General features: G+C 45.2%; 1 long non-coding RNA gene across 3 annotated transcripts; it reads left to right on the forward strand.

Annotated features, from left to right (window-relative positions):
* Positions 1-19272: 19272 nt before the first annotated feature.
* LOC111771779 (uncharacterized) lies at positions 19273-40528 on the forward strand. 3 transcript variants are annotated; one of them, XR_002805674.2, is made up of 4 exons: positions 19273-19557; positions 19704-19810; positions 38656-38771; positions 40275-40528. It is a non-coding gene; the product is annotated as an uncharacterized lncRNA (long non-coding RNA). The 3 variants fall into 3 exon arrangements; XR_011429450.1 differs by lacking the exon at positions 19704-19810 and having other exon boundaries at positions 19297-19557; XR_011429449.1 differs by lacking the exon at positions 19273-19557 and having other exon boundaries at positions 19587-19810.
* Positions 40529-72089: the final 31561 nt, after the last annotated feature.

Genomic DNA, 72089 nt, shown 5'->3' on the forward strand with positions numbered 1-72089 from the left:
AAAAAGCTTTTATTTTTTTTCCAGCTCTCATTTTACAGTAATGAACGTGGAGCTGTGTGGACAATTTCTCTTATGATTATTTTAGTCCTGGAAGAAAAGCCGAACCACCATCCCTGGCGTGAAGAATCAGCCTCTGAAGCCCCATTCTCCTGGCCGCCCAGGCCCCAGTGCTGGGAAGCTGTGTCTGTCCGGATCTGGGGTTTGGGTCCGGCGCCAGCCCACTTCTCACCTCCTATGTACTCGGAGTGCGCCGTCGGCAGCCTGGGGCAGCCCCCGGGTGCAAGGCGATCCATGGGGCGTGTGGGCGCAGCTCTGTGCCTGATCTGGGAGAATCCGGCTGCATATTTACTACCTCCACCACCATTTTTTCGGATAAAATCAATTGAAACATAGACATTAAGGAGAGCCTTGAGGGGGCTTGTTGAAGTGTTCCAAAGAGTTTTCTCCTCCTTGCTTTAGTGTAGGACGTCCCAAGACACACGCCATCATCCCTGCCCCAGAAACCGCCCCGCCTTCCAGAGACCCAGGAGAGGACCTGCCAAATCGGTGGCATCAGTAATGCATCCTGCTTCTTGGGGGTACAGAGGAGGAAACCACGTTTCAAGTTGTATGATACTCAGAGATTAGAATTTATTAATCAGAATAAAAGATCAAAGTTGTAGTCTCAAAAGGAAGTTGGTTCCATTTAAATTTGGAAGCAAATTTAAGGAAAACTAACTACTCTGAGCTGTTAGGCCAGGACGACAGGTTGAACTGCAAAATATACACACTCGCTCTATCATTAACCTAACCTCATGGGTAACTGGGCACAATGAGGCTCTGACCAGGGACCTAAAGCTGGGAAGTAAGTGCTCTTTTTTCTTTCCTAGAGCCATATGGATTCTAGTGCTCCAAACCCGGGTAAGAATCCTGGCTCTGCTGTGAGGCCTTAGGCAAGTTAATAAGCTCTGTGCCTCAAGTTCCCCTCTCTAAGGTGGGATAACAGTGGCTTCTAGCTGGGAGGTTGTCTCAGTATTCAGTGAGTTGATAGATGTTGAGTACTTAGTGACTGGCACATGGTAAGGAGCCCACAGCATTAGCTGTCACTATTTTCCCTCTTGCCTGAGCAGGGCCGTCCCAGGATCAGGAGTTGGTTAAGACAGCAGCGCCTGGTCCAGGCAAGAGTTGTAGAACGAGGCCACGCCCCTGAGCTGCTGGGTTGTGTTAGTTATGCTTTCTTATTGTCAACGGGAGATTTTTACAACTTTTGTAAAAAATGGGGCTCCTGAGCTGTAACCGTCACCATGAGGGGTGACATGTAACATCCAGTAGGGGTTTCAGAAGAGGGGCTGTGTTGGAGATCCTATTTTAAGTGAACCTGGGAAAACCAGGGCCCCAAGCCAGCTCCCCCCACGTTACTAGTGGGGGTAGATGACTGGTCTCCCCACAGCCTGACAACCACGGGCTGGTGAGGATCTCGGTCTGCCCTCAGGTCTGGGCTTCGGCCCTGTTCAGGCCTTGTTTCACAGGCAGGAGCAGAAAGCACTCTCTCCCACTCCGGGGTGTATACACGCTATTAGTGTACAGGTCTCATCTGGCCTCTTTGAGGAGACCTGTCGTTTCATATTTTTCTATATCCTGTCTCCCCAGTGTCTAACCCTTGGCCTTGGACCCATATCTAGTGCACAGGGCGATAGCTAGAGAGTACCTTGGGGTATAACAGGAGCTCAGCAAATCTGTGCTGAGTGAAGAAAGTGCTCAAAGTGCTGGGAGGGTGAACACATGAAGCATCCCCACCCCCACCTGAGACGGCCAGTGGGTGACAGGGTCCTCCAGGGGTGTCTGTGGGGCTCCGAACAGGAGTGGAAAATCCCAGGGCCCAGATGGTCTCCAGGATCCTACTTGAGGGAGCACTGAGGGTCCCAAGGCCCAGAGGCAGCTCTGCGGACACAGCAGGAGAGAAATCCAGGAAGGATGGCCTGAAGGCCTTTCATGAAAGAGAGAAATTGCTTTGCAAATATTTGTCAGGCGTTTCTTTTTCCACCTCTCCAAGTGCGTGAAATGATTTCAAAAGTATCAGGTGTACAAAGTAGGAGGGAACCTATCCTTAGCCCCAGGCCCCTGTGGGCCTGGGCTCCCAGGACCAGGGTCCTTCCAGAAGCGAAGCTTTGGGCGTCTCATGAGACTTTTACCTCCCCCACCACTCAGAATCGCAGAGAAAAGTAGGTTCTTGGCTTTATCTGCGTCTAATTTGGTCTTCCTTCTGAGTCCTACCCACTGGTTAGCAGGAAGAACATTTTAAATTATGCTATATTTTTTTAACTTAGAAATGTAAATTAATGTCCAGTGTGGTTCAAATTTTGATCTGAAAATGGAAACAACTGCTTCAGATAATTCTCACTTTCTCTAGGCAAATATGTCCAGATTCCAGCTTGCTTTCCCCTCCCCCTTCCTGCCACCCTCCTTGCCAAGCGGTGGGAAAGTGGGGGCTCTCAGTGGCCTGGCTCGATGGGCTATGTCACCTGCTGGGGGTGTCCTGTGCCCTGGCTGCTGCTTCCCTCTGGCATTTCAGCAAACGCCTTGGCTCCTGTCACTCACAGTCTGGTCTCTCACTTGTCCCCCTGGCAGAGGGACCCTCATCTGTCACCCCTGTCTGCAGACCCCTGAGCCCCTCTCTGCCTCACCCTCCATCTGGGCCCCTCACCTCCTCACCTTGGCCTCTGTTTCGAGGTCACTGCACCCCAACACAACAGGCCTGTGCTGGCACATGGATGTCCATCCAGGGTCCACTGACACTGAGGCCAGCCCAGGGCTGCCTCTGCCTTGCCCTGCTGTCCCACCAGGTGGATGTGGCCACACCTGAGGTAGGCGGGCAGCTAGGCAGGGAGCGCTTTTCAGAGTCAGAGACAGGCAGCAGCAGCACAAGCCCGCCAGGCCCTCAGTGCTCCTGCGTTCATCCAGTGCCGTCTTCCTCTGGGCTGAGGCCAAGGAAACATTAGACCTGCCCATCCCACCCACGGGGCCTCCTCTCTCCCTTTCCATCCCCCCTCCCCTCTCCCACATCAAACGTCCTAACCAGGAACATGGGCTCAGGGGCACCATCCTGGCTGGGATGGGAGCAAAGACCCCTCTTCTCTGCAGCGTGAGCAAACTCTGAGCTGGAGGAATGCACCCACAAGGCCCTCTCCTCGCCGGGCGGCCCACCGCACAGGCTTATTCCGTGTGTCAGACGCTGCCTGCTCCTGTCTTGTCTTGTCTTATCTCTTCTGCAACAATCTGAATCCTCTCCAGGCAGCTGGGATGCTAATGGATTATGTGCTTAGGCAAAAGTGGAAAACTCATTAATAATATTTGAGATATAATCCTGGTGTGTGTGTGAACAAACGATTCTTTTTTTAAAAGTGGAATCACTCTAGACACGTAGTTCTGCAACTCGCGCTATTCACTGGACTGGTCTTTTCCATCTTTCCATGTTGGTACCTATGGAACTGCTCCTTTCTAATGGCTTCCTGCTCATCCACGGGGTGGACGCCATACAATTTATTTAACCCCTTTCCCGTGATTTTGAAGTTTCCAGTTTTTCTTTGTTTCCTATCAAGAACAACGGGGGGGCGGGGAATACTCCCACACATTCATTTGTGTGTGTCTGTTGTTTACTGTCTAACACCCCAACAGGAGAGACAGTTCATCTGCCTTGGTCACCACGTGCCTGGAACAGAACAGAATAAACAGATAAATGGAGGAACAAACATAATAAATGGATTCATCGTGAATGGGTGAATGGAGGTATCTTTTTGCGCTTGTGTAAGTTTTCTGCAGAATAAAATTCTGGAAGTGGAACTGGAGAGTCCAGCGTTATGCGCACTTACCCTTTACTCTGTATCACCGAACTGCGCTGCAAGCGCATCTGTCCTCGGGCAAATCCAGACCAACCCGGGCTTCCCGGAAGGCCGAGCCTGCCGGGGCTGTGCGCAGGCTGTGTACTTCGGGAAGCAATTCCAGGCAACGGGAGTGGAGAGTGCGAAGGGTCTGCGGGAAGGAGGGAAAGCCAGTGCAGGGGTGAGTTACTGAGCTGTGGGCTCCTTCCCTCTCAGGACCCTCTGAGGAACTGTGGAGTATGTGCTTCCAATGGTTCTCTGAGAGTGGGGAGGACAGTATGGATTCCTGGCTCCCATCGAGGGTTGCCCCCAGGATGTGTTCCCTTCTGGACCTTTACTGTGTGGCTTGCATGCCCAGAGGGTCCGGCAAGCTCGGGAGGCAGGCTGTCCCGAACACAGCTGCGGGCCGCAGGCAGGGCTGGAATCAAAAGCTGGGCTGGGGTGCGGGCGGGCATCCTCCCCGCACGCTTGCCAGCAGCCGAAATTCTCAGTTTTCTCCTTGCCAGACTGATAAGCGAAAGGACGACCGTTGCATTTCTAAAACCTGCGTTTCTTTGATTATTGGTGCCTTAAATCTTCTCACAATTTTATTGGCCAATTATATTTATTCTGTGAATTTCACACATATCAAATTAATTTTAATAACCGTCTTCTCCTTGTGAAAAATTAAGACAGTATTTTGACCACTCATCCCCTCCTCACAAGTAACTACTGTGCTTATTTGGTATATGTTCTTCCAGACTTTTAAGCTATGCACTTGTGTATACATATGTTCCCATAAAAATGTATAGTTTTATGGCTTTAACTATATATGTTTATATGCATTCCCAGGCATGCCTAGACACAAATACACATATATACATATGTACGTATGTAAATATGTAGATGACTGATATCGTATGTATTGTTCTGAAGGTTGTTGATTCACTCAAAACTATGGCCTGGTTACCCTCATATCAGTTCATACATAGTTGCGTATTCTTTTAAGCCACAATGTGGTATTTTCAATATGCACGCGTCACACCCCTCCCTGCGGATGAATATTTTGGATTGTTTGCATAGACCTCCATTACGAGCAATGCTTCGATGAACACACTTCCTTCTGCGCCTGCGTCAGCTTTCTCTGTGGGAGGAACCCCGCAGGGAGTTCACTAGTTAGAAAGCGTACACCTTTTAATAACGTTTTTAGTAATGATCAGCGAAGTACTTACACTGACTTTGGCACGGACGAATGCACCCCGACCGACTGCGTCTGAGTGGGGTGTGCGGGTCGTAGGACACGGTCGGGGGAAGTCGCCTGTGGCTGCTGGAACCGTGCAGCGCAGAGCTACTGATGGGTCCAGGTCTAGACCGAAGGAGGACGCTGGTCCGCAAGCGCCGGGTGAGGAGGCGAGTGGGGTGGCTTCGCTCCGGGGGTGTCGGAGCAAGTAGTGAAAGTGGTACCTGAAGACTTGACCCGGGGAAGGGTCTGGTCCTCAATTTAACGAGGCCTTAAGATTGGGATTGGTGGGCCCCGGGGTGGGGGCAGTGGGCCAGAGGGGAATGTGGGTGCAGGCCTCGAGGCTCGCGGATACGCCGACAGCCAGGGAGGAGCCAGGGCAGCGAGGCATTGGCTGCTCCTACAGCCTCTCACCCGGTCCGCACTGGGAGCCTGCTCGCTGGGAAGCCAGCACCGCCTCAAGAGCATCCTTCCCGCCGGCCGCTGAGGCCCCAGCGAGGGGGAAGGGGTCCAGGGCTTCAGGCCAGGGGCCTCGCTGGAGGGCGTGGCTGGGGGCTCTCAGGGCCAGCTGTGCGCTCAGGGAGTCTCCTACATTTTAATGCATGGTGACAAATTGTCCCTGTACCAGCCGACCTCCCAGCAGGAGTGAAGGGCGGGCTCCCCCCTCCTTCACAGATGCTGGGGTCTGCCAATCAGGGGAATGACAAGGGACTGCTCACCACTGTGATAACTTGTCTTTTCCTGCTTATTAGTGAAGTCTCTTTTCATAGGCCTGTTGGCCATTTCTATTTCTTCTGTGGATTTTCTGTTCTGATCACTTGTCCATTAAAACAATTATTTTGTCTTTTCTTTATAGATTTGTAAGAACTTTTTACATCTTGAAAATGCCGTTTTGCCCTCATCTGTCACGTCCATTGCAAATGTTCTTTACAGTTTGTCAGATATTATTTAATTTTGTTTATAATATCTTTAATATTTAGTGATATAATTTTTATTAGTCAGTTAATTCCTTTTTTCTTCTATGGCTTGTAGGTTTTGTGTCATGCTTAGAAAGAATTTTCCACCCCACAATTACAGTCTTTTATACTTTAAAAAATTTTCTTTATTGTTTTGTAATATTTAATCTGTGACTATCTGGAGTTCATTTTCCTCGTGGTAGCCAGTGTGGGGCCGGGCGGGGGTGTAACACTTCTGCCCACCGGCCCCGGGTCCCAGCACCTGTCATGAAGCATCTGCCTTTCCTTCACCTAGGGGAAGGCCGGACTACAACATGACTGAATTCCTGTAGAAACTGCTGGGGGTGAAATTCTCGTTTCCGCTTATTCTGTCCCCTCCTCACCTGCCTTGGTGGCTCTTCCTTCAAAGAGGAAATGTCGTGTTTTATGATTGGACAGAGTCTGAAATCTGAAATGCTGACAGGGTGACGTGCCCCTCCAGGTGAGATGATGCACGGTCCTCCCTCCACTCTGCTGCTGGGATCAGCCAGCCCCGCAGACTCCCTTCCCTCCTGGGCTCCCTGCCTCCCCGGGAGCAGCAGCCGGGGCTGGACCAGCCCTTCCTCTCATCTCCTCACCTCCTGGTCTCCACCCTGACCAAGTGGGTCAGGATCCCTGGGGATGGATCAACAGCTCGCAGGGGATCCTGAGGGGTCTAGGTCTGCGGGTCACTGAGGTGGACCCTGGCTGTGTAGACTCCATCCAGGAGACCCTGCACAGCACTGCTCCACGCTCGCTCAGCTGTTGAGGGCGGTTTGTAGGTGCCTCTTTAGCTGCTGGATGTAAACTTCTCTAAGTCAGAGGGTTGAATTGTGGGCCTGGGAACCCCCACTCCATGCAGCGAACACACGTACACATGTTCCTTTCTGTTTCTGGTGATCTTTCTGTGCATTTCTCTGTGAGCACCAACTTGATTCATGCTATGTGGAGTGAGAGCTTAGGTAAAGGTTAAGCTCTGAAGTAGCCCATAGGGCTAAAATTGCACATAGACAAAATAGCCATTGAAAATCCCTGAAATTGGCCGTAAAGTGCAGTGTACAGAGCACTGGGCTTGGTTAGCTCAGCATAGGTGATGTTTCCTCCGTCGCTGGGTCGCATCTCTTCTTCCCACTTGGGTGCGTGGGAAGAGGTGGTCTCTTTAGAGGCAGTGATGTATGCAACACACCCGCTCTCGGCTCCGTGAGAGGCTCACGCCATGAGAGATCTGCAGCCAAAACTTGCAAGTGCGGTAGCACTGACTGCTGCCTGTGCCACCGCGGCGGCAGGCTCGCCGGCACAGTCTGTGTCAGCCTGCTGGGCCTGCCGCAGCAAGTGCCGTGGACCGGGCGACTCAAACAGCACAAATCTGTTCCTCACAGTTCTGGAGGCTGCAAGTCCGAGATCAGGGTGTGGGCAGGGGTTTCCAAGCCATATCTCTCCTTGGCTTGTAGATGGCCACCTTGTTGCTGTGTCCTCACATCATCTTCCCTCTGGAGTCTCTTTGTGTGTCCAGGTCTCCTCTTCTGTAAGGAAACCAGTCAGATTGGAGTTGGGCCCATCCTAATGATCGCATTTAATTTTAGTTGTCTTTGAAAGACCCTATGTCTAAAGACAGTCGCACTCTGAGGTACTGCGAGTTAAGCATCTAACATATGAATTTGGGGGGGAGGGACAAAATTCAGCTCATAACATTGTTGAAATCTTTCAATCAAGCAAGCAATTAATCTCCTAAACTCAACCTTTTCTCCTTCTGTCTCAATCTCTCTCTCTCCCTCCATATCTTTCTACCTGTCTGTCTGTCTGTCTGTCTGTGTCTCTGTCTTTCTATCTAATCTGTCTCCCCAGAGACCACTTACAGGAGGAGACCACATGAATTACTTCATTTAGTTTTCACAACACCTTAAGAGATAAATATTATTATTCTTCCCATTTTACATATGAGGAAACTGAGCACTTTGGGACTGGATAATTGTTCTGAGGTCACACAGATTAAGTAAGTGGAAGAGCTGGCATCTAAGCCTGTATAACCTGACTCTAGAATCCATGCTCTTTTGCAATAAGGAGACTACTTTTTCAAATATTTTTGCACAATTCTTTTTTTTTTTTTTTTTTGGTGAGGAAGATTAGCCTTGAGCTAGCCTCTGTGGCCAATGTTCCTCTTTTTGCTTAAGGAAGATTGGCCCTGAGCTAACATGTGTGCCAGGCTGCCTCTATTTTGTATGTGAGATGCCCCCACAGCAAGTGGTGTGTAGGTCTGGGTTCTGGATCCGAACCTGCGAACCCCTTGCTGCTGAAGTGGAACGCACAACCTTAACTACTGCCCACTGGGCCGGCCCCATAATTCTTTTATTGATAAGAGTTTTGGCCATATACCATAGGTTTTGAAATGCAGAGATCTTCTCGAAGTCATTTTCTAATTAATTAATCTGTTACTGTAGTTATTTCATCTTTAATTCAAGAGTTATTTAGGAGTGCTTTTAAATTTCTAGGTAGTTAGATTAGGGGGTATATTTTGGTGGTTTTGTGGTGTGGTCCATTGCTGTCTATCTATCTATCTATCATCTATCAACTAATTATATAAATTTGTTACGATTGTCTTTATGGCACAGTCTGTAAACAATTTCTGTCAATAGTCCATGAACATTTAAAAAAGCTTTTCTGTTTTATACAAAAATTGTATGCCTAGTAAATAAAACTTATTGTATAATTCAAATATTCTAATCATATGAATGTTTTTCTACTGGATTTGTTAAATTTTGAAATAAAATTTTAAAGCTCGTTATATTGTCAAAATAACATTGAATTCCTAAAATTTTTTTTGCTTCAAGTATTTCCATACTATGTAGTTTAGTGTGTAAACGTTTCTGACTGTTACGGTTTCTTTTGTGATAGTATCCTTTATCAATAAAATTCCTCTTAGCCTTCTTTGACGTTTTGACCTTAAAGTGTGCTTTGTGTGATACTAGTGTTTTTGCCGTTCGTCGTCGTTAGTGCTCTCCTGATGTATCTTCCTCACCTCTTTATTTTCTACCCTTCCCTTTGTCATTGTGCACGTTGTAGGTGTATCTGAAGAACAGTGTTTAGCTGATTTTTGCTCTTTCACTTAGTCTGTTCTTTTCTTTTTGGATATAAGACACAGAAAGGAGAACACTTTTATCTGTGCGTTATTTTTTTTTTTCGATTAATGATGCATTCAGTCTTTCTCTTGCCATCTTATTTTATGTTTTATGTGATTGCTTGCTGCTTCTGTTTTCATCTTTCCTGCCTCTTTTCTGTTTGATCATTTTTTTGTCCTTTTTTCCTCCTCTAGTGATATGAAATATTACATCTAAATGTTATTCTAATAGCAATTACCCTTAAATTATTGCAAACATTTTTTTCCTACATTCTTCTATCAAAGTTAAGAATTAAACATCAGGGGCCGGCCCGGTGGCGCAGCGGTTAAGTTCCCACATTCCGCTTCTCGGTGGCCCGGGGTTCACCGGTTCGGATCCCGGGTGTGTCCATGGCACCGCTTGGCAAAAGCCATGCTGTGGTAGGCGTCCTACGTATAAGTTAGAGGAAGATGGGCACAGATGTTAGCTCAGGGTCAGGCTTCCTCAGCAAAAAGAGGAGGATTGGCAGTAGTTAACTCAGGGCTAATCTTCCTCAAAAAAAAAAAAAAAAAAAAGAATTAAACATCATTCATAACCACTTGCCTTTACATAGCCAAGTATTTTAACACACATTTACTTCCTTTTTCTGCCTCTTATCATTTGGTTTTTAGTAAATAATCTGGAATTTTATTCATATTTCTCCCTCTCCCATTCTTTCCTTAAAAAATAGTTTAAAACATTAATTTTCAATATTATATGTAATGATGGGGGTTAGAGGTTGCATAATTTTAATATTTTAGGATGGAGAAGAGAATTGCTTTGGCGTGTATACCTCTGTTTATTCTGGGAGGAACATTTTGGTGACCCCTTTAGTTGTGTAAGAGAAGTAGCTACTCGTTGGGGGAAAGTCTTGAATTAGCCCAAGTGCCGCTGCTCCAGATTGAGATGGTAAGTGTTAGTGTTCGGCACAGTGAAGTAAATCTTTGGCAATCCGGAGGAAGACTGACCTATGGGGAAAATCACCGTTCGTTCTCGAGCAATGCATGCTTCTTGCAAGTCAGTTGCTCAAGAGTCAGGTTGGTCTAGAGCGTGGAGTTTATGCAAGGCTGATTTTCTCTCCATCTCATGTAGAGGGAATGACTGGGCTTGGCACAGAGCTAACTGTTTTGGACCAGTGGTGTCCCAGCACGGGCTCTGTAGGGTGGAAAGCCCAGGTGTTTTGGGGAAAGTATTGTGGGTAATTAGGATTGTCTTCACTGGCCCATGAGAGTGGGACTAAATGTTTTTGGATTGGGTTGGGACCACTCAGAAGGGAATGAAAGGTTTTACTGTCAATCATCTAGTATTTCTTAGTAATTGCTTTGCTCATTGCGTATATTTCAATTTATGCAACTGCTATTAAAGAAATATTGATATTGACTCTCTCAGACTTCCCCTCTGAGTGCTTTAGCTTCCCTCACTTTGCAATTTCTCTCCCCTTTGCCCTTTTATCATGTTTGGGAGAACTTTCTTCAGTTGATTTACCAATTCCAAAATTTTATTTCTGCTGCACAGTTTCTTGATTAAATGTTCTGTTTCTTTATTATTTTTATTATATTTCTATATTAAATATTATTGTTTTCTTTCTACAACTATTTTCTGTGTCTCCAGTGGGTTCTTTTTCTTAGGCGACTTTGGTGGTTGTTTTATCCTCTTGGATGTCACTGTGAATAGGAATCAGAATTTATACAAGATTATCTCTGTTTTCTGCATTAAATCCTTTTAATTGGGAGCCATTTCTGCCAGCTGCCTACTGTAGTCTCCATCTTTCTGGTAGCTCATTCTCCTCAACAATGTAGTAATTATCTTTGCTTGAACACATTTATAAATTATGTAGGACTTCTTCAGTGCCTGGTAGAGGTTAATGTGTAATTGTCTCCCTAGAGCGTCCTGATCTACAGCACCCCTCTTGCCCCAGTGAAGGTACTAACTGAGGAATGTTCTAGAATCAAGGAGGGCAACCAGCTAATTTGCTTAAGAGCCTTGAGTTGTCCCAGTGGCTTCCTGCCAACCCCACCTCCCCTGCAGACCATTCACTCAAAATACGGCGATGTTGTGTTTCAGTGAGTAAGGAAGTCATTCGATTCAACCGAAGCTCTGTTCCCTCTGGCTGACAGTCTTTCAAGTTGGTAAAAATGACATAGAAGATTTCCTTTCTCTGCTGAGGAAGATTAGCCCTGAGCTAACATCTGTGCCGATCTTCCTCTACTTTGTATGTGGGTCACCGCTACAGCACAGCTGACGAGTGGTGTATATCCACGCCTGGGAGCCGAACCCGTGAACCTGGGCTGCTGAAGGGGAGTGCACCGAACTTAACCACTGCGCCACAGGACCAGCCCTGAGAGGGTTTGTGTCGTTATAATTCTAATGATTCCTTTTTGTAGGTCTCTGGGAGCTTTTTTCTTTTCTCTTTTTTTTTAAATTATAGACATATCATTACCATTGTTAGAAGTCATCCAAAATTTTAACAGAGTAAATGTGTCTCTCTGTATATTTAAATAATTTTTAGTGATTGAAATTATTTGTTTAAACCCTGAAATGCATCTAAGCACAGGGAGGGAGTGCAGCGCATGGTGAACACTCCCTGGGCGGGGACTGAGAACCCTGCCCCGCAGGCCTGGCCCACGTGAGCCATGCGACTCCTCGCGTTATCTCCTCACCTCCCTGGGCCTCAATGGCCATTTTCTCATCTGTTAAATGAAGATAGATTATTCAGACATCTTGCACCATACCAAAATTATTCATTTCTTTATTCAGCAAGTTCCATAGCCAGATATGGAACTATGCACAAAAATATAAAAATAAAATACTAAAAGAAGGAGGAGGAGGAGGAGAACGCCTTTATTATGTTCTAGGTCAATTGGGAGAGACTAGATTAACTAACTCCAAACGTTTTCAGTAATTGTTACACTACAGCAATGTACGGTGTTTAATAGAAGAGAGACGTGAGGTCTTCACACCTCCTGGAAATTAGAGAATCACTGGGGATTCTTTTTTAGAGGTCACTCAAAGCTGGGGCTCAAAAGGGACCAGGCATTTATCACGGGGACGAATGAACAGTCAGGTGGAAGGACCAGCGTGAACTTACGGTGGGAGGCTGTGTAGGGAGAGGCTGGCAGGAAGAGTGGGTTTGGGGCACAGTGGCAGAGTTCCTGGGGACCTGTTGAGGAGAACGGGCCTGTGGGACTTCACAGGAGACAATCTGGAACCCAGGAAAGTGGGTAGAACTTATTTGGGAGACAGTATAGCGGAGCTGGTGACTTTGCAGAAGAGTAATGGAGAATGCTGACTCACCTGAGGCTGGAGAGAGATTTGGGCAAAGGGCAGGTGCTGCTTGGAGGGGCTGGAGAGGCCACGTCCTCAGGGTACAGCCAGATTTTCCTAGTGGAAGGGCCATCTGGTGAAAGCTTAAAAATTTTTTGTTTCCAGGAGATAAGAACTCAGAGGGTACCAAAGAGAGGATAGGGAAGATGGGAAACAGTGTGACATCAAGTGGAAAGAAGTTGGAGTGGCTGCTTACAGATGGCAGCCCTGGAGAGGATGGGTGGCCGGTAGGGGTGGCATTCCCAGCAGAGGTAGAAGATGATGGGATGACAAGAACAGTAGCCAGCCTCAGCTCTCACTCTCAGAACAAGCTAAGCTGTTGGAAACCTCAGAAGACAGAGGAAAACCAGTAATTGGCAAGAATTCCTGCTTTATAATTCATCACAAGTAGGATATTTAAATTTAAAGCCATAATAGCCATTTTAATTAAGTTGATAGCCAGTCCAAGGAGAGCCACTCTAAGCTAACAGCAGGCTGCTCATTGCTGTCCCTCATTAGCCTGTGTGACCACACTGTCCGCTCCCCAACATGTCACGGACACTGCTGCCAGCTGCTTACTGAGCTTCACTTTGTTGCTGGCAATTCATCTGCAGAGCTCTTCTGGTCAGTGGCCCTCGTGTAAGAAATTGCCCGTGAAAATAAAGGCGCAGACTCCTATAGATAATATACGACCTTCAGAGGCTAATTTTCATGTAAGTGTGTTTCTAGTTATGCAAGGAGGAACAATATTTCTGAGCAGCGCCAACTCATCAACTCTATGTGTCTCCAGTGGGGGTTTGGACATTCAAGGTGGAGTCACGCCCAGACAAGGAGAGTGTGAAAGTGAGGGCACGGGCTGATTTAGGGGACACCCACGGCAAGACAGGAGGGAGGACAGTGTGACTATTACAGAGTAAGATGGTTTCCCTTTTTCAACACACACCAACGTGCACGTGCAGCCAGTCACTTATTAGGGTACGTTGTGGCTACTGTTAAAAATAAACTACGTTATTAAGTATACAGTCCTGCATGAATTGTCAGACACCATCTAGAAGGTAAACACATCTTACATTTTCCTCTTACAGTTTTTCTACTTTACATTTTCTTGCCAGGCTTACTTCATATTCACTCCCCCAAGTCCTCTAGAGGCACTTGGAACAAACTACTACCGCCTAGCAACAGCTGCCCAATCGGTGCAAATCCCTTCCCCTCTCGGCACCTCCTAGGACACCTGTTCACCTCCCCGCCCTGGGTCCTGGGAGGGCAGGGGGCGGGAAGAGGCCTGGATTTGCTGCCGAGGCTGCGCCAGGATTCGGTGTACCTGGCATCCCAAGTTGGAATAATAGTAGCTTTTCGAAACAATGTTTAAAAGGGTTCTTTGGTTCTCTGGAAAAATGAGTAATATAGTCTGGCTGGTTAATGGGCTAACAGGTTTTCTTCCTTAAATGGGCCATGCTGTTTACGTAGTGAGTGCTTATTCCAGTGGTACGACTTTTAAGTAGCCGACTTCCGAGGGAGCTGTCAAGCCAGACCCTGGTGGACACACCCAGGCCATGGGGAAGTGGGGTGCAGTGGGGGCAGTCAAGTTCCCAGGATTTTTAAAACTTTATGTTTAAATTTACACGTAGCAAAATTGACTGTGAATTTTGACAAATGCTTACAGTTGTGTAATCGCCACCGTAAAGAAGGTGCAGAACGCTTCCATTATACCAAAAACGTTTCCTTGTTTTGTCATTTTGTAATCACAGCCACCTCTGCCCCATCTTCCGCAAGCACTGGTCCGTTCCCGGCCTCTACTTTTGCCTTTTCCGGAATGTCTCATAAATGGGCTCACTTAATATGTAACTTTATTAGTTGGGCTTTCTATACTTAACATGATGCATTTGAGAGTCATTCTATTTTATTATTTCATTTACTATTTTATCATTTCTTTTTGGTTTGTCTCCCCTCTGCCGTTTTTTGTTCTTCTGGTTGCCTTTTCTTGATTCCTGAAATTACAGGTTTTCCTCCAGCCTATAGAACTTTATTTAGCATCCTTTTAGTTGATGTCTGTTGATGACAAATCCTTTCGATTTTTAATCATTGAGGATATATTTATTTAATATTAGTTTCTGAAGATGTTTTCACTCGATATGGAATTCTGGGTTGATGGTTATTTTCTTTTAGTAGCTAAAGACGTGTGCCACTGTCTTCTAGCCTCCATCGTTTCTGGTGAGAAATCCAGCGTGATTCCAATTGTTCCTTTATGTGTAATGTGTTGCTTCCTCTGGCTGGTTTCAAGACATTTGCTTGATCTTTGCTTTTGAGCAATTGGATTAGATGAGTGTGAGTATGGTTTTCTTCGTACTGCATTTTGGTGAGCTTCTTGAATCTTTAAATTTAGGTCCTCCACAAATTTGGGAAATTTACTGCTATTATTTCTTCAAAATCTTTTTTCTTCACCAAACTTTTCCTCCCCTCCTCTGAGACTCCGATGACCCAATGTAAGAGCGTTCGACATTGTTTGGTGCTGGTTCGTCTTTCTCTGTGTTCTCCTCTGTCCTTCAGCTGGTGCCATTTCTATTCATCTGTGTTCAGCTTCACTGATTCTTTCCTTTGTCATCTTCATTCTGCCATTGAGCCTACCCAAGATATTTTCATTGAAGATATTATTTATTTTAGTTTAAAAAATTGCATTTGGTTCTTTTTTATAGCTTCTATTTCTCAGCTAAAATTTTCTATCTTTCCATTTGTTCACATTGTTCATTTTTACCTCATAAAGTATAGTTACAATAGCTGTTTTGAGGATTTTGTCTGATGATGCCAACATCTGGGTCGTCTCAGGGCTGCGGCCCTTGATGTCTTTTCCCTAGAGAGTTGGACACCTTTTCCTGGATCTTCATATGTCACTTAAGTTTGAATTGAATCCTGGACATTTTGAATATTATGTTGTGAGACTCTAGTTTCTGTTAAAATCTCCTGGATAGACTTAAGAAGAAATATAAAATCTGAACAGATGTATAACAAATAAAGATTGGATTGGTAATTGAAAATGTCCCAAGAAAGAAAAGTCCAGGACCAGATGGCTTCACAGGTGACTTCTATTAAACATTCAAAGAAGAATTAACACCAATTTTTCTCAAACTCTTTCAAAAAATAGAAGAGAACACTTCCTAACTCATTCTGTGAGGCCAGCATTAGGCTGATGTCAAAGCCAAACAGAAACACCACAAGAAAAGTAAACTGTGGACCAATATCCTTTGTAAATGTAGATGAGTTTTGACTCCTCAGCAAAATACTAGCAAACCGAATTCAACAGCATGTTAAGAGGATTACACATCATGACCAAATGAGATTTATCCTAAGAAATCAAGGCTGACTCAGCGTGTGAAAAGTCAGTCAATATAATATATCGCGTTAATAAAAGGAAGGGAAAAAACCCACATGATCATCCTAGTTGATGGAGAAAAAGTATTTGACAAAATCCAATACCCTTTCATGTTTCAAAGTTTCAAAAACATTCAACAAACTAAGAATAGAAGGAAACGTCATTGACAGAATAAAAGACTTTATGAAAAACTCACAGCTAGTATCATACTCAATGATAAAGAATAAAAGTTTTTCCCCTAAGATCAAGACAAGGATGCCTACTTTTACTAGTGCTATTCGATAGTGTATCGGAAGTTCTAGCCAGAGAAATTAGGCAAAAAGAAAAAGAAAAAGAAAATGAAAGAAAGAATAAAAGACATCCAAATGGGAAACAAATAAATAAAATAATCTCTATTTGCTGATGACATGATCTTATACATAGACACTCCTAGAGGGTACGCATACACACACGTAACTACTCAAGCTAATAAATACACTCAGCAGAGTTGTAGGGTACAAGGTCAACACACAAAAATCACCAGCAGTGAATGATGCAAAAAAATTAAGAAAACAATTACATTATAATAGCATTTAAAAGAATAAAATACTTAGAAATAAATTTAACCAAAGAAGTGTAGGAATTGTGCATTGAAAGCTATACAACACGGCTGAAACAATTTAAAGATCTAAAAATGGTAAAACATTCCATGTTCGTAAATTGGAAGACTTAGTGCCGTTAAGATGGCAAGACTGCCCTGAGCAATCCACGGATTCAACACGATCCCTGTCAAAACTCCAACAGCCTTTTGAAGAAATAGAAAAGCCAATCCTCAATTCATATGGAATCGCAAGGGGCCCTGAACAGCCAAAACAATATAAAAAAAAACAAGATCAAGATTGGAGGACTTATACTTCCAAATTTGAAAACTTACTGCAAGGCTACAGTAATCAAAACAGTGTGGTGTTCGTGTAATGACAGACGTATAGATCAATGGAAGAGAAATAAGTGTCCAGAAATACACTCACGCATCACTGGCCAACTGATTTTGACCAGTGTACCAAGACCATTCAGTGGGGGAAGGAATAGTCCCCTCAACCAATGGCGCTGGGACAACTGGACGTCCACATGCAAAAGAGTGAAATTGGACCCCTGCCTCATACCACTTACACAGTTTAATTCCAAATGGAGTGAGTATTTAAATGTAAGAACTAAAACTATAAAACTCTTCGAAGAAAACAGGGGCCAATCTTTATGACCTTGGATTTGGCAATGGTTTCCTAGATAGGACAACAAAGGCATAAGGTAAAAAAGAAAAAAATAGATAAATTGGACTTGACCAAAATTAAAAACTTTTGAGCATTAAAGGACATTATCAAGAAAGTGAAAAGAGAAAATATTTGCAAACTTTATATCTAATAAGAGTCTAGTATTCAGAACATATCAAGAACTCTTCCAACTCGACAACAAAAAGTCAAAAGGCCCCTTTAACAGTTGGGCCAAGGACTTGGATAGGCATTTCTCCAAACAAGATATGCAGATGGCCAAGAAGTACATCCAATGATAGCCACCATCATTAGTCATGAGGGAAATGCAGACCAAAACCACAATGAGATATTACTTCACACTCGCTAGGGTGGCTGGGATAAAAACAACAGACGATAACAAATGTTGTCAAGTTTGTAGTGAAACTGAAACCTTCGCACATTGCTGGTAGGAATGAGAAATGGTTCAGCCACTTTGAAAAACAGTTTGATGATTCCTCAAAAAGTAAATATAAAATTACCATATGACCCAGCATTTCCATTCCTGGGTATATACCCAAAAGAATTGAAAGCAGATATTCAAACAAAAACTTGTATACAAATGTTCATAGCAGCGCTATTCACAATAGTCAAAACGTGGAAACCATCCAAATTTCCATCAACAGATGAATGGATAAACAATATATGGTATATCCATACAATGGAATATATTCAGTGGAATGTTATTACAAAAAAAGAAAATACTGATAACATGCTACAACACGGATTAATCTCAAAAACTTGCTAAGTGAAAGAAGCTAGACACCAAAGGTCACATTCCATTTATGTGAAATATCCAGATGGGTAAATCTATGGAGACAGAAAGCAAACTCGTGGTTGCCAGGGGCTGGGGAGAGGGGAGGAATGGAAGAAACTGCTTCATGTGTGTGGGGTTTCCTTTTGTGGTGATGAAAATGTTTTGTAACTAGATAGACATGATGGTTGCACAACGCTGTAAATGTACCAAATGCCACTGAATTGTATACTTTAAAATGGTTAATTTTATTTTATATGAATTTTATCTCAAAAACATAAACTTCATAACCTGAATCTAATCATGAAACAAACATCAGACACATTGCCCTTGAGGGGCATTCTACAAACTACCTGATCAATAAGCCTCGGATCTGCCCAGGCCATCACAAGCAGGAAACGGACCTGAGAAACAGTCCCAGGCGAGAGGAGCTGAGGAGAGATGGTGACGGAATGTGAGGTGGCGGCCTGGGAAAAAGTTGAGTGGAAACCAGGGAAATCTGAGTAAACTATGAACTTTAGTTAATAATAATGTATCAATATTGGAAATGTACCACACTAATGCAGCATGTTAATAATAGAGGAAACTGGGTGCTGGCTTTAGAACCTAAAATTGTTCTAAAGAATAAAGTCCGCTAGAAATTCCTCTGGATAATGTTAGTCTTTTCGTTTTGGTGGGGAAGGAACTGGTCAGGGTCAGCCTGAAGTCCGGCCGCACCTTTGTGGCGGCGTTTCCGGTGTCAGCTCAGACTGCAAAGCCCTTCCGCGCTCTGCGACAGCCGGGCAAGCACCACTCAGGGCTTAGTCTGGAAGCTCTAGGGCTGTTTTCGATTGCAGTTCAGTTTTCAAAACCTTTGTTAAATGCTCTTTGGGTCTCTTGCTCGTGTGGGCAACTCAGGGGTGCGCCTAGGACCTTATGGGTTCATTCACATGACAAGGGGCTGCCTGCCTCCAGCTGGCTCCTCACCAGGATTCTCCCACCATCTCTGTCTACCAGGCTCCCCTCTTCCTGGTTCCTCCGGCCAGGCAGGCAGGGTTTTTCTCAGGTTTAGGTGCCCGTGCTGCAGTGACAGAAGCAGTGTGGCTTTGCAACTGAGGCTGGCTTTGGGGCCAACACAGAAAAATAAGAAAAAAGGAAAGGCACAAAGGCTGGCTCCTCCCACGCTCTCAGGCTCCTGGTCCTTTGGCTAGGAAGAGTACGTCACGTGGAGTTTTTGCTGTTTGCTCTCTGTGTTCTGCCTTTGGCCCACCATTTAGGTAAAAGCCAGGAGACGAAGGAAGGAAATGAGCAAACTCACTACTGTGTTGCTCCTTCTTCAAGTTTTGACTTCCTTCCGCAAATCCCCTGCTCTTGTTTACTTTTCAGAGTCCTCGGGTATTTTGTATTCTGTCCAGAGTCTTTAGCCGTAATTAATGGGACGAATAAGCTAAAGTGGGCTCACTCCATCTTTGCTGGCATCTGAAGCTTGGGATTTGTTTTGAATCAGCCTTCAACCCAGCCACACTACCCAGTACCTGCTGGTTCCCCGGCTCCTTCCTCTCCTCTTTACCTTCCACTGTGATGAAGCGGCCCATTGACTTCTAGGCACTTGACTTATCTGCTTAGTGTCTTGGCCTTCGCTGGCATTCTCCCTCCTGTGGGACAGCTCTTCAAACTCCCTCTCCAGGTAACACATCTCTCTTGGTTTGTCCCTAGGACCCCCGATGCCTGTGAACAAGTGCTGCCCTGCTTTGCTCTGCGGACACCACTTTCTTCTGGTCCTGGCCAGGACCAGCTGAACTTCACTTTTCTGGACCTTTTGTTATGTTCCAGGAGAGCCCATCGTGAGTCAGACTTAGTGGCCATAAAAGACGAGACAGGACAGGGTGAGGGCTAAGGGAACGAACCCGGACATCGAGGTGGCTCAAAGTGCACTGGAGGTAGGAGACCAACAGCAAAATCTCAACTTCTGAGTGGCACAGAGGACAGAGCCTTCACGGGTACAGGCGTGGTTGTTCAAGGGCTCTCTCTTGGTGGCTTTCCCATCGTGTGTAGTCTCGCTGGGAAAGGGCAGATAGATGATCTAGGATCAGCCTACAAGTGATTCCATGTTAATGCCCTCAGTGGTGGCAAAATTCATCCTTTGAAGGAATTTTTTGAAATAGTCCAAAGTCATCTGGAAAGAGCCATTTCTGGTCAATGAGATGAGTTATCAAGTTGGTGGTGCCATTAATGACCCCAAATGGGGTGGGAATATAAAAGACAATGGACTTGGGCAGCCTGTAAGTTATCTCAGATGACAGTTTAAAGAAGACTCAAATATACTGGGGGAAATGGCAGCATTGCCTCACGCTGTAACCACTTTGAATGGATAGGACTCATTCAGATGGTTAGGTCCCCTCCTGTGTAACTTCTGATCTAAAACCAGTCCATTAACTTCTAGACGCTTGATTTACCTGCTTAGTTTCCTGGACTTTGCTAGAATTCTCCCTTCTGTTGTGGCTTCTCTTCAAACTGATTACCCAGGGTATCAAGAGCTTCAGTTAGGAAATGGGTTTGGCTCCAAGTAACAAAGCTCTGAAAAACAAAGGCTTAAGCCACTAAGGCTTTATTATTCTTTATTTCACTGAACACCCTTAGCTGCAAGGGATATTGGGGAATGTGTTTTTCAGCTGTATCCCCATTGTCACCCGTCCCCAAACAGAGATTATTTTTGGTAAGAGAGAAAGGGATCTTGGGTTGGCAAACTGTTGGAATCTCTGTCACATCTGACAGACAGAAGTTGAATCTAAGTCCTTGCATCCGCTGGAATCACAGGGGGAAATACTGATTCATGCTTTGCGAGATAATGGAATGTGAGGACATTCCTACTGGTTTACTAATGGCTCTTCCTTGGTCCTTGGTTACCATTGGACATGGTGCCAATCCAAGTTGGACCCAAGATTTTGTTGGCCTTGACCACTGGTAAAAATGAGAAATTCAGCTCCATCGGCCCAGGTCATTAAAATTCATTTGAGTTCACGTTTTGAGAACTTAGACCACTACCTAATTTTCAAAGGTCCTCCTGAGGATGACTGTGTTACCGTACAAAGTCTCTGCCCAATGAGCATGAACAGCCGATTAATTATGGCATCAGCCTTTGGGAAAAGAGATCAGCTTTATTCTGCAGGATCGATCTGCAGGGGGCGAGGGGGCCTGTGCCCTCAGATCTGTCTCCCTGATCCAGGATTTGGGGAGAAATTTAAGAGGTTAGGGAGAGCAAGCTGCACGTGGAGATGCTGTGGGACAGGTTTTGATTGGTGGGCTTGAGGCATTTGTGGTAACCTGATGGGGTTCTAAACATTTTTGATGAGGTGGGGAAGCAATTTTCACACCGGATCTTCCTGAATGAGGAGCCCCTCACTTCTGATGAGACTCTCCCTTTCAAGTTCTGATCCTGTCCCCATCCTTGGGTTCCATAGGAAGGAGGATCTTTGGTTCTGAGGTTGTTTCAGGTCACGGTTTCTTCTGTTGCACATGCCCTGGCTCCATGACTTTGCAGATTTTCTGAAAGTCAATTCATAATCACTGTTGATGAGAGATGGGGTCAGTTGAACTGGTCCTGGAGGGCCCGTGGTTACAGTCGAAAGGAAGGTCCGTTTCGTGAACTGCTGAGTGTTCAGAATGGATTGTCTATACCTCCTTCTCCTTTACCTCCCAGATACTTCTCAGGGCTAACTCAGCCAGCCAGCCAGCCAGCCAGCCACCCACTTGCCATTTACTGAGTACCTATTGTGAATAAGGCCTGGTGCTGGGCACTAAGACCTCACAGATAAGTAAGAGAGGCATGGTCTTTATTTCTGAGGACCTCAAAGTCCATGAGCAGAAAATAACTTTGTCTGACCACAGGGGGTCAACGGGCAAGTGTGTTTGTGTGCAGATATCTTTACCTCGTTCTTGTGTAACTCGGGGCTGTGATGTGACTTGATTCATATCCATTCCTCTACTCCCTTCTGTTTTTTCATTTCAGTAAAAATAAGAGACAAAACTAAGCCTTTCTCTGCCATATAAAAACTTTAAATCTTAAAATTCAACCTGAGGCCAGTGCTTTCTCACTGTGCTGAGAATGACCAGATGGAAAGAAAATGGCCGGTCTTAAAATCCTTTCCTGTTTTGGACCAGGTTTGGATTTTATTTTTGCTTCACATTTTCCTTTTGTTCTTTTCCCAGTTTCCCTGTTGTTTTCTCAGGAAGGAGAATCCTCCCTCCCTTTTCGGCCCAGCACAGTGGAATTTATTCCCACACATCCCAAGCAGATTGACAGAGCATCCTGCAGGGACCTCATGGGGCTCACTTAATGCCCCAGAGGTGAGACAGTGCTGTGAGCTGGACAGGGGGCAGCCTGCAGTGGTTTCTGTTGATGTACAGCTGCTTTGTTTAAAGAGAGGAACATACCTCTCTGGTTTCTTTTTTTTTTTCTTCTTGTTTTTCTTATCTTTTATGAGTTTAAAAGCTCATTCTAGACCCAAATGGGAAGAATTTGTTGTTTTGGGGTTTTTTTGGTGACGAAGATTGTCCCTGAGCTAACATCTGTATCAATCTTCCTCTACTTTATGTGGGATGCCACCACAGCGTGGCTTGATGAGCGGTGTATAGATTTGTTCCTGGGATCCAAACCTGCAAATCCCGGGCCACTGAAGCAGAGCACGCAAACCCAACCACTATGCCACTGGGCCAGCCCCGCGAATGAGAAGAAATTTTAGAAGCAGAATTCTATAGTAATTTGAGAACAGAATGATGACAAGTGGCTTTAAAAGTGTGCCTACTTTACGTCTGGAAAGAAAACTCTTGTTTATTGTTACTGCCTTTCTATATTCTGCATAACTCTCATAGTAGCGCTGGTTGGGCTGAAGAAATGAGTCTTCTGGCCTTTAAAGGACGTGGAGCAGTCAGTCTAAATGGTGGAAGGCTGGAAGCCAACTTTGCTTACTAGATATCAGCAGGGGGTGCTGAGAGAGGGGACTGGGGGGATAATAATCAAAGCTGATGTTTTAAGCATCAAGCCAGTCCAGTGGGGTGGCGTGGGGCCATGCAGGCCTGCCACACAGAGTGGCTCTGTAGGAGGACACAGAGGTGTGAGGGAGCCTGCTGTGCTGGGGCATTCCAGGTATGGCCTCAATCGTGGTTGTCCCTGGGGGTGATGTTGGTGGACCTGAGGCTGGAGGAGGCACTGGGCCACACCATGAAGAACCCCACCAGCGGCCGGCCACAGGTTTTGAAGCAGGAGATTGACAAGACCAGATGGCATTTAGGGTCAGACACCCTCTCACCTCTGCTGGTTCCCTCCTTCCCAGTGTCCTCCCAGTCTTCTTCAGGAATAGCAAGAAGCACTGTCAGGAACAGAGGGTCATATGGGGAAACGATGCTCCAGAGAAGGCCAGTGATGGCTCACCTGAGTCCCACAGCCTTGCTGAAGCCATAGGGCCCAAACCCACACTCACATCTTTTGATTGTGTCTTTTGGTTTTGATCCAAACCAAGGAAGGCAGAAAAAAAGAAAATGAAGGAGAAGAGTGGGGGAATATTTCTGACTAGGTAAGACTTGAGTGTGCAGACAAGTGGGGCCTGTTCTGGTGACGGGCAAGATATTTGACCCTCCTCCTTCCTTCTCTCCACACCCCACAGATTTTAACCCTGAAGATCTCTCCAGACTGTTTAGAATGAGAGGTGCTGGAGGATAACCCCCTGCCCAAAATGGCCTGAACCATGGCTGTGGAGAAGACAGCGTCCTGTTTCTTGCTGACTGGAGGGTGTCTCTGGTGAGGGCTGATCTTGCCTACGCCAGTCTGGGGTAGGGTTGGGGCAGGGGAGCTGGGTCTTCAGGATACCTCAAGGCCCACATCCGGGGAGGGAGAGAGAAGCTTTGTCCTGAAATCTCCTCCCCCCAATCAAAGACTTTTCTTCCTGATCACATTGATTTTTTTCTGCCTATCTTGAGAGATCACCAAATCCTAAACTGGCTGATCCCTTTTTTAAGAAAAATTGAGGCAAAATTTACCCACAGTGAATAGCACAGATATTAAATGTACATTTGATGAGTTTTGACCAATGTATAACAAAGTAACCAACCAAGATATAGACCACGTCCATGTGCGTTTGAAAGCTTTTGTATGGTGTGGGGTTGGGCCGCAGTGTTCTATAACTTTCAATCATGTCAGGTGGGTCAATCGTTTTGTTCAAATCTGCTATTTCCTTGCTGTTTTTCTTTGTAGTTGTTTTATCAGTTACTGAGGTGTGTTGATATCTTGAGCTATGGTGATAGATTTATCTATTTTTCTCTTTGATTCCATTTTTGCTTCATGTATTTTGAAGCTCTGTTTTTTACATACACATTTATGATATGTCTTCCCGGTGAATTGACCTTTTATTGTAAATTGTCCCTCTTTATTTCCGTTAATGCTCTTCATCTTTAGGTGTATGTCTATGGAATTAACATAACCACATGCTCACTGTTTGCACATATTTCTCCATCCTTTTACTTTCATATAATGGGTGTTGTTCAGTTATGCAGTCTGAACACCTCAGAATGTTAATTAGAACGCACTGTTTATTTACATTTAATGTAATTACTAATATGGTTGGTTGAAGTCCCATATTTTGCCTTTAAATCTCTGTTTATCCCATCTCTTTTGTTATCCTGATTTTCCTTGTCTGCTTTCTTTTTGGTTAATCAAATTTTTTTGTATTCTATTTTTCCACTCTATTGATCTTTTACCTGTAACTGTCTATATTATTTTTAATTGTTAACCTAAGGATCACAATATCCATTATTTATCATAGTTACTTAATATTGTGCCTCTTTGAGTAAACTGTAGAAACTTTCACACAGTTGGGTTCCCTTTACCTTCCCCTCAGCCTTCGTGTGCGTATCACCCCAAAATTTACTGACTTAAAATAGCAGTAAACATTTATCACAAAAAAACCCATTTAACAAAATTTGACATCTGTTCAGGATAAAAACTTCTAACAAGATGGATATAGAAGGAATGTACTTCAACATAATAAAGGCTGTTTATGAAAGCGCACAGCTAACATTGTACTGAATGGTGAAAGGTTGAAATCTTTTCCTTTAAGATCAGGAATAAGACAAGGGTGCCCACTCTCACCACTCCTATTCAACATGGCACTAGAAGCCCTAGCCAGAGCAATCAGGCAAGAAAAAGAAATGAAAGGCATCAGAATTGGAAAGGAAGAAGTAAAATTGTTTCTATTTGCAGATGACATGATTTTATGTATAGAAAATCCTAAAGACTCCACCAAAAAACCGTTTGATCTAATCAATGAATTTAGTAAAGTAGCAGGATACAAAATTAACATACAAAATTTAGTAGTGTTTCTATACACTAAGACCAAGTTATTTGAAAAAGAAATAAAGAAAAACAACCCCATTTTCAATAGCATCAAAAACAAAAAATACTTAGGAATAAACTTAACCAAGGAGGTGAAAGATCTGTACACTGAAAACTACAAGACCTTGATGAAAGAAATTAAAGAAGACACAAATAAATAGAAACATATCCCACATTCATGGATTGGAATAATTAATATTGTGAGAATGGCCATATTACTCAAAGCCATCTATAGATTCAATGAAATCCCTATCAAGATTCCAATGGCAATTTTTACAGAAGTAGAAAAAACAGTTCTAAAATTTATATGGATTCACAAAAGACTCTGAATAGTCAAAACAATCTTGAACAAGAAGAACAAAATAAGAGGCATCACACTTTCTGATCTCAAGCTATATTGCAAAGCTGTAGTAATCAAAATGTCATAGTACTGGCATAAAAACATACACATAGACCAATGAAGTGGTATCAAGAGCCCAGAAATAAACCCATGCATATATGGTCAACTAATATTTGATAAGGGAGCCAAAAATATTTAATAGAGGAAAGATGGGCTGGGAAAATATGATCTTCACATGTAAAAGAATGAAACTGGACCCCTATCTTACACCACTCACAAAAATTTACTAAAATGGATTAAAGACTTAAATGTAAGACTGGAAACCATTAAGGCTCCTAGAAGAAAACATAAGAAAAAAGCTCCTTGACATGGATCTTGGCAATGATTTTTTTGACATCTAAAGCATTACCAAAAAAAATAAAAAATAAACAAGCAGGACTGGCTCAAGCTTCTGCAAAAGACAAAATCAACCAAATAGAGAAACACCCCATGGAATGGGAGAAAATGTTTGCAAACCGTATATCTGATAAGGGCTTAACAATGTCCGAAATATATAAAGCAGCATACAACTCAATAGCAAAAACAAATAATCCAATTTAAAAATGGGCAAAGGACCGGAACAGACATTTTTCCAAAGAAGGTATACGAATGGCCAACAGGTCCATGAAAATGTGCCCAACACCTCTAATAATTAGGGAAATGCAAATTAAAACCACAATGAGATATCACTCCACACCTGGCAGAATGACTATCATCAAAAAGACAAGAAATAACAAATGCTGGAGAGGATGTGGAGAAAGGGGAACCCTTGTGCACTGTTGGGAATGGAAACTGGTGTAGCCACTATGGAAAACAGCATGGAGATTCCTCAAAAAATTAAAAATAGAACTACCGTATGACCCGGCAATTCCATTTCTGGGAACATATCTGAAAGAAATGAAAACACTATGTTGAAGAGATAGCTGTACCCCCACGTTCATAGCAGCATTATTTACAATAGCCAAGACATGCAAACACCTTAAGTGTCCACTGACGAATGGATAAAGAAATTGTAGTGTATATACATATATACAAAGGGATACTATTAAATCATAAAAAAGAAGGAAATCCTGCCACTTGCGACAACATGGATGGACCTATGGATTTATGTAGATAAGTCAGACAAAGACAAATTCTATATGATCTCGCTTATATGTGTAATCTAAAAAACACCCCAACCAAACAAACCCCAAACTCATAGAAAAAGAGACCAGATTTTGGTTATCACAGGTGGGGGGTGGGGAGAGGCAGGACTGGAGGAAGGTGGTCAAAAGGTACGAACTTCCAGTTACGAGAGAAATAGGTACTAGGCACGTATTGTACAACGTGATGACTATATTTAGCCTTGCTGTGTGGTAGAGTTGAAAGTGGTTAAGAGAGTAAATCCTAAGAGATTTCATTACAGGGAAAAAACATTTCTTTTCTTTTTCTTTCTTTTTTTTGTATCTGTATAAGACAATGGATGTTAACTAAACTTAGTGTGGTTATCATTGCACAGTACATGTAAATCAAATCATTATGCTGTACACTTTAAACTTATACAGTTTTGTATCTCTATAAAAATGGAAAAGCGGTGCCGGCCCCCTGGCTGAGTGGTTACGTTTGCACCCTCTGCTTCACAGCCCAGGGTTTTGCCAGTTCGAATCCTGGGCGTGGACATGGCACTGCTCGTCAAGCCATGCTGAGGCGGCGTCCCACATACCACAACTAGAAGGACCCAAAACTAAAATACACGACTGTGTACCAGGGGGCTTTGGGAGAAAAAGGAAAAATAAAATAAAAATAAAAAGAAAGGAAAAATATGATTAAAGTATCCTAAGTATTTGCGGTTACCTTTTCAAGTAAACAAACAAAAAACAAAAAAATTATTATCCTCATCATTCCTGCAGATCAGGATTTTGAGAGTGGTCTCAGTGGGTAGTTCTGCCTTGGGGGTTGCAATGACGATATTGACTGGGGCTGAGGGATCAGAATGTATGATGGCTTAGTCACATGGCAGGCAAGTTGGTGCTGGTTCTTTGTGTGAGGGCTCAGTCTTTCCTCCCTGGACCTCTCTACAGGCTGCTGCCTGAGTGTCTTTACCAGATGGCTTCACAGAGCAAGTGATGAGAGAGAGAGAGAGTAAGGCAGGTAGGAGCTAACTTTTTTGTTACCTCCTTTGGAACTCACATAGCATCACCTCTGCTGTGTTTCATTCCTTAGAAACAAATGACTAAGGAGAGGGGCGCTAGTCTGGAAAAGGAAGTGTCAAATACTTTCGCAACATATTTTAAAACAGCACTGTTCTATTGTCAAATTATTTTACTTCTACATGTGTCCTAAACCCCGTAATAAAATGTTTTTTATTTGAAAGTCAGTTTGCCTTTATAGAAAATGACTGTCCTCTGTGTTTTCCCACACATTTAGCGTTTCCAGTGCTCTCCATTTCTTCCTGGAGACACGTCTCCTTCCGACACTATCTCCTGCAGTCTGCAGAGCTCCCTCAGCATATTTTGTTGTACAGTCTGCTTGTGACAAATTTTCTGAGCTTTCCCTCCTCTTACAACCTCACTTTTGAAGGATATTTTCTTTGGGTATAGGAACATTTATACATTGCTTCCCCGTTGTTCACAGGGGATATGTTCCAAGACCCCTAGTGGATGCCTGAAACCAGGGATAGTACCAAACCCTATATGTACTATATTTTTCCCTATATATAAATTCTTATGATAAAGTTTAATTTATAAATCAGGCAAAGTAAGAGATTAACAACAGTAACTAAGTATAGAACAATTATAACAATATACTGTAATGAAAGTTACCCTAGATCTTCGCAACCTCAGCATACAATATTTTTCTTTCCTTACTAAGTCAAGAACTTTCCTTTTCACTTAAAGGAAGTGCTTTACAGCTTCTCTTTGGCATATCCGAATTGCCAGCATCACTACTTTTGTGCTTTGGGGCCACTATTAAGTAATAAGTAATAAGGATTACTTCAACACAAGCACTGTGATACCACGATAGTCGTCTGACAACCCAGATGGCTACTAAATGACTAACGGGTACGTAGATATGCAGTGTGAACACGCCGGACAAAGATGGTTCATGTCCCAGGCAGGATGGAGAAGGATGGCTCAAGATTTCATCATGCTACTCAGAATGCCATGCAATTTAAAACTTGTAAATTGTTTATTTCTGAAACTTTCCATTTAATGTTTTCAGACCACAGTTGACCATGGATAACTGAAACTGTGGAGGGCGAGACCTCGGAGAAGGGGGGACTACTCTGTATACACATGGGTTTTACTTTCAGCACTTTCACGCTGTTTTTCCATTGTCTTCTGGCATCCATTGTGTCACGTGAGAAATTAGCCATCATTTGTACGATTTGTAATTGTTATTCTGGATGTGGTGCCTTTTTTTTTCCCCTAGCTGCTTTGAATATTTTATCTTTATCTTAGGTTTCAGCAGTTTGACTATGATGTGCCTAGTTGTAGTTTTGTTTGTGTTTTTTCTATTTTGTGGTCAATGTGCTTCTTCTTGATTATGTAGATTGATGTTTGTAACCAAATTTGAGAAAAATTAATTTTTAAAAATTTGTTCTATTAATGTGGTGTAATATATTGATTGGTGTTTTTATGTTCACCCATACTTCCATTCCTGGGGCAAATTGCCTTTAGTCATGGTGTATGATCCTCTTAATATGCTGTTGGATTCAGTTTGCTGGTATTGTTAAGAATTTTTGCATGTGCATTCATAAGGAATATTGGTCTGTAGTTTACTTTCTTGTAAGCTCTTTATATGGCTTTGATATTGAGATGATGCTGGCTGCATAGAATGAGTTGAGAGTGCTCCCTACTGTTCTATTCTGTTTGGAAGAGTTTCAGGATCAGCACTTCTTTAAATGTTTAGTAAAATCCACTGGTGAAGCCATCTGGTCCTGGATTTTCCTTTGTGGAGGATTTTTAGTTTTTCAGTTTTTTGGGTTTTTTTGTGGGGAAGATTGGCCCTGAGTTAACATCTGTTGCCAATCTTCCTCTTTTTTTAAATTTCTCCCCAAAGCCCCAGTACATGGTTGTATATCATCGTTCTAAGTCCTTCTAGTTCTTCTATGTGGGATGCTGCCACAGCATGGCTAGATGAGTGGCATGTAGGTCCATGCCCAGGATCTGAACTGGTGAACCCCAGGCTGCCAAAGCAGAGCACGTGAACTTAGCCACTGGGCCAGGGGGCCAGCCCCTTTATGGAGGTTTTGATTACTGATTCAATCTCTTTACTTGTTATGGGTCTGGTTAGATTTTCTATATCTTCTGGGACCCTTTTGGTAATTTGTGTTTTCTAGGAAGTTGTCCATTTCACCTGGGTTGTCTAATTTGTTGGTGTACAATTGTTCATGGTATTCTCTTATAGTGCTTTTTATTTCTGTAAAGTCAATAGTAATGTCAATTAATTTTAAAAATTCAGGTATTGTAATTTTCAGTTGTAGAATTCTCATTTTCTTCTTTTTACAGTTTCCACTTCCATGGTTTTTATAGTTTTTGTTTTCTTTTGAGATTGGCACCTGAGCTAACATCTGTTGCCAGTCTTCTTTTTTTTTCTCTTCTTCTCCCCAAAGCCCCCGAGTATATAATTGTATTTTCTAGTTATGAGTGCCTCTGGTTGTGCTATGTGAGATGAAACCTCAGCATGGCCTGATGAACGGTGCCATGTCCGTATCCAGGATCCAAACCGGCGAAACCCTGGGCCACCAAAGCGGAGTGTGTGAACTTAACCACTCGGCCATGAGGCCAGCCCTGGTTTTTATAGTTTTAAAGTTCCATTTCCAAACTTTTTATAGTTTCCATCTGTTCACTCATTATATTCATGTTTTCTTTTAACTCTTTCAACATATTTATAATAGCTCTTTAAAATTCCTTATAGGTGAATTTCAGCATTTTGGCAATCTCAGGATCTGTTTATATTGCAGTTTTTTTTCTTCATTATGGCTCACATTTTCCTGCTGCTTTGCATATCTAGTAGTTCTTTTTTTGTCATATGATGGACATCATGGATGATGTATTTTCAGAAATTTGGGCCATTCTGTCTTCCTTTAATTGGTGTGACAGATGTTGGGTTTGTTTTTGCAGGCTGAATTACTGATAGGTCTTCTTGATCTCGTCAAGCTTGGCTCTGTTCTTTGCTATGGCTTCTTTATTTCAGGTTTGTCCCTTAGTTCTAAGGCATGGTTTTTACTCTAGTGAATTGTCTAATACTGAACATTGTATTCTTGGGTCTCAACTGAGTGCTCAAGTCCTTGGTGAAACCTCTCCACTCTGGCTTGGTCAGAATTTCACCATCTCCCAGTTCTTTGCATTCTTTGACTCTATTCTTCCATTGATAAGCCTCACATCAATCTCTCTTTTCTACATCTATGTAGAAACAAACTACGTGTTTATCACTGGATGAATGAATACACAAGTGTGGTATATCTATAAAATGAAATATTATCCAACCATAAAAAGGAGTGGAGCACTGATATATGATTCAATGTAGATTAATCTCTAAGATATTATATTAAGTGAAAGAAGCCAGACACCAAAGGTCACATATTGTATGATTCCATTTATATAAGATATCTAGAATAGGTAAATCCATAGAGACAGAAAGCAGGCGGGTGGTTGCCAGTGGCTTGGGGGAAGGGATAATGGGCAGTAACTGCTTAGTGAGTATGAAGTTTTATTTTGGGGTGATGGTTCAATCAAATAAGATAGCTCTGGAATCCCTGACTCCGTATTTCACTGAGAATAATTTAGTATTGGCCCTGATGGGATCGTCACTTAATGTAAATCACTGGAAAAGATATATCATTTTCAATTTAATTTTTAGTCTATTTCATTATTGATTTATTATATGTGACATTTAAGCAAATGACTTGTCTCCATTAGTCTAGCAACAATGCAAAAGATGTGGAATGTGATGTCCAATATTTAACTCAGGGACTCTAGGATACCAGAGAAACCACCTGGAGCCTCAGTTACACGAGGGCTGCTGGGCCTGCTGGGAGTCATGGTGAGGAGACCTGGAGCTGTGAGTTGAGGTCTAGGACACTGGACTCTTAAAGATGGAGGTGAGAGCTGCTCCTGACCCACGTGGGGAGTGTGTGTACAGTCACAACCGTCCTCTTGAGGAGTGAAAGTCTCTCACTATCTATGTTCTCCGTTATGATGGGCATATTACAGCAGCAGAACCCTCTGGGAAGTGGGGCTATGACTTTGAGCAACAGGCAGGGGAAGTGCTGTGGGTGGACTGTCTTGGCAGAGACAGGCTCCAGCCAACTGAGGGGTCAGGAAACAGTCCCTGAGATGAGTATGGGGGAGGAGACAGGCAAGGTGTGAGGTAGAGAGAGTAAGGATGGATAAAGGTCCAGTCCTGGAGAATTTGACCTATTCCCTTAGAAAAGGGGATGATAATGCGAGGAAGCATATGGCCCCTTTGGACGAAAAGAGAGCTGGAACCCTGGTAGGGAGAGAGAGCTCTCCACAACCTGGTCAAAGGGTCAGTTACAATGGGGCATGGGAAACAGCTCAGGGTGTGAGTAGGAGCTATGCGATGGCACTGTGGATTGTGACACTGACCGCAGTTGCAGACAAAAGCACCAGCTACTTTCCTGTGTTACTGGAGAATTTAAGTCATTTGGGTATCAGTTTTGGTTACCACCCCAAAACTCAGTGGCTAAATTTTATAATTTGGTGGACTGACCATGAGGTTTCTCTGCTGTACATAGCCAGGGCGCTGGGATACCTTGGAGAAGGCCCAAAATACCCTCAGTCACAGGCTGGCAGTTGGTGCTGGCCACCAGCTGAGAGCTCAGCTGGGACTGTCAGCTGGGGACCTCGGTTCTCCTCCACCTGGGCTTTTCCATATGACTGCTTCAAAAGGCAAAGGGGGAAGCCACACATGTCTTAAGTGCCAATCTTGGAAGTTACGCACTGTTACGTCCATGACAGTTTATTCGTTAAAACGGGCACCTGGACCAGTCCAGACTCAAAGAAGGGTCATAAACTTCCCCTCTTGATGGGAGAGTGGTGAGATCGCAGTGCAAAAGGGCATTCGGGAGGGGGACATTGTCTGGCTGTCCTTGGAAACACAATCTACTGTAGGGTCTTTCCAGGTGAGGGGAAAGACCTGGGAGAATGGGGAGGTCTCAGTGATTCTCCCGTAGGAGACGAAACTTCATGCTGTGCTTGCCAAGAAATTAAATTATTTACTTCTCATAACAATATAACAGTACAACACTACAATTACGCCCATTTTATGGGTGAAGAAAGTAAGTCATGGAGAAATTATGTAATTTTTTAAGGTCACACAGCTAGTAAGTAGTGGAGTCAGGATTCCTACCCTGTCAGTATGGCTGTAGAGTGTGCATCCCCATTGCGATTGGTACCATCTAGACCCTGGATCTTCTTTGCAAACTGCCCCATGGGTATTAGTCGGGGCAGAGAAGGTAACAAATTAAAATTCCAAAGCTCATTTCTTCTTGTTATGCTTTGAGAAAGCCCATCTTCTCTTGTCATGCCTATTATGCTTTAACCTCTCTCTTTTTATGGTATCTAATTTCCATGGTGCTGAAATGTGCAGGTTTCTCCTGTTCCCTGTAATGTGGTCGGCTTTATCCTTATCACTTAAAAACATGATGCTGAATTCCACAATCCTTTCGTCTGTGACCCCTCCATGCTCGGCACAGCACAGGTCTTGTACTCAGAGGTATATTCCGGCCTTGTAGGAGCAGCTGCTGGCAATGCACAGGGCGTTTCAAGCCTGCAGGTGCTCAGCGTCTTGTGTCCCGGAAACCTGAAAGCCTCCCTTATGGGAACAGTACAAGCGATCCGGCGATTTTTGCTTTAGTGGTGAAAGCAACTGCTTCAGCCCTGCCCTGTGCCCTCCAGACTCCAGTGACCCCGGCACTTTTTCCTGAATAGAACAGGCCAATAGGCCCAGCTACTGTTCAGAGAGGGGTGTGTGTGTACATCCATGGGTGCCTAGTAAAACAGAATCTGACATCTAAAAAGGGGCAAATGCATGTCCCTTGTTCTGTAAAGAGTGACGGCAGGGCTTGTGCTGCCCCCGTGCCCCCACAGGGGTGTTTGGAGGAGGCTGGGCACCCAGGACACGATAGACACAACGTCTGTGTTAGAGACCCCAGAACAAGGGCAGGGTGGGGGTGGCTGTAGAAGGCAGATGTCTCGTCAACTTTTTCTCGTTGTTGTTTACTTTCGTAGTTCTACTAACAAAGTTCACACAATTCTTGTCATTTTCTGTGTGGGCTCCAGGTTCATTTTGTCTCTACTGTCCAAGGATCTGCACTTAGTAGGTGTTCACCAGATATTTGCCAAATGGACTAATGTAAATTTTTCTTTTTTTGGAATAACTTTATAAAATGCAATGCCAAAGGAGGCTTAGATCTTATTAGATCTTATCCCTAATGCCAGGATGTCACAGACTTCTGTGGCTGAGGTCCTGGCCTCCTCTTTCATGCCGTAAACATCATGGACGCGAAAGTGGAGTGCCAGTGCACGTGTGCAGAGAGGCCTGTTCGAGGTCCCAGGAACCAGTCACTCTATGTATACAGTGATGTCGTCTGTCAAGGTCACTCACTAGGACACCCCACACATTGCAGTACAAGTGAGAATCCAGGCCAGATTGTCCAGAGGCAAAACAGAGGCCAACACATACAGCAGTCCCCCCTTACCTGCAGGGCATATGTTCCAAGCCCCGCAGTAGATGCCTGAAACCACAGATGGTATTGAACCCTGTATATACTACGTTTTTTCCTATGCATATCTACCTATGATGAAGTTTGATATGTAAATTAGGCACAGTAAGAGGTGAACAACAATATCTAATAGGAAAATAGAACAGTTACAACAATACACTGTAGTAAAGTCACTACAGATCTCAGCACCCTCAGCATATGATTTCTTTCTTTCCTCACTAAGACAAGAACTTTTACTTTTTCACTTAAAGGAAGCACTTTGCCGACTTCTCTTTGGCATATCTCAGTTGCCAGCATCACTTTTCTTGCGCTTTGGGGCCATTATTAAGTAAAACAAGGGTGACTTGACCATGAGCACCGGGATACCTTAAAGGTGCGTCTGATGACTGAGAGGGCTGCTCAGTGACTGACGGCGGGCGTCGAGCCAAAGGGATGATTCAAGTCCCAGGCAGGATGGGGCCGGGTGGCACAAGATTTCATCACGCCACTCAGAAGGGTGCACAATTTAAATCATATGAATTGTTTATTTCCAGCATTTTCCATTTTCGGACTGTGGTTGACTGCAAGTAACTGCCAAGTGCGGAAAGTGAAACCGTGGATCCTGCGGGACCACTGCACACGTGCAAAGGCACTAACGAATTTCGCTCACGGTCAGGCCTTGCCCGGAGGCTGCTCGCCTTATTTGGTTGTAAACGTGGTCATTCCAGTTCCCATGCAGGCGGGAAGCTGTAGGTGAAGTGGGCTGGGGCTGATGCTGCTGGAGGAGGCACAGCGAGTGTCATTGCGGCCCCTCCTGTGTCATGGTGGAGTTTGCTGTTTTGTCACAGTGTGAGCCACTGAACCACCAAGGCTCAGCACCCTTCTCAGCCCGTGCTACGGGTGGCACGTGAGAGCCTATGCTTCTGGCTGCTCAAAGGGGCTCTCCCACCACAGGCAGGATGGAGGCCTCAGACCGGACTGCTTGAGAAGCCAGTTCAACTCCTTCCTTCAGCAGGTTTCTTTTTTTTTAATTAAAAAGTTGAAAGAAAATTCTGTTCAGAACTAGTAGTTTTAATGATTTGGGATGAAATTTTTAATTTGTTCTCTGGGGTTAAAAAGCATAGTTTCCTCACCTGTACTACTGTGACAGTGTATCTGACGGGTGTGTCGTGACAGATGTTTCATTTGTTTTTAAGCATGCATTTTTGAAATACTTTTTGTTTCTTGGGTTTATAACCATGGCCTAACTCTATATGCCTTGAAGACAGGGCCAGAAAAAGATGCCTTACGATGTATTTGCAGAAAGAAACCCATGGAATCCACTCTGTGAGAAGGAGGATTATCCATACGGAAAGTTCTCTCTTGAAACAGGAGGAAGTTGGGTTTTTTTTCTGATTAAAAAAACTAACACGAAATCACTTTACTAGTTCAGAAAATATAAAAAATTGTGTGAGAAGAAAATAAAGCCACTGATAATACCACCACCCAGGTAACTATAGTTAACAAATGTCTATGCTTCTACATATTTCCCTGTCTATGAATACACATACATACTTATTTTATTATTACTTTTTACAAAATGGACTGAAATGACTTCTGACACCAACCACTCAGAATTAGCACAGACAGGGTGAGGCCTCCGTCCGCCACAAGACCGCTCTCACCCCAGCCCCCTCCTCTCCTAAGAGCTCAGGCTGGTATCACAGGACTCGAAGCCCCGCCCCTCGGATCACAGGGCTGTCTTCCAGGCGGTCCGCTGCCAACCTGTGTCACCTCATTAGCATAAACTGTCAGGGCTCATTAGCATAAACTGTCAGGGCTCACTGTGAATAACAAAGACATTCGTATCACTTGGGAAAATCCAAAGATTTAGAGGCTACATCCCAGGAAGTGAGGAGGGATGTAGACCATCCCAACTCTTTATTACATAGGAGACATGGTACTATATTCACTGCTATGTTTCAATGATTCTGAAATGCATATTATTTTTCACATTTTAACATCGCCGAAAATGGGATATAGCTTACAATTGCTGTTGCCCTTATAATAGTTGTGGCACAGTTGTCATTCTTGCAATTATACATCAAAACTTGCACAGTGGATATCAGATGCTTGGAGGAAAATGCTGCCGCAGGACTAGAGCACCTTCCTGAGAACAGCGGTGCCGTCAAGGCGCTGGCTGCCACCGGGGGTGGGACCGGTGGGAACGTGCTCGGCCGCATTGCTGAGCCTCCACCTGGTCCGGGAATGCGGGACTCTGAGGGTGAAGAAGCTTTAGGGACACCTGGACTGATCTGTTTTCCTTACAACTTCCTTTTGACGTCTGTACAAATTTTTTTCCCTTAGTGATACGCAATATAATTGGCGCATCTTGTAATCGAAGCTATGATATGCTCAATGAACACAGAATTTCCTAACTGTTTTTTTCTCCTAGTGTATCGTGAGCATCTTTCCACATCAAAATACTTCACATTCGTCATGATATATAGTTTTCATTGCATCGCTATACAATGATTTATTTAACCAATCCCCTACTTTTGGACATTTGTGCTCTTTTCGTTTCCACTGTTATAACAAAGGCTGAGATATATGTGGTCTAGGTGTTTCTCCAAGATAAATTTCTTGAGGTGTAATTTATGGGCCGCTGTATTTCCACATTTTACCGACGTGCTGCCAGTTTCCTTCTGGGGAAGTTGCGCCTGTCCAGCCTCTCCAGCAGTGGCTGAGCGTGGTGCCACACCCAGGCCCTCTCTAGTTTCTATTATCTGTCAATCTCCTGCCAATACTTCCCCCACCCCCACTGCCTCCAAGGATTCCATTCCGATTTGAATTTTTTTGATTATCAGTGAGGTTGACTATTTTTAAAGTATGTTATTGGCTATTTGTATTTCTTCTTTTATAAATTGCTTATTTGTGTCCACTGCACTTTTTTTGGGGGGAGGGGTCATTTGTCTTTTCTCTCACATATATTATAAATATTTTTCCCGGTTTTTGGATTGTCCTTAGTTTTGGCTTAAGTCATAACAAAGGCTGAGGCCTTATTAACACGTTGTCCCGTCACATTCAGACCAAACACTAACAGGCCCAGGTGATGTGTCTGAGGGAACTGCCAGGTGGCTGCCAGGGCTGCCCTTGGGGTTGCCAGCTGCATGACCATGGTGACCCCAGGGGCAGGGCAGCGAGCCTACCTGGGGTTAGAACTGCTAGGTGGGCTAGCATCCCAACCCGGTAATCAGCAGTCTCGTCTTGCTGAATTAAAGAGGCTGGGCTGCCACCTTGGGCAAGGACTCCAGGACACAGTGATGCCATATGTGATCCAAACTCACAGCAGCAGGTGCAGCTGGTACACGTCCTTAGCAAGAAGCAGGTAGAGAGAACGCGGTGCCGCCGCCCCAACGCGCTGGCGCCTCTGCACCTGCTGTGTTCCTTGGCAGCTCTTCCCCGGAAGGGGCAATCCTCCTCTGAGCCTCCGGCGTCCCAGCCTCCCCAGGAGGTTGTATTAGGAGGCAGTGAGAAAGTGATAAGCCTTTGACAGCAGCTCTTTGTTGCTCAGAAACTGCTCTTGGCTCCCTATTGAAGTCACGGAGGTGAACAACTGTGAAGCTTTCAGAGGGGCTGAGAGAGGCCCAGGCCGCTGGACCCCAGGACCCCCTTGTCGACAACCTGAGACACTGTTCATTAGACTCACAATATGGTCCACTTCAGATGAATCTCTGTTCCATTTCTGAAAATTGATGATATTTTTGCATTCTGAGGCCTCTACTTTTGATAAAACAAAGTCATAGTATTTTTTGGGGAGAAAATAAGGGAAAAGAAGCTGACACTTATGAAGGGCCCACTAGGTGCCAGACACTGTGCATAGCACTTTAAAATGCGTTACCTCGACCACGGGGAGGGGAGCGTCATCTGAGACCTGTGCATAACTCATGGGAGATTATTATAAACATCACAGAGGACATCATGAACCATTAGAAAGGCTTTTTTTTAAGGCTTCATACTTTAAAAGGAGAGGTAAAGAGTAGAAACTGAGCAACTTTTCCCAGTCATTTAAATCAAATCACACTCTTGTTCCATAGATCTTTATATGTAAACGTATGTGTGTGTATATATAAATATACAAAATAAAATATACATATAGTCAAATATATACATAGCTAAATATATATATATGATTTGCCTCCACAAGACCCTAATGCTCCCCTTTATACAGCTAAACTTAACATCTGTCTCTTTGGGGTGGCATGGAGGACCGCAAAGCTTTGGAAGAGATGGGCACTTGTAATGAGATCCCCTTTTTCATTTCTTACAGCAGCAGAACAGAAAGAACGTCAGCGGAACAGAAAGGAGTCCCTGCTTTCAGAGGTGGCACAAAGCTCCAGAATCACCACGGGCTTTGTGCTGGGTCAGCTGGCACCCACCTGGCAGGTAATGAGGCATGGGCACTGACCAGTGAGACTGATGTTGGTCTTGGGGGCGGGAGCGGGGTCAGGGTCCTGAACAGCCTGAGGGGCCACTCCTTAGCCCATTAGTTGCATTGGGGGTAGGTCTAGGTGGGAATCAATTGAGAGCCTTGGGACGCCAGCTGTTTACTAACTCAACCTTTTATAACCTGCACGGCCACACCAGAGGATATCAGGCAAACACTGGCCTTGTTGGCAAGCCCCTAACCAGAATGACTTCCAGGTTTTAGGAAGAACAAGAGCGTTCGTTTGAATAGATGGTCTGAGAAGCAAGCTCCTAGATGGAGCATCAAGTGGAACGCCCATCCCACAGGTGGATTTCTCTCTCTCTCTCTCTGTTTCTCTCTCTCTTTCCTGAACATGAATTCCCCTCTGGTTTCTGCTGCTTCTTTGACTCTTATCTTGTGTTACATGTGTTTTTTTCTCTAAGTATGTGGATAGCCTTCTCAACTAGGTTGGACCTTTGTGTTAGTTCCGTTGCTGCCAAGCGACTCCAAAATGTAGCAACTTAATAAGTATTTGTTATCTCGCTTGGTCACTGAGGGTCAGAAATCTGCGAGCAGCTTAACGCAGGGGTCTGGCCCAGGCCTCTCCCGAGGTCGCAGTCAAGCTGTCAGCCAAGACTGACTGCTGTCATCTGAAGGCTGGACTGGGGCTGGAGAATCAGCTTCCATGCTCACTCCCCTGGCTGCGGCAGGAACCTTTAGTTCCTAAGTTCCTCTCTGTGCCTCACCATGTGGGACTCTCCACAGGGCAGCATGGCAGCAGGCTTCCATGAGTGAGCAATCCAAGAGACAGCAAGACAGAAGCCAACGTCTTTAATAACCTAGATTCTGAGTGGCACACCATCACTTTGGTCCTATACTGTTGGCCACACAGACCGACCCTGATACAATGTGGGAGGGATCCACACAAGGAAGCAGGCACCAGGAAACAGCATTATTGAGAGCCATCTCAAAGGCTGCCTGGCTACCATGAGCCTCCTCTGAGAGACGGCTGCTTCGGACACATCTTTTCACTGCCAATATTTGACACAGGTCTGGTCAGGTAGGAGGTGCCCAATGAGGTTTGTTGATGATGAAGAGATGTTGGGCACTCACCATAAGCTGGAATTAAATGAAAAGTCCTCCTGAGGATGAGGCATAATCAGAAATATTTCTTAATAGACATAATTAATACTGCAGAATATTTTTCTGATTTTCAATTGTTTTCATTTATATTAATAAAGTAAGGCTTGGGCCTAAGTAGGATAAAATTAAATGTCCAGGGGATGGCTTGAAATGGGCCCTAACTGACTATTTCCTCCCTAACTATTATGGTGGGCACTAATTCTATTCAAAACCACAAGAAGGATAAGGCATCATCAGAGAAAGATAAACCTCACACAATTGGTTTTTAAAGAAAATTTTTACATCCCACATTATTCTAAATGGGTTTATAGTAAGCCCTTGCCTTTTTTTATTCTCAGAAACTGAAGTTGGACTCCTTGAGAAGAATGATTAATCTAAACTCACCAGCCATTAACTAAGGATTGGTTTATTATACAGACTTGAAGGAAGACCTCGTCTCCTCTCCTAACTTCTTTGCTCTCCATGAGTTCTTAATCTCCAAGACCAGACAAAAACAAAGGATTTTTAGAGTAAGGTCGGTATAAAAACTTCCCCACCATTTTTTTTTACTGTTTTCCAATTTACAGAAAAATAAAGCTGGAGTAGAAATAAAGACAGCTACCATTTATTGTGTGCTTATAATATGTCCTGCCCGTGCTAGGAGGTGCACTCTTCCTTCTTTTTTCTTCTATATTTCATGGTGAAGGGGACCCCACACTCAGGGAGGTCAAGTAATTTGCCAGAGGCCCTAAATGTAGCGTGGTCTCAGGTCTCAGGGCTCATAACTGCCGCCTTATCCATCACAGTCTACGAAAATGTCAATCTTCCTTCAAGAGCAAATGGCGCTGAATTCCAGAGTTTAATGAAGCTTTACATGAGAAGTGGCTGGGAGTAGAACTATAAAACAGAGACAGTACAATACTAAGAGCCTGCTCTCCTTTCGATGAGCTTGATGTTGGGTTGAAATAGTATAATGAAACTATGAAGCCAATAAGACCACTTGTCACCAGAATTTGGCTTACAAGTGAGATTTGGGGTCAATTTAGATGTGTTGAAAGTAAACTTTGTGAAGAAACACGAACAACAATGAAAAGATCCACGTCCTCACCGGCCTGTCTAAGCGCAGGCAGGCAGTGGGGCAGCGTCTGACCTCATCATTTCCACCACGTTAAAAACGGCCCCTCCTCAACTCTTGACCCAGTGATTATTTGTTCTTTCATTCTTCAAGAAGTATTTGTTGGCCGTGGTGTACTCAGGTTCCTTTGTCCCCGCAGAGCCTCTCCCCCGGCGCCCACGGCCACGCTCGGCAGACAGTCTGTGTGTGGTGGGGGTCGAGGTCTGGGAAATGGTGCTCTTGCTGGGAAATGGCAGATCTGGCCTCTAAGCTTCAGGAACCAGTGGCCCTATCTAGAAAATGCTTCCCTGCACTGCATTCCTGGTTGACCGGCCTTTCCTTCTGTGGTCTCTCCTGAGGAGTGGACCAATTCCCCGAGGCTGACGAGAACCCAGAGAAGTCCTTGCTGTCTCCTGGCCAGGCCGGGATGTGAGAAGCAAGAGGCCATAGCCGCCAGCGAGGCCTGGCTGCCTCCCGGAGCTCACCTCTGCCGTGGCAGAACAGCTCTTGGAACTGTCTGAAGCCGTTTCCAGGTCATTCTGATTCCTGGCGGCTGGCTCCCTGAGGTGAGAAGCCAGAGGTGAGACTCCTCTGGGTATTACTGCTGCTCGCTCTCTTATGGCTGTTCTAAGTCCCCTGACACTCTGGACTCAGCAGCAGCTTCCTTGGAGCAAGCACTCACTGTGAAAGGCAGCAGAGCGGCGAGGGAGCCTGTGGCTCAGGCAGCCGCCAACCAGAGCCACCACTTACTTAGTTGTTATGCCCACTCATGCTGCTATGACTCTGTGCCTCAGTTTCTTCATCTGTAAAGTGGGAAAAAAAGGCGACCTGCCTCATTAGGTTGTTGCAAGAATTAAACGAGTTGTTACATTTAGAAAACTTGGGGCAGTTCCTGGCAAATAGCAGGTGCCCGATAAATGTTAGTGTTCTTTCTCCGCATGGCAGAGTGCATTTCACTCAACCCCACCGCCGGGTGTGAGGTGTTGTTATGAGTCCGTTTTGCAGATGACAAACTGAACTTGGAAGGAATTCAGTTACTAGCCAAGGTCACGTGGTGGCAGGTGGACCAGGAGAGATGTGAATCTAGGCTGTCTGACTCCAGAGCAAAGTCGGTAATGGAGGCAACCCCCTGCCCCTGACGCTGCGGGGCGGCAGCAGGCAGAGGTGTGCGAGGACGGACGGAGAGCTTGCCGATGCACCGACGGGACCTCATTTGTTCCTTCCCTCCTGTGTTCATTCGCTCATTCATTCCACGCGCATTAAGCACCTGCTACCTGGTACTGTGCTGGACACTGGGGAGTAATGACGGGCAATACAGACACATTCCTGCCCTCAGGGAGTGCACAGTTGGTCAACAGGGACAGACCGCGATCACACACATTTGTAAGCGCATAGATCCACTCGCTGAGTGAGGTGGAAGGGCAGGGGGCTCTGCCAGTACGGGATCTGCCCTAGTCAAGGAGCTTCTTTCTTGAGCAGTGGCTTTTGAGCTGAAAGCTTAAGGAGGAGGAGTACAGGGGAGGCAGAGGACCCCAGAAAGAAGAGAGGCTTCGGGGCCAGGAGCTTCGGGGGCAGGGGGCCTGCGGAGTATCTGCGGCCCTGACCGCAGGCCAGGAGGCTGTAGCTCAGAGAGGGAGGCAGCTGGAGAGGAGGCTGGAGAGAGAGGCCTGGACTGGATCAGACAGGATGCTTAGGCCTTGTTGAGGATTTTACTCTTGAAGTGTTTTAAGCAGAGGAGGGATGTGGGGAGACCATTTGGGTTCATGGTGTCGCTCTGGCTGAAGTGTGGGCAACGGTTTGGGGGCGTCACCATAGGAGTTAGGAGAGCAGCTCAGGTCTTCCGTTTTCTGCTCATCGAAACCTTTGTCCTCCGCACCTTCTTGCCTAGAGAAAAACTCCTGGGCGTCGGTACTTATCTTTGGGGTTACAAGGAATGCTCAAAGGGGCTCAGTCACATGCCTGTTCCCCTTAGTTCCCACGGGCTCCCCTCCCTTTCTCTGTCTCTCCCTGCGGCTGTTTCTATGGCCGCATCTGCCCGTTCCCTCCTCCGCTGACGTCAGTCTCCTCTCGGCCTCCCTGCCGCTACCGGTGGCTGCTGCTCTTCTTGTAATCTGAGTCACAGCACGTGTCTTCCCGTGATTCCTGTCCACTACGTCAGAATTAATCATCGAAATTCGATTTGCTAGGGGGCCAATGTTTCATTTCAACATTTCCTGAATTAAAAGCATCTTAATAAACGGTATTTAATATACCAATGAGGTACAAAACATAAAAATAGTTTAATTTCTTAGTACAAAGCTTTTATTTTTTTATAAAATGAAAAAGAAAGTATTCCCACTGGAAGCTCCTTGCCCTGACCATGTTTTCGCTGTAACCTGTAATTTCACTGCAGTCATCTCACAGGTTACTTTGTAACATACTTTGTAGGGGGAAAATGACAAAGAATTGGTGGTCACAAACAAAAGCATTCAAAATTGCTTTCAGCACTGTCCTCATTCCCTGCTCCCAGGAGGGATTAGCCAGCCCTTCAGAGTCAGTCCTCATTCTCTCAGTGCCACAGTGTCACCACTCCCTCTCTTGGCCTGAGGTGTGAGGCAGCTGACCTCCGTGATTCCAGATGAACGTAGAAGGGGGTTGTCCTCTGGCTTATGATAAGCATCTGCTGAAAATACAGTTTCTTTTATTGCTTTATGTTAAGAAATAAAAATGCTTGTAGGTGTGTTTTATTATTTGATCTGAACATCAAACATTTGATTCTTAGCAAATATTATGGGTTTCATTATCCTAGCAACCAAGTCTACTAAAAGTGACATTTCTGATTATCATCCCGGTGTGAGGCGTGCTGACCACAGGGCTCTGGAACGGTTTTGCAAAGCCTTCCTCACCTCCGCCAGCACTACGCAAACTGCGCATCCCGCCTGTATACCGACCCTGGTGCAGGGAGGGGCTGGATTCTTCCTGCAACAGGCAAGAAATCAAGGAGAGATGTGGCGACACACTTCTGCCTTGAGACAGCTTGGTGGGTGTCCTACCGGCCCCGGCTGGGGCCCACCGTGGCACTGGACACAACGTGTACCCTGTGTCCGCCTCCTGAGCAGCAGATGGCCCAGATCTGTCTGCAGCCGTGCTCGTGACTCCTCTAGATGTCACGCTCTTTGCTGTCTTGGCCCACGGCACTCACCTTGACCCGTCTCTGCTCTTCTGCATTTGGTGTTTGTCCACGAGCTCCCTGTGTTTGAACCTCCCCTGGGGACTTTGGCTTACCTTGACTGGTCCCTCTGGCTGGGCGCTGGCTGTCTCCCGCCAATTCTGGTAGAGGAAACATCTTGTTCTTGCCGGGAATAGAACTTTCTCCTCTTAACCCTTCACCCCTTGCCACACACACGCATTGTGGGCCAACTGGTCAGTGCTCTCTGCCAAAGGGAGAGTCAACAATGTTTTAGAATGTACGGATACTTCTGAGCTCAGTTCTCCTTGTTCTAACAGCCTAGCACATCAGGTTACCCAGGGCATGGTATTATGCATCCTCTGTTCTCAAACCTGAGTCCACCGCAGAATCCCCTGGAGGGTGGTGAAGACAGATTGCTGGGCCCCACCCCAGAGTTTCCATTCAGTAGGTCTGGGATGGGGCCAAGAATTTGCTTTTCTAACCAGCTTCCCAGTGGTGGAGAGAGAAGCTGCCAACTGGTCACCGGAGGGGAAAAGGCTGCCTGAACCATCTGTGACCTACAGCTGGAGCTGGCCACCCAGCACAGAGACACAGTGTGGGCCACAGACCATCTCTGAGTAGGCAGCAGAAGCCCAGCTCTGTGGTGGAGGGCGTAGCCTCTCAGGGGAGGGGGCTCTCTCACCTGGAGGCAGAGCCGCCTGTACTGTGGGGCTGGAAGGCCGTGGAAAGAACGTGCACTTTGGAGTCAAACATGCTCGGTCAGAATCCTGCCTCTGTAACTTAAGGTCTCTGTAGCCTATCTGGACCCACAGAAGAGGACAGAGGCGGCTAGCTCATGGGTTGTTGTGGGCCTTCATGAGTCATGTCCAGCTCCTCCTCGCACAGCCTGGGGCGGAGAAGGGGTTCATGAAAGGACAGCCGCTTTGTGAATCGCTCTGCGGTATTATGATTTGTGAGAAATAGATATCTGGTCATTCAGATGACCAAAAATATATGTCACATTTATATTTGGTCTTTGTCCAGGGTTCCTGACTCACTGCTCCTAAAACCCTTGGAATTTTCTATGATAGAGGCAATAAAGGTATCTTTTGTTATGTTAATAAGATGACTTTTAGAAAGCCCTTAGGTAACCTAAGGATGGGGGACTGTTTGCCAGTGAAGCCATCTCTGTGATAAGAGGGTTGGAACTTTCCGTCCCACCCTCTGAGATCCTGGGAGGGGAGAGAGCTTGAGGCTGAATCAACCACCAGTGATCAATGATCCATCAATCAAGCCTGTGTAATGAAGCCTCCATAAAAACCCAAAAGGCCAGGGTTCAGAGAGCTCCCGGGTTGGTGAGGACGTGGAGATCTGGGGAGAGTGACGTGCCAGAGAGGGCATGGAAACTCTGAGCCCTTTTCCCATATCTTGCCCTGTGCATCTCTTCCATCTGGCTCTTCCTAGTCGTCGACTGTGTAATGAACCAGTAATCTAGTAAGCAAATCGTCCCTCTGAGTTCTGTGAGCTGCTCTAGCAAATGAACCAAACCCAAGGAGGGGGTCACGGGAACCTCTGGTTTATAGTCAGTGGGTCAGAAGCACGGGTAGCGGCCTGGGCTTTCGACTAGGGTCTGAAGTGAGGGGGGCGGTCTTGTGGCACTCAGCCCTCAACCTGTGGGATCCGATTCTATCTCCGGGTACGTAGTATCAGAATTGAGTTGAATTCCCTGACACTCTGCTGGTGTCTGAGAATTGCTCGGTTGTAAGTGTGGGGACCCCCTCTCCCCACACCTTAGAATTGGCCTCAGGACACTCAAAAGAAGATCCATTGGGACATTTCTCTCACATGTCACCCTCTGGTAATAAGTGGGAAGGGGAGGGGTCCTGGTGGAGGCCTTGCAAGTGTGGTTTTCCTCGTTATTTTTCCACCCCCGACAGAGTTTCCACTGGGAGAGGCCCCACAGGCACTGGGGAGAAACAGAAACCAAATGACAGTAACACCCTCATCGTGCTGGGAAAAGCAGGGAAAGGAAGTGGGGGAAAGGGAACCACAGCCAACTGTGAGCCTACTACGTGCTAGCATTGTGTTGTCTGAGGGGGCCGCTGCTTCCGTTTTACAGGTGAGGAGACCGAGGTTAAGGAACTTGCTGTGGGGAGAGGCCGAGTTCTTGGACTAGCTTCAAGCAACCCCATTTTAGAGATGAGGAAACCAGAGAGGTAACTTGCTCAAGGACACACAGCTGGTTTAGTGCTATAGCTAGGACAAGCCTCAGCTTCTGAAGACTGGACTGTCACACTGCATCGTAGCTTCCTTCTCTCTCTTTACATGGAGCAGTTACACCAGGAGAAGAGTGTGCAGGCATTTGAGCCCTAAATACCTTTTTGGTTTTGTTGTTGTTGTTTTAAACAAGCTGAAGCTGGTGCTGCTGAGGGGCCAGCCTCTCTTCATCAAGGAAGACCAGGAGAAGCCCTTTGATGACAGGCTTGGCAGCACGTCACCATCACTTCAGTGGTCATGCCCCCTCTGAGGAAGTGTGACTAACCAGGCAGCTGTCACCTTCAATAAATCTGGATCTCAAAAGTTTTGTGAAATGCCCTGCCCCTGGAGAGTTCATTTTTATAGACCACATAATGTATGATACGTGGCAACTCCAGCTCTGGGGGAATTCGAGAGGCTGATGGAGGATTTTCAAGTCATCAAGAGCTCAGGAAGACATCTAGGCTCTGAAAAATTAGAATTGGCCCCGACAGAGCAGACTTAGGCTCTCAGCTAATACAAAGGGATCTGCGTTTTTGGTTTCTCCTCTAGCTGAATCACCACCTCCCTACACACACACACACACACACACACACACACACACACACACGTCATTTCCTCTCTTTCCTTGCAACCAAAATAGAGTCGGCATGATATGGTTTCTGAATAAATAAATTACTCATTAAAATAAGATAACTGAAGTATGATCCTGTGCAAATGTTTGGTTATTTTATTTTTAAAAATCTCGTAGTAGAATGTTTTAACTAATTAAAAACTCCATCACAATCTACTTGCACTCTTTTCTCTGTCTGAAATTCATTGCACAAATATTCGTTGAGCGTCTTCTCTGTGGCAGGAACAGTTGTGGGTCCCTGGGATCCATGAGGGAACAAACACAGCCTCTCACCTGCCTCATCTTGGCAGTAGCAAGACAGTGATGGACAATGGACTTCACAGATAAGTACATTTTTAAAGTGACAAATGCTAAAGACAAAGGAAGAAGTGGAGCCGGGAAGGGGGCCGAGAAGGCGGTGTTGAGAGCATGTGTGCAGGGCACACTGCTAAACAGGGTGCCCAGACGGGCCCCACCAGGAGGAGACATCTGAGCTCGGACTTGAAGGAAGTGACACGGTGAGTGGGGAGTCTGAAATGAGGAAGGAAAGGATTTTCTCTCCAGGGTTTTCTGGTTCTGACTCGCAAGGAATAACTCTAGAAGCAGTGTTGGAATGAGGCTTCTTGCTCGTGGAAACATCTAGAGGTTCTCCTTCTTTCTTGGTAGGCTTTACTGAAACACATCAGCTGCTCATATTGAGCGGGATTGAGAAACACGTCCTTTTAGAGGCGGCCTGCGCCCTCCCCAGGGATGGACTTGCACGTGCTGTCTCGGGTGACTTTGGATGACACTGGTCTCCAAGAGGGCAGAGTGGGGTGCGGGGAAGGCTGCTGCTGGGCTTGCTTTACTCTGGCTGGAGGGTGGGTTTACTGCCAGAGCAGATGCCCCAACACCTCCCTGTAGGCAGCAGGGCCAGGGACAAGGACTGAGGGCAGCCAGCAGAGCTGCCCCTGTGGATGTACTGGGCAGGAGATGGATATGGAGAGGGAGCTATGTGAAAGGACTATGAACAACACCCCAGCACCTGATGGAAGGCGGCCCTCCCCCACCCGCTCATTTGGAACCTTAGATTCAGCAGAGGCTGGGCTTCCTGTGATCTTACCCTGTTGTGAAGAGGGAAGGCACAACTGCCAGTGTTACTGTTTTGCAGGAGGAATCACTTTGTGTTTTTGATGCTGAAATACACACAGATGCCCAGGCCCTGCCTTCTGCTGGGCAGCCTAGCCACGAGGCCACGCTCGACCCAGGGGAAACCAGCCCTGGGAAGAGCCGCTCCTGGCAGCACTGTGGGGACATGGGTGTCCTGCCCAGAGTGTGGAAATTTAGGTTTTATCTTGAGCCCTCTTTGCTGTCTGGCTGGAGAGCACAGCCCATTCCACGCCTTGCATTATTCACAACTCTCTGCGGCGCCCACAGACTCCAGCGAGGTTGACACAAAGAAGGGTAACTTGATACTCCGCGTTGCCAAGGTCTGTGCCTGCCCTCTGGCCATGGAAACCAGGAGCTGTTCTGTCAAGTTCCAATTACCACGGACTTGAATGTCACCACAGGTGGAAAAACGGATCCTCGGATCCTCGTAGCCTGGCTCCCTGCTGAGCCTAACTTGAAAGACATGCTTTAAAAAATTCCTGGAGTGACTGAAAAAAGCCAGTTGGTGCCTTCCATTCCCTGAGAATAATCATCTTCAGCTGAATTGCATGGGGAGTTCTCTGGAAACATCACAGTGATGCATGAAACGGGAAATGCGGGTTGTTCACATCAAAGACATTCAAAATGCAGGTTTGACAGTAATGGAAGTCCTTTCTCTTTTGATTTTCAATTCCAAGTTTAATTACTGCCCAGAGAGATATTCCTGAAAAGTTGTGAGTATATAGAATTTTTATACATGCATTTCTTTTACTGTCTTGACTTACAAAGTCAGTAGCACCCTTTCATCCAGGCAAGCTGGATCCTGCCCGTGGTAGCTGGGAAGCGCAGTGTTGTTTGGCTGGCACCCTGAGTCTGGTCTGAGACCATGTGGGTCCCATTCCTCATTTCTCCCTTTTGGGACAGGCTCCAACCCACTACCCTCCATCCTCTGCGTGGCGTTGACCAGATGGCCCTGCGCTCTGGGCTTTGCACAGTAGGGCCATCCTGGAAGGCTGCTGGGCAAGTAGCTCACTCTCACTGGCTGGTATCAAACTTCTTTCATGGGATCACATGAAACTGGGCAGCCAAACGATGCTGATGGGCTGAGATTGAGCAACTCAGATTGTTTATATAGATTGGGGCCCCACAAAAACAAGTGTTGATCCCCTTCCCACAGTAGCTGTGCACAGAGTAACATTTCCACTAATTCCGAATTTCTTATAATTTGGCCAGGAGATGATTTGACACAACTTTTTACCATAAAATGTAAAAGTGGCTTGTTAAGCAAACTGGGTATAGAAACACAATGGTAGGGGAAAATGGTGGAAGTACTTAAGAGAAAAAAATTACTTGGAGCATCTTTGAAATTCCTGTTTACAAATGATTGATCTGGATTTTAAAGTGTTCTCATCAGTTAATTAAAACGTGTGTCATAAGGACCTCTGTACTTAATTGTATATACTCACAAGTATTAAATGCGTCTCTAAAACAATCCTGCTGGACTTTTCAGATCTTTGCATTGCCATCCCAAAACTGATGTGTTAGGGGGATTGTGTTGTAATTTTAGTGATCCTTTCTCTTCAGTTGTGATGGATCTTGAGATAGTTACTGATGTTTTACAAATCACACACTTGGTTCATTTCCTTTCCTTCCCGCTCTCCCTGCCTTCACGGAAAAGCAGCAGGGAATACCAGTCAACCCCGGGCTGGGGTTAGCCTATGTAAATTCACCTTCTCACTCCTGAACAAGTCGCTCTATTTCTCTGTTTTGTGGGGTCCTCATCTGTGTAATAAATGATGTTAGACTGGGTCTATGGTTTTTGAAAGATTTTAGTTATAGAATGTTTTCTACAAACCAAATCTCACATGTGGAAGCCCAGTACAGAAAACTGAGAGAGGGACACTGCTGTGTTTTGTTTTAAGCTGCTGTTTTTGAAATAGGGGTTGGGGATTCAGTACGGTGGCCCCCGGAGCAGCTGCACAGAGAACCCCCATGGCTCCATGGAACCCAGTTTAAAAACCACTAGACTAAATAAGGTCCTTCTCTCTTAATCCTTCTTTTATTTATTATTTTTATTGCGGTAACATTGGTTTATACCATTACATAAATTTGAGGTTTACATCATTGTATTTTGAATTCTGTGTAGATTACATCATGTTCACCACCCATGGACTAATTACAATCCATTGCCACACAAGTGTGCCTAATCATCCCTTTTGCCCTCCTCCATCCACTCTGGTAACCACCTATCCAATCTCTGTCTCCATGAGTTTGTTTGCTGGTTTTTTTAATTTTTTTTTGAGGAAGATTAGCCCTGAGCTAACAACTGCTGCCAATCCCCCTCTTTTTGCTGAGGAAGACTGGCCCTGAGTTCACATCTGTGCCCATCTCCCTCTACTTTATGTGTGGGACGCCTATCACAGCATGGCGTGCCAAGTGGTGCCATGTCCGCACCCAGGATCTGAACCAGCAAACCCTGGGCCGCCGAAGCAGAACGTCTGAACTTAACCGCTGCGCCACGGGGCCGGCCTCTCATTTGTTGTTTTTATCTCCTGTTTCTGAGTGAGATCATATGGTCTTTGACTTTCTCCCTCTGACCTATTATGCTTAGCATAATACCCTCAAGGTCCATCCATGTTGTCACAAATGGCTGGATTTCATCGTTTCTTATGGCTGAGTAGTATTCCATTGTGTATATGTACCACATCTTCTTTATCTGTTTGTCCCTTGATGGGCACCTAGGTTGCTTCCAAGTCTTGGCTGTTGTGAATAATGCTGCAATGAACATAGGGGTGCATGTATCTTTACACATTTTCATGTTATCATGGTCTTTGGATAAATACCCAGTAGTAGAATAGCTGGATCGGATGGTAGTTCTATTCTTAAATTTTTGAGGAATCTCCATACTGTTTCCCATAGTGGCTGCACCAGTCTGCACTCCCACCAGCAGCGTATGAGGGTTTCCTTCTCTCCACAACCTCTCCAACACTTGTTTCCTGTCTTCTTAGTTATAGCCGTTCTGATTGTAGTTTTGATTTGCATTTCCCTGATAATTAGTGATGTTGAACATCCTTTTGTGTGTCTGATGGCCATCTGTATATCTTCTTTGGAGAAATGTCTGTTCAGATCTTTTGCCCATTTTTAAATTGGGTTGTTTAGTTTTTTTGTTGTTGAGAGGTATGAGTTCTTTATATATTTTGGATATTAACCCCTTATCAGATATATGGTTTGCAAATATCTTCTCCCAATTGTTAGTTGTCTTTTCATTTTGTTGATGGTTCCCTTTGCTGTGCAGAAGCTTTTTAGTTTGACGTAGTCCCATTTGTTTATTTTTTGTTGTTTCCCTTGCCAGGGCAGACATGGTACTTGAAAATATGCTGCTCAGACCAATGTTGAAGAGCATACTGCCTATGTTTTCTGCTAGAAATTTCAAGGTTTCGGTCTTACATTCAAGTCTTTAATCCATTTTTAGTTAATTTTTGTGTACGGTGTAAGATAACAGTCTACTTTCATTCTTTTGAACGTGGCTGTCAAGTTTTCCCAACACCATTTATTGAAAAGACGTTCCTTTCTCCATTGTATGCTCTTGGCTCCCTTGTCAAAAATTAGCTGTCCATAGATGTGTGGGTTTATTTCTGGGCTCTCAATTTTGTTCCCTTGATCTGTGTGTCTGTTTTTGTGCCAGTATCATGCTGTTTTGGTTACTAGGGCTTTGTAGTACATTTTGAAATCAGGGAGTGTGATACCTCCAGCTTGGTTCTTTTTTCTCAGGGTTCCTTTGGCTATTTAGGGTCTTTTGTTGTTCCACATAAATTTTAGGATTCTTTGTTCTATTTCTGTGAAAAATGTTGTTGGAACTTCAGTAAGGATTGTGCTGAATCTGTAGATCCTTAATCCTTCTGATGGACTTAAAGCCCCCGAAGGAGGGAATTCAATGGTGAAAAATCCTTGGTGATACAAGAAATTGTTTCATAGGACATTGCTATAAATTCAGCTTTTTATATTTTGAGTTTCCTTAAAATGAAGCACACTTATGTAATGTTTATTATAACATCTTGGTCTGCAATCATAAATAAATCATGTTTACAGTGAATAAAATGACTCGTTAATGCTTGTAATGAAATGGTCAGCCTCATTGGAAGAAATTGGCATAATGAAAATCCCTGAATCCAGGCCTGGAGTGAGCACTCTGGGAGTTCAGAGGCTGACGGGCAGGACCCCAAAGCCAGCCCCTTCTCCTGCAAAGGCCAGGGGCTTGGTGGGGATGGAGCAAGGAAGAGCCATTTTGTCCTATTTGCTGTAAAAGGATCAGGTTGGGGAGGGTCTCAGACGGATTTAAACTGCTCCTGAGGGTGGGGAAACCGGAGGCATCAGCAGAAGCAGTGAACAGGTGCAGATCTGAGAAGTGCACGGAAGCCTCTCGGTAGATTTCTCTCTTGTTTGGCCTTGGAGATAATGATGAGCTGGAAGTGGTACCAGAACTGGTTGTATATAAATGATGGCCTGGGGTCGGGGAGGGGACTCAAGGGCTCTTTGTATTAAAGACTATGGTACAATGCAGGAAAAAGAGATGTAAAGTGGGCAATAAAAAGAAATTCGGCTCTTGAGATATAGAGAGATATATATATACATAATTTCACAACAACCTTTCAAAGTATGTATTATTATTTTTATACTACAAGAATGGAAATAGGCCCAGAAATGTGCTTGGTGCACAGTTGGATGTCTATATACATGTTTTTATTTCATTAGAAGTAACCCACATTATTAGACTAGAGAAAGAAGTGGCCACGTACCTTCCACCCTCACAGGTCACTCACGGCTCCAAGCTCCATCCTCTTCTTGGTCCCCATTCATCCCAACCTGGCAATAGGCAAATGTGGTGATCAACCTATGGCTCCACCAGACGTAGGACTCCCCAGACTTCACTTCAGAGGTCATTCGGACCTCAGCACACGGTGGACCAAACCACCAGGACAGGCGAGCTTTTGGGGCTGAGTTCCTGGCTGACAGGAGGTTTCTCAGCGGAGATGTCAGGGCTATGGCCGTGAGAGCTCCTCTCTGCAACACACCAGCACCCTGGGAGCAGGGTTACTGGTGTTTCCCCTGTCCTGAGGCAGGACACCTGAGGAACGTGGGGCCTTCTGAGTGGTTGACCAGCAGTCCCACGAGAGTGGGCATCTGAGCTGATGGGGAGGCAACCAGCTGCCCAGCTTGGCTCCTCCAGGCTTGTTTTAAAGGGACCCATGTTGCAAAACTGCATCTTCAGCAGCTCACGGGGTCTTCAGGGCAGAAACTTTGTTTTCCCATGGATTTTTACGGAGTCAAAATTCAAAGATTGGGGAGGCTCTTAGAGATCCTAAATATGTGCCTGGGTATTGAGAATTGGATGGGGCCCACTGGAGGTCACTTTCTTGGAAGAATCCAGAGAGAAAATAGAAAGATCTTCTGCCACCAGATGTAAACAAACTGTAACATGAGGTTCGGGGGAAAGCGATTTGAGGCACAGGTGTAATAGCAGCCACGTGAAAACAGAGGGGTGTTTTCCTCACTGGGAGAAATTGCGATTGCGGTGTGCCAGGCCTTCCAAGTTTAGACAAGCAGGAAGCATCTGGGTAAGATGCTCCAAAGGAGTAAAAACCACGCAGAGCTGATGTTTTCTGCAGGGTGGACATGGCCCCAGTTTTCCCAGGCCCCTCAGTGGCAGGAGCCTGTGGCCAGCGTGTGCGTCACGGGGTGGGGATGGCTGCATGCCTGCCTTCCCGAGAGTGAGCAGAGACCCCGCCTGCTCCCCACCTCCGGGGCTGAGGCATTTAGAGTGTGGTGATCTCATGGCAGCTGGTGGAGGTAAACCTTGATTTGTTCGAGCTGCAGGCCTGTCTGTCCTTACTGCTCACAAGGCTGGGCTATATGTCCCCAGCCCCCTCCGAACAGCCTGCTCGTTCCCCTTTGCTGTAGGATGTGGATTCTCACCTGGGACCTGTTACGGACTCAATTGTATCCCCCAAACTCATGTGTTGAAGCTCTAACCTCCAATGTGGCAGTATTTGGGAACAGGGCCTTCAAGGAGGTCATTAGGGTTAGACGGGGCTGTTAGTGTGGGGCCCTAATCCTATAAAACTGATGTCCTCTTAAGAAGAGGAAGAGATACGAGATGGCTCTCTGCCTGCTTGAACAGAGGGAAGACCATGTGAGGACACAGGGGAAGACAGCCACCTGCCAGCCGAGGAGAGAGGCCTCAGGAGAAACCAACCCTGCCGACATCTTGGCCTTGGACGTCCAGCCTCCAGAACCATGGGGCCATGAGTCTCTGTGTTTGAGCCCCCAGGCTGAGGTCTTTCCTATGGCAGCCCAAGCCCACTGGCACAGGGCCTTTGCCCAGCTGCTCCCTCCTTGCCCGCCCTTTTCCCTCCCTCGGAACCTTTTGGTCTTTGTAAGAGGGCGTTATCACAGTCGGCCTCATGTTCCTTGTCTCGTCCCCCTGCTCCCCACACAAAATGGTGCATCTTGCACCCAGGTCATCACAGACGGGTTGTAGGTTCAAGACGCAGCAGACGCAGTTTGATGAACTGGACTCCTTAACTTCTCCCACCTCATCACAAGAGCCACAGTCAGCGGTCTAGGCAGCAGCAGGTACCTTCCAAAGCGCTTTCACAGCCGTGTGCTCCTGTGATGGTCATAACCTACAGCCGAGACAGCGACCACTGACCTCCTTCCCCACGGGCCCTCACAACTTGGCCTTCAATAAATGTGCCTTCTTGTGCTATGGACTGCTTTCTTTTAGGTTTTGTCTTCTCAACTGGACTGTAAGATCCCTGGGGCAGAAAACTTGCAGATTCTTGTTAATTACATTCATTATGAATCCTAAAGCATTAATGATTCTCCCTACTAGCCCCCCAAAAAGAGTCAGTCTAATGAGGAGAAGGAAATTAACTTTTCTAGATGAGCGGCTGGCTCTAAATCTTCTCCTTCCTAGAATTCTATTTCTAAATGGTATATTCATATTTAATATTGTGTGCAAAACATACTTAATCATGAGAGCACAAAAAGAAATTGGAAGGATTTGATGCAGAATAATGAGAGTTTGCAAATCTTTTTAAAACTATAATAAATTTCTCATTTTTTAAAAAAGTCTCCCTTTCCACAATAGCAGTATTTTTTATGCCAAATTTGCTCAAGCTTAAGTTTGTTGTAATTTTCTTGTATTGGTTGCAGAGTTCTCCTGTGAGGATTTTCTTATATTTAAGTCCTAAGAGGTTTTTAAATTGCAAAAATAATATATGCTAGAAATCAGCGCTGCGTCGCCTGTTGGGAGAAGGCTGGTTGGAAGGCAGCAGGCGGGCGGCCGAGGTGGAGTTGACCCACGAACAGGCAGGATGGCACGTTGGCATCCTGGCGGGTAGTTTCCAAGCTGATCGTTCTTAGATTACTGCAAGGTACATTATTTTCTCATCTGTTTAATGGCTGTTTGTTTCCTCCCCCAATAAATTGCCTTTTAAGAGCCTTAGACTTTTTATTATAATTTCCCATGTAATTTATTAATCCATCTGGGATTTGATTTGATGTTTGAGGAAAGAAACGAACTTTGTTTTTTCACAGTGGGTTAACTAGTTGCTTCCACTCTATTGAGATGTTATTATTTCCATATCCCAAATTAATCTACACTTAGGTCTGACGCTGGACACCACTCCCTTTCAAGACCACGCTATTTTCATGACTGTGGCTTCATAATGCAAGGCCCCCCTCTCACTGCCTTTCAAAAAGCAACCACTAAGCCGTTTGTGTGCATTTAATTTTCAAGATAAACTTCAGAATTTATTTTAATTGAGTTTCTCCAGCTCCCTCTTCTTCCCATCACCAAAACCAAAAACAAAAAACACTTCCAAAACACTGAGATTTTAACTGGAATTATATTAAATTTATAGATTAACTGGGAAGAATTGATATATTTGCAGTCATTGTTTCTAGGACTATTTTATCCCTCTATTTATTCAAGCCTTTTTTTTTAATCTCTAAGTCCTGCAGTTTTTGTCACAAAGATCCTTATTTTTCTGATTAAATTTGCTCTCATTTTATATTTTGCTTAATATTTTGAATGCACTTTCCTCATCTATTTTATTTATAACTGGTTATTGCAGGTCTATAGGAAAACTATTGAAGTCATTTATAGGTTCAAATACCTTTGAAATTAATGCCCTTAGGTTATCCAGGAGATAATCATGTTTCTGGAAATAACGACGCGTTGACTTTCCTCTTCCCCCACGACCTCCTCATTTGCTTTTCTTAGCTGCACGTATTGGCTGGGACATCCAGGAGGCTGCTTCATCATCGCATTGGTAGTTGGCCTCTCCTTTAAGGTTGCAGGATCTCACCAAGATGAAATTTATTAGGGATGATATATGTAGAGTCAGGGAGAGATAAGGAAATAACAAAGCCAAATGTAATTGGGGCTTATAATTGGACTAAATACGTTTTTTTTCCTCAGTAATATATATCAGCAAATTATCATACGGTTTGTCAAGGGAAGTTTGTCTCTCTTTTCTCAGAGAGTCTATTTTTTGTCTTGAAAACCTTGAAGGCATTTAAAATTTATGGGAAAACTATGCATTACATTTTTTCAAAAAAATTAAATGTGATCTAATTTAGCTCTTGAATTTAAATATTTATATCATATTAATCTTATTTCTTGATTTCATAAGACAGCGAAATCTGCTTTTACCTTGATGTGTCATTTAAACCTGTTCCTCGGTCCTCTGTATTTCCTCTCCTTTGCTAGTGGTATCTAGAGGCTGATCAGACTCGCCTTCCTTTTTTAGCAGAAAGTGGGGGGAGGGCAATACTTCATAAATGGTGACGAAATCTTCTACCTTAAAGTACATAGTATTTCTGGGGCCGGCCCAGTGGTGCAGCGGTTAAGTGCGCACGTTCCACTTCGGCGGCCAGGGTTCGCCAGTTCGGATCCCTGGTGCGGACATGACACTGCTTGGCAAGCCATGCTGTGGTAGGCATCCCACATATAAAGTAGAGGGAGATGGGCACGGATGTGAGCTCAGGGCCAGTCTTCCTTAGTGAAAAGAGGGGGATTGGCAGCAGATGTTAGCTCAGGGCTAATCTTCCTCAAAAAAAAAAAAAAAAAAATAGTATCTCTCCCTCTCTCTCTCTCTCCTTCTCTCTCTCATGGCGGCAGTTGTTGAGCTCAAGGCACATAGCCATTAGTTGGTCGGAAGTTGCAAAATGGTGCTTCTCTAGCATACCTTCTTCCTGTGTTAGCTGGCATACTTCTGTAAACAAAAACTCCCCCTCACCTGTCTGTTTACCAAGAGTACGGTTCGTATAGGAAAGGTGGGTAAGTGTTTGATTCTTTTCCTTATTTATCCATTTTCAGGAAAACAAGCTGGTTCACCAGCATCCGCCAATGGTGCCAGTTAGTTTTTGTTTGTTTGTTTTTAATGATTACAAACTCCTGGATGGAATGAGACTGTGTGCGTGTTGATGAATCCAAGCTATTGTGTGTGCTGACGCTCAAGCTCTTCCATCTTCTCCGACCAGTGGGAGCCTCTTCCGGCTGGTCCGTGAGTTCTAGTAGTCTTTGACTGTGTCCCAGCTGTCTGAGGAGACAAGGCAGTCCAGACGCATCTTCTACCTGCTCCACTCAGACCTAGAGTTATCCATTTCTCCAAGGAGCCCTGTGGATGTTTGGTCTTTTGCTTTGAGGAGAACAGCACTTCAAGACCATAATCTGGGAGCCAAGAGGTACTCACTGCCACTGGGTTGGGCATTGTTTCCAGGACATTTCAGGGCACAGAACTAGAAAATATATATACTTTAAAAAATTATTTTTAAATGTATCGTTCTCAAACTATTAATCATCAGCCAAGTCAAGGCAAAGAAGCCAGCCTCAGTTACGTGGTTGTGTGCTGAATCTCGTGGGGGCTTGTTTGCCAAAACAAAACAAGCAAATCAGTGACAAGTCTGATGGTCTGGAGCAGCAGTGTCTTTTAAAATCTTTCACAGATATTACAGGCAGCCTTGATTCCATCTCTACAGAAATGTCTCCAATCCTCAGTTTTAGAAGTCCCTGTTCTATTTGTCTCCCAGAATAAAAAGAGAATATAGAGTCATACTTTCTCTACCCATGTGTTGAAATTAAGTTACTGTGTTTGTTCAGTGGGAGAGCACAGATAGGTCCATAAAAGAAAATGAGCTCTTGCTACTAAAAGGTTTTCCATGCTAATGAACAGACGATGAAATAAAGAAGAAATGTTCTTGACTTTATTGAAAATCACATTCCAGGCACTTAGATGTTATACAGCCTTGTGTATGCAAATATATTTGCACTAACTTGTTTTGCTGCGTTACGTAGTCATTTTTGCATTCCTATTAATGAAACACAAGACTGATGATGACTACTGTAATCCGTTTTGATTATGTTTGTATAGTAGGATGGCGTGACCAAACGAGGGGAAAATTCAGGGGACCAGCTTGTCATTACTTACGCCAAATGCCAATTATTGTACTTAACAACTTTTCAGAAACACAGGCTCTAATTTGAATGACCACCTAGAAACAACCCTTGAAAAATTTTGGGAATCTCCCTCTAGCCTGGAAGGACTATGCATAAGTTTGAAATTCCAGAAAAACCAGTCAACTTATCGTGGTTCTGAACTTTGGTTTTTCTCTGATATCAGAGGACTTTCTCCTCTACCAAATGAGGATAACTGGGATTCTAGAAAGATTATGTATTGTTTTCACTTAGGTTAGAGGATTGAAGATTTTTTACATATATGTAAAAAATACATATGTGTCAGCACATGTATTATGGTCAAAATATTATATCTTGCTTTCAAAAATATAACCAGGATAATAAGCAAAGTTATTGTGTAATTTACTTTAAATTTTTATCAACACTTAGGTTGGTAAAGATTATAATTATGCTTTAGACTAAATCATACCTCTTAGAGAAAATTTTCAATTTATAAATGTGTTTATTATTTTGTTTCCTTAGTTTTGTTTCTATTAATAAAAAGTGTAACCCTCAAACTTGATATGGCAATAAATATGAGATTTTTTTCTCTAATTCAGTTATTCACTGAGATGTGGAAAAGTAGAAAACCCATATTTGGCCCTTAAAAAGCTTCAGTTATCTGAGAGCCCCTTTTCTTACATTATTAATTCTTTTTTCTCTCTAAAGTCTGTGCCTCTATGAAAATCACTGGCTTAAGGTGAATTAATGGTCACCTGAACACATGCAAATATTGTTTGCCTTTTCCCTCAGCTCAGACGAGAGCCTGGGTCTCAGTTTCAGCCGCGGGACCCTGGTGCTGGCTGCACCACCTCCTGTCTATCAGGTCCCAGGTCCACGTCTGGGAAATCATGGGCTGGACCAAGGGGAGAGAGATCTGTGACCTGTACCTCCTCGGTGCTTTCCAAACGATGATCCTTTACAACAACGGGGTGCATGCCGAATAAGTGCGGGAGATGCCTCACATTAGGTCCTCCCTTTTGGAAATTCCCAGGCGTATTTGCATAAGACTCTGAGAAGCACTGCCTCAAGGAAACACATTTAATTTTATTTAATCCATTGTTTCCCAAACCTGTTAGACCCTGGAACCTTTTCCCCAAATAACGTCACTGAATACCCCCCAAAACTAGTGTTCTGCAGAATGCACTTTGGGAGACCACCCCGTGGCACTGGACACATAGTAGGTACCTGATAAAAATGTCTTCCTTGGTTTTGGTCTCATGCCCAAGTACAGCACTAGAACTCCAGGGCTTCTGTCTGCTGAATCCCCCAACTGACGGCATTTCCAGTCAGGCCCCAAAGTCCAAGTAGGAACAGAAGATATTATTCCCAAACCAAGACAGTGGATGGGGCAAGGGGGAAGCCACAGTGCGTGTGGGTCTGCTATCCCCGGCCCACCTTCTGGCTGGAGCATGCTCGGGGCAAAGCACGACCACAGGCTGTAGCAGGTGTATGTGTGGGGGCGCATGCTCAGGCACGGCACGAGGGAGGCCAGCACTCAGTGCCTACGCCTGCCCCCCCACACACACATGCACGCACAGCCCCTCGGTGGAAACCTGTAGGGTTTACACACAGAGGGGTTTCAGTCACATGCTGTTGAAATTTAGCAGACGTCAAGGAGAGAGTCAGAACCACCGACAAGGAAAGGGAAGGAAGCGATATCCACCGGGGGCTTGTTTTCCTAGAGATGAGTCTGAAGGTCTGGGACCCGCCCCACGGAATGGCGTCATAAACAGAGAACAAGAAAGGATCTAAGAGATCCTGTGCTTCCACTCTCTCATTTTCCAGAGGGAGACCTTGAGGCTGAGACTTTGAAGTTAAATGGCTGCCCTGGCCAGTGAGTGCCAGATCTGAAAAGAGGGCTCAGGGCTCCTGATGCCCAGGTCGGGGGCCTTCCCACTGCCTGGCTCCAACACAGGGCTGACCACAGCTGCACACACGAGGGGCGTGACTGAGGACAAGGCGGGCAGAGACGTCCACAGGCTGTTCAATTTTGTTTCCCCGGCTTCTTTTTCTTCTTTATATTTCTTTAGCCTTAGATGATTATACATGTTTTCCCCACTCATACCTTATTTGAATATATTCTTCAGTGAACTGATATTTTTTAACACCTAGAAGTGAAACAAAATTCATAATTTTTCACTGTTTTCCACTAGACTTAAATCTAAAACTGTTAATTTAAATCTCTGGCTCCTACAGGTAGTATTGAAAGAAATCCCTTCACGGATATTTACAGGGAAACATTTCCTCAGTCAGCAAAGGTGTGCCAGGCACTGTTGTAGCCTTGGTGTTCGTGATGAATAAAACAGACTCGGATCCCTAAGCTTGTGGAAGTAACATCCTAGCACAGAGACTTGGGGCCGTAGACAAGAAATATAAAAGAGAAGTAAGATATGCTGTATGTTAGCACTGTGCTCCTCAAACTTTAATGTGCCTGCAGATCACCTGGGGCCTGGTTAAAGTGCGGCCTCTGTTTCAGTGGGTCTGGGCTGGGGCCCGAGGGTCTGCGTCTCTAACAGGCTCCCAGGTGATGCTGAACTGCTGGTCCTGGAAGCACACTGTGACAACAGTGTCTGAAGATGTGTGCAGCAGGTGAGCCCACTGCAAGGGGGAAGACGGGTGGCCTTGCTTTAAATGGGATTGATCAGTGGAGGCCTCACTGAGATGGGACATTTGAGCAAAGATTCGGAGAAGACGAGATATGAAGGTTTCTTGGTTGGGGGTTTTCAGGCTGAAGAAACAGCCGGGACAAAGGAAGCTCACGTGTCAGCAGTGGAGGGAGGGAGAGAGCAGGAGATGAAATGAGAGCAGAACCAGAAGCACCAGGAGGCCAGGTTGCAGAGGCATTTACAGTCCACGCCAGAAGTTTCGATTTTACACTAAAGGAAGTGGGGAGTCATTGAAGTTGTGCGCAGGGCAACGCGCTGGCCTGACTTCCGTTTTACCAGCATCCCTCTGACTATTTGTTAAAAATAGACAGTTCTGGGCAAGAGTGGAAGGAAGGCCAGTTAGAGGCAGGGCAGAATTGTCTTCTGCCCTCATCCTTGGATGGAATGTTTTACCTGCTGTTGCCTTTCCCTGTGCTCACTCATATTACAAGGCTGAGCAGTCTGGGGTGCCTCCTTTTGTCCCATTCCCCCAGCCCCTAGTGCGGGTGATATCGGAGATGGAGAGGCAAATATGGTCGCTGAACTGGCCGGCAGCTCAGACTCAGTTCTGACGTTAAGCTGCCTCTCTGCTGCCCTGCAGGCGGCTTTGTATAACCACACACCCGGTGGCAGTAGGCTGTCAGCCTTCTCCACGGGAAGACCCAGATCAGCCTTCTATTTTCCACAGCATGCCCGGCTCCGTTCCCACTCCGTGGCGAGGCATTTCAGTCTGACTTATCCTGCCTGCACGGACTCCCACTGCCTTTCCTGCTGCAGGATCCGGGGCCCGGCAGGCCTTGACTGGGCCCACTGCTGGCTCTGTTTTTGATCTGGTTCTGGTCCAGGGACACGTCTTCTTGATTTCCAGAACTGCTGTGTCCTTGTAGCTTTCTTGGCTTCACTTTGTCTGCCACTGCTGCGTGCTTGGAGTCTGGTGGGGCAGGGGGCCATCTCAGAGAGGCAGCTGCCCTGCCTTCTGGATCAGACGCCTCCCTGCTCCAGTCTACTTTTAAACAAACTGAATTTTCCAAACACTGTGATTTGTATTCATCTGAAACCCACGATTCTGCAGTTTCCACGCGCTGGTCTTAGTTGTGAATTCTTGAGCCAAGAAAACGTCTTGAAACTCAAAGGAAAGGTACTAAAGTGAAATAATTTTTACCAGTCACGCCATAGACTCACAGAATGTTAGAACTGGAAGGGTCTTACATGTCACCTGTTTATGGCTTCGTTTCATCAATGAGGCATCAGAGAAGGGAAGAAGTTTTTCTAAGATCACACAGTGGTTAGTGGCTGACCCAGGACTAGAACCGAAATCCATTGCTTTGCCCATCACTCCGCAGCCGCAGGGGCATGGCCTCAGTGCGCTGAGTCACGAGCACCGCAAGTTAAAACCACGTGACCCACATAACTTGCCACATCAGTGTCCTTGCTGCTCTGCCTTCTTAAGACACTTTATCACAAGGTTCCCTTGTTATGCACACTGATTTTTCCTCCATTGATGTTACAAGTGAAAGAAATATTCTGACTTAAAAAGAATCAGAGCTTTGCTTAGAAATAAACTCACAAAATAATAGTTGGGAAATTTCAAGTTAGTGAGCATATGTTAAGATATTTAATTATTCCTTTAATTAGATGAAATAGTTTGGGATGTATTTGCCAGAATAAAACTACTAATGTCTAGTAATTTTGTGTTTTCGATTGATATGAAGATATTAATTCAACTTAGCAAATTGCTCTACGTAAAGAAGTGTTTGTTACTGAGCACACTGATTATTAACACATATATCTTGCATTCGTGCCATGCTTTAAACTTTTCAGACTATTTTAACTATATTTTTTATCCTTTAACCTTATAAAATCCTCTGAGATAGACAGTGTTTGTTTTAGTATTCCCTTTTGAAAGATGAGGAAATTAAGGCCTGGAAAGAATCTATGACTCATTTAAGATTATACATCTAGTTAGCGGCAGAGCCAGGATGAATCGTCAGTTTCACGTCTCCTATCCATGCGATCTTTCCAGAAGACACAAGTTATACAAGACTGGGTCTTGTCCTACCTGTTTCAGTGTTCCGTCTCTGATGCTAACACCAAAAAAAGAATATTGTATAAGAATATGAGCACCCTGTTGACACCATGCTTGGTGATTACGATTTATAACAAAGTAGTTTTACCTCCCTTGTCATCATCTCGGATTCCTCATTTACTCCCTTAAATGTTGACTGAATACCTACTCTGTGTGAGCAACGCGTTTTTGTCTTGTAGATCATTTTAGTAGCCCATTAAAGTCTTCCATCTAGTGGGAGAGTTGAATTTGCCGGTGGACTCAGGAAGTTGTCCCTCTATCGGCTTGAATAGCAAAAGACACTAGGATGGAATTGTGCCTGTTTTCCTCCCAACTTTATTTTAAAAATTTTCAAATCTAAAGGAAAGTTAAAAGAGGTGTACAGTGAGTTTCCTCACACCCTTTAACATTTTTTGACATTTTCTGTATCTTTCTATTTATGGGGGTTTGGCTGTTGCTGTTTTTTGAACCGTTTATCAATAGATTGCAGACTTCATGACACCCCATCCCTAAACACCTTGGCACGCGTCTCCAAGAAGAAGGGCATTCTCCTCTGTGGCCACATTGTCTCTGCTTTCAGTCCTGGGGAGAGAATCTTTGCTTGCAGAGAGGGAGTCGAACCAAGCAGACCAGCTCTTCCCTCTAAATCTCCCCGTCTGTCTCACACAAGCCCTGCTTCAACTGTCTGGATTCCTCTCTTCTTTTAAGAAGCGTTTTCTTTTCTTCTCCCCAGAGCCCCAGGGCATGGTTGTATGTCCTAGTTGTCAGTCCTTCTAGTTCTTCTGTGTGAGCTGCCACCACAGCATGGCATGGACAGACAGGTGGTGTGGTTCCTCAGCCGGGAAGCGAACCTGCGCTGCGGAAGTGGTGAGAGTGCCGAACTTTAACCACTAGGTCATCAGGGCTGGCTCAGATTTCTCTCTTTTTGAATCTTATTATGTAATCTTATCTCAGTGCTTACTTGAAAACAATCACGGAAAGAGGAAGCAGAAGACAGAGCTTGTATTTATAGACACAAGGGGTCTTAGAGTCACAGCAAATGATGGAGGAATTGGTTCATAATTTTTGAACCTGAGTTTGTCAAATCATTAGTGCAACACTTGTCTGGGCCAGGGGAACTTGCAACTTGTTCTCCCTCTGGTGGAGTCAAGAGAACAGTCCCACTGGGTATGTCCCCCTGTCTGCTAGGATCCCAGCCACTGCAGGAATCAGCCTGGATTTCCTGGGCTGCATGCATCAGCTTACTGAATTTGGCTGGTCTGTGTGAACTTACACAGACCCTCCTAGATTCCAGGGACAGGTGGTCCTGGAACCAGCTGCTCCTCTTGCATTTTTCCTGAGTGCCTGAGGGTCCGTGGAGCCCTGCTGGTGGTGCCGGGCGAGGTTCCTGTGAGTTACTGTTTCATGTCCCAAGCTTGTCTGAATAGTTTGTTCTACAGAGAATTTACACTTTATAAGCCCAAGTTTTTTTCTGTGCTGCCATCTAGTCCTGAATTTGGAAGTACGTCCTGGTACCTTCAAGGAAGTGGGTTGGCCCTGCTCTCGGGGCACTTAAATATGTTTGGATTTTCGCTCTCCGGGCCCTATCAAATGATTGACATTTTAAGGTGATGAGTCAGGTAAGAAGCCTCAAGCATTAGCCAACGGCATACCTCAGAGGAGACAGCATGAAGATGGTCCCAGGAATCTCTGGAAATCTTACAAGTATTGCATGAGACCAGAGATCCATAAATCATTCTGACAAAATTACAGGGCAGAGTTAAGTCTAGTCTGGGGTCTGTATTCTTCCCCCACGGTTTTACTGAGCTGCAGTTCATGTACAGAAACTGCACGTATTTGACGTGCGCAATTTGATATTTGACCTATGAATGTACCTGCGAAACCATCACCACAATCAAGATAATGAACGTGTCCATCACCCCCAAGTTTCCTCATTTTTAGAATTTTATGTAAATGGGATCATGCCATATGTATTCTGTTTCTGGTCTGGCTTCTTTCGCTCAGCGTAATCACTTTGGATCTGGCCACATGGCTGCAGGTGTCAGCACACGCTGCATCGCTGAGGAATGGGCCCTGGCGCCACAGCTTGTTTGCCCGTTCACCTGTCGGTGGGCGTTAGGGTTGTTTTCAGTTTGGGCTGGTACATAAAGCTGGTACGAGCACTTGTGTACAAGCCTTTGTGTGGACACAAGCTTTCATTCCTCCGGGGAGAATGCCCGTGAGTAGAAGGCTGGTCATAAGGAGTCACTTTAGAGTAGCTGACAAACTGGCTCCCAGCGGTCCTACCATTTTACATTCCCACCAGCAGTGTGAGAGAGCTCCAGTTTGACCAGTCTTTTTAATTTTGGCCATTCCAATAGGTGTGTGGCAGTATCTACACAATGGCTTTATTTTGCGTATGGGGCTGTATTTAAAAATGTAATTTAGAAGGGCTGGCCCCGTGGCCGAGTGGTTAAGTTCCCGCGCTCCGCTGCAGGTGGCCCAGTGTTTCGTTGGTTCGAATCCTGGGCGCGGACATGGCACTGCTCATCAGACCACGCTGAGGCAGCGTCCCACATGCCACAACTAAAAGGACCCACAACAAAGAATATACAACTATGTACCAGGGGGCTTTGGGGAGAAAAAGGGGAAAAAATAAAAAAATCTTAAAAAAAAAAAGTAACTTAGAACACAAATTCTAGGATTATCAGCTATACTACAAATGTACACATACCTCCAAGTAAGGCACTCACGACCCTGCAGTCCTGCTTTGTCGTCTAAGACAAAGCTGTGAATACCCCGCTTCTCCCAGGACAGAGCTGCTCGGAGTGGAGTGTGAATAGTTGCAGTCACGTGATCAGGTGGACCGGCTGTTCCTCCGCGCTCCCTTCCCAGGTCCTTGTCGCGTCTGTGGCGCATCTAGATCTACACGCGCCTGCAATGCTTGCTGGCGGCTGCCGCTGCTCCCTGAGCCGCTCTGTCAGGCGCGAGACTGTCCCCGCGCCGTGCTGCCATCGGCAGGCTTCCCCTTCCAGGGCCACAGCTGCACCAGGCGCGGGGCTTTTCCGGCTGGTCCCCTCGGCCTGCTGCTTCTCTTATTGCTGTATGAGCCGTTGCGTTTCCTCCCTGGTGGCTGCCCCTGCTCGCTCCAGCCCCGCCATCCGTGCGCTGCGCCCTGGAAACTGCAGGGAGCCTTGCCGGGCAGAGGGACTGACTTTCTCTCCTTTACACATAGCCTGTGGAGGGGCCCTGAAGCTGCCTCAGAGGGTCTCTATTTTTACCTAGGGCCCTCTCTCCCTTGAAAATACACACTCACTTTACGCATGATGAAAACTGAGTTTCAGATTGTGTAAGTGATTTGGCCAAAATTACCTCTTGAGAAGATAGTAGAGACAGGAAATAAATCCAGCATGAAACTCATTCCGCTAAAAACACGTCCGTGTTTGTGTATGTATGCAAATACATTCATCTATCCACTTAAACTTGCAGCACATTATAACATAGGGACGCCACCGTGATTTTAATGCCATTTGGTTAAAAAAAAAAATAGGTAGTTCAAGACAACTAATAATCAGTTTCATCATGCTGATTAGTTATAATTGATAAAAACTGCAGAAGAGTGGCTTGCACTCTGCTTTGGCAGCCCGGGTCCGCAGCTTCAGATCCCAGGCACAGACCTACGCTATTTGTCAAGCCACACTGTGGTAGTGACTCACTTATAAAGTTGAGGAAGATTGGCACAGATGTTAGCTCCTAATCTTCCTCAGGAAAAAAAAAAAAAACTGCCAACGATAAGTCATGGAAAATAAAATGAACTTTTAATGAGCAATAGTGTCAAAGGTTAAAAAAAGCAATTAATATTAAACACAAATGTTGAGGAACGTTGTTCTTCGGTTTTTATTTTTCAAAAGCCACACTCAGCAGATCTTCACTAACTTTTTTTCTTTCTGAGAAAACAAAGTGCCTTTTTTGTACTTAATATTAGCATGGTTACCATAAATGATGAAAATGAAAAGCCTTATTTTTATTGTTGGGAAATCTAGTAGTAGAGTGACACCACTGAGAACTCATACAGAAATTGTTGATTTTCAAATCATTTTGGCAACAAAAATTACCTGAAACCTTAAATAAATAGTTGCATATCTCCCAGAGCTCAGAAACTTCTGAGCTGAACAAAGGGGGCCCTTGAAGCTAACAGGTGATTTTCCAGAGCTGTGACGGGCAGCTTTATTGGGATGTGGGCTCTCCAAGCTCAGAGGCATCCTCACGGCGTATTATTAGTGGAATCTAAAGAGAGGGTGTAGCCCAGTGGTGACAGAACAGGGTTAGGAACACGATTCCTCCTTTCTCAGTGTGGGTCTCCGCAGGGCCCACTGCACAGGCTTTCTCGGTGTGTGGTCCATGAGTCGCCTAAATCAGAAGCTCCTCGGTGACTTGGGGATTCAGATTCTGGGCCCATGGTGCCCCTGAATCACTGTCTGATGGGGCCAGGGAATATGCATTTAGGAAAATCTCTTAAGGGGTGGCCGGCCCAGTGGGGTAGTGGTTAAGTTCACACTTAACCTTCAGCAGCCCAGGGTTTGCAGGTTTGGATCCTAGGCACGGACCTAGCACTGCTGGTCAAGCCACACTGTGGCAGCATCCCACATAAAGTAGAGGAAGATTGGCACAGGTGTTAGCTTAGTGACAATCTTCCTCAAGCAAAAAAAAGAGGAGGATTGGCGGTGGATGTTAGCTCAGGGACAGTCTTCCTAACACACACACACACACAAATCTCTTAAGGGCTTCTTGTCCATTCTGGAGTGTAAGAGCCCCCATCACAGGAGGCATTCTTGCTCGAAATGTCACAGAAGCTGGCAGTGAGACGTAGCAACAGCTGGAGAAGAAAGGGTTACGGCTTTAGGCAGACATTGCAGTACACACACCGTATGTTCTAAGGAATCTGATGCTGAGTGTTGCGTGTGGGCACAGCCCCACAGTCTGCAATACAGCGTCACCCTTTGTAAACAGTTCTCCACCTGGAAACCGGAACCACATACACGCGAGTAACACAGTTCAGGCCCTGAGCCCCGCAGAGGAAGCTCCCTGTGCAGCCGCCGCGAGCTGTGCTGTCACCACACCGGGCGCTGGGAAAGCGCGGCAGACGCGCTGCCACCCGTGCAGGCGGTGACTGGGGCGGGTGGGCCCTGCGGAGGCGCCGAGAGCTACGTCGGCGAGGAATTCCTGCTCTTCGACTCTTCTTTTTTGTTGCTCTTATACTAATTGAGAAATTACTTAAATTCAACTTGGTATCCACTAAGAGCTTGACACAACTTAAAATTTCCATGTATTTTATTCAGGAACCGATAGCCAATCAGAGCAGTGAGCCTAGCGCCGCGTGCCGGACGCCGGGCGGAGGCTTGACTGATTGGCCTTCGATGACATTCACAGTCCCACGGGGAAGGACCGGAACTACCTTATGTTAGAGGCAAGGAAACAGGTTTGAGAGGCTAATAACAAGCTCATGCGTCTTGTAAGTCATAGGACCCAGCGCCGACCGCGCCCGTCCACCTGCCCAGCGCGCTGGGCGGGCCGCCCCTGAGCCGGCGAAGGTGCACGCCGCGCCCGCGCTCCCGGGGGACTCCAGCCGCGGACATCCTTCCCACGCAACACGTTCATGGAGGATCTACAGTGTGCAAACCCGTGGGTCAAAGCCCAGTGTTTGTTAAACTGAACGGGGCTGCGCTGCAGTTCAGAAAGCGGAAGTCGGCTGAGCAAGGAGCCCCGCCCTCCGGCACGAGCCCTGCCCCCAAAGAAGAGGGCGAGAGAATGAGCGGCCGCCACTCGAGGTCAAGGCTGAAATGCGGGGAATGCTAACTGCATAGGCTGTGAGAGTCTGGCAAAGGGGAAATTAAGCCTGCTCCGCAGGCTGCTCTCTCTGAGACTGTGGCAAGCACGACGGTGTCCTATTGAAAACAGTGTGGAAAGCTGCCTAAATGTTTACTAACAGAGGACAATTAGATAAATTATGTACTCACACCATGTAATATTAAACTGCGATTTGAAATTCTGCCACAGCAGAAAAAGGGCTGTTGGTGAGGAAAGATGTGCACCGTCCAAAAGTGAAAACCAGAACAAAATAAAGTGAAAGTATCAGGTTGTGTCGACGAGTTTCCCTCCAAAATTGGGTGGGCCGCATTCAATCAGTTGAAGGCCTTAAGAGAAAAGAGCGAAGTCCTTGGAGGAAGAGGGAATTCTGCCTCTGGACGGCGACGTCGAAGTTCTGCTGGGGCTTCCAGCCTGCCCCGTAGACTCTGGACTGAAGATCGCAGCATCAGCTGTCACCTGAATGTCCCCACTGCTGGCCTGGCTGTGGGGTGTAGACTTGCCAGCCCCACAAAGGAGTGAGCCAAGTTTCAAAAGTCTCTTTTTCTCATTTTCACTCTCTCTCTTTCTATTTCTGTCTCTTTCTGCCCCTCTGTCTCTCGCTCTGTGTGTGTATTAGTAACAATTATTGTATATTAGTGTAACTATATTGTGTTTATTATAATAATATGAGTGTTGTTGGTTCCGTTTCTCTAGAGGACCCTTACTAAAGCAGCAGCGTGAAGGACCCATGGGGATCCTCTTTACCAGACCTTTCTTTAAAGACGAGGAAAGGCACGTGAGGAAGGAGTTGGGTATTTTCACAGCATTTGCTCTTTCCCTCCGTGTGTAGGATCTAATATATCCTCACAGCGGCCTCGGACCCGGGAGTTGGCATCATTTTCTCTGAGCCAACATGCTTGAAAGAGAGTCTCACCCCGCAGCAAGCGCATCTCCCTGAGATGGGGTCTGCGTGTGGCGGGTCTTCTCTGCAGTTGACGTGTGTGGTTTCCCTGGATTCTCCCTCCCGCCTCCTCCAGGCAGGAAGCCCGGTCTTTAACAGCCTCTGCCAGGAGGCAGAAGCCTCTTGGTTAGCGGGTCTTTTGTAGAAGCCTTAGTCCCTGGCAGCGGGGGCCCGGAGCACGGGGTCTTCAGGAGCACAGGGCACAGCGGGCTCTTGCCTCTGGCTGGCGCGAAGAGGGCGAAGTGCGCTGGTCCTGTGAGCACCCTGCCTTCTGCTCCACACTTGGCGATCCTTGCGGGGAGCCTGGACACTGGCACATAATTTCCACACCTCGCCAAGGGAGACGGCTGCAACGGCGAGGAGAAGGCAGAGGCTGGGGGCAGCAGGAACAACGCAGAGAGAGACTTTGGGCACCTCGCCCCACTGCCAGGCAGGACAGGGTCGGCAGGAGGAGCCTGATTCTCGTCCCTGCCCAAGCCTCCAGGACTTCTCAGCACCCTGGTGATAAGTGAGCTTGCACGTCGGGGCAGGCTAGTGGGGCTGCGCTCAGAGTGGGACTGGTGTCAACTTAAAGAATATGCATCCTTCATGTGTGTAGACACACACACACTTGTATAATATACACACGTATATGTGTTATACAATAATATTTCTGGCCTCCTTGTCTGAGTTAACAGGTTTGTGTCAACGACACTGACAAGGGTGGTGGGAACAGAGGAGCAGAAGTTTCTAGAAGTGTGATGAGTGATAATTTTAACACAATTTTTTTTATTTATCTGTAGTTTAAACTCTTTAAATTTCCTAAGATCTGAAATAACCAGTTATAAAACTGGGCAAACTAAAATAAGTGATAAAATGTTCTGTTGCTATTATAAAATGTAATCCCAGTGAGATCACTTAATATATGTTTTTTCAGACACATTCTTGTACTCTTCTTAATGCAACAAAGATCAGGAAAAAAGAAAAAATATCAGAGACCTCAAGTAATGGGCACTAAACTCACTTTATTACTCAATATTTTCTTTTATTATGAAATAAGCATTTTTAAATCTATGGTTAAAGGCATACATTAAAAAAATAACATTTTGCAATAAGAGTAAGGACATTTTCCTGGTGATTTTATTGAGGTAGTTTTGTCTTCCTCAAGCACAGTTTCAAAGTAAAGGTACACAACATAAAAAAAAAATAAAAAATTAACTCTTTAAATTTCCTAAAATAAATACAGATTATTTTTATAATTTAACTAATATTTTAAACATTTATATTTTTATGTATTATGTTACAACATAAAAAGATCCTTGTAGCATAAATTTAGAGAAAGAAACAGAATTCTAAGTGGTATCTACAGTATAAGAACTATTTTTTTTATAAAAGTAAAATAACATCCAAACAGACAAAAAGAAGCCTATATAACCACTTATAGAGAAAAGATTGGAAAGAAAGAGCAAAAATGATGTTACTGTGATCATCTTCAGGGCTCTCTTTTGCTTTTTTCTACTTTTCTGACATTTCTAAGGACTTTTGAGTGTGTATCGCGTTTTTCTCCTGCCCGGAGCCCCAGTGCGTGGTCGCATATTCCAGCTGTAAGTCAGTCCAGGTCTTCTGTGTGAGCCGCTGCCACAGCATGGCTCCTGACAGACAGTGGTGTGGTTCCGCCCCTGGGAACCCAACCCCGGCCGCCAGAGTGGAGCACGCAGAACTTGAGCCACTAGGCCGTCAGGGCTGGCTCAGAGTGTGCATCATTTTTTAAAAGGCAAAACTTTGCAGGGAATTTAACTATTTTAATAGTCCCTGGATATAAATACTACTCCACAATAAGCTTTTTAAAATCTTGCTTCTCTGGCTATTGTTTTCTGTTCAAACTATAAATCCTTGGAAAGTGTAGAATTTGCC

The sequence above is a fragment of the Equus caballus genome, chromosome 20 (genome assembly GCF_041296265.1).
Source record: "Equus caballus isolate H_3958 breed thoroughbred chromosome 20, TB-T2T, whole genome shotgun sequence".
NCBI classification, from domain to species: domain Eukaryota; kingdom Metazoa; phylum Chordata; class Mammalia; order Perissodactyla; family Equidae; genus Equus; species Equus caballus.